This window comes from Genypterus blacodes, unplaced genomic scaffold, assembly GCF_046128005.1.
Source record: "Genypterus blacodes isolate CSIRO-AG114 ecotype Tasmania unplaced genomic scaffold, CSIRO-AGI_Gbla_v1 ptg000062l_1, whole genome shotgun sequence".
In the NCBI taxonomy this organism is placed as follows: domain Eukaryota; kingdom Metazoa; phylum Chordata; class Actinopteri; order Ophidiiformes; family Ophidiidae; genus Genypterus; species Genypterus blacodes.
The window spans coordinates 939,046-1,010,668 of record NW_027466874.1 but is presented as its reverse complement, the minus strand read 5'-3'; the positions used below and the strand labels follow the sequence as shown (position 1 = coordinate 1,010,668).

Below are 71,623 nucleotides of genomic sequence, written 5' to 3'. Positions count from 1 at the left end.
ATGCAAATAGACCTGGCGCATGCCTGAACACTTCCAAAGAATCCTCACCTTCAGTATTACACCCCGCACCCACCAACCCACACATGCACATACACAACACCCCCCACCCCACCCCACCCACCCACCCGGCTTTGCAGCTTGCGTCGCCTTGACGACCACGTCAACACTATATTATCAGAATGGCTAATAACCGTGTATTACTGGTAAAACGCACTGCAGTCGTCTGAGTCATGCTCGCGCAGGAAATGAAGTCGGTCAGGTGTGTTTGTGGGAGCGTGTGGGGGGCAGGGATGTAAGAATGCGGTCTGCGAGTGTGTGTGTGGCGCGGGGAGCTGTGGCGGCGGGGGAGTGTACGCATGGCGCTTGTTTGATGGCGGTAGCGGTGGAGTTTTGGTGAAAGGGTGTAGGTGTGGGGTGCTGTTGGTGAGGTAAAAACAACAAACAGGCTGTCACGAGTTTAGTTTTCGCCTCAGACTCGGGCCACCCAGGGGGGCCATGGGGGGGCACAGAGCTGACCTGTACTCGAGTAAAACCAGCAGGAAAATACTACAGCACGAGTACAATTCAGTGCACTCGAGTATCAGCGGGGAGGAGAAGAGAATCTGTTCATGTGATTTAAGATTTTAGATCCGCTGAGGAGGGAGGAAAGGAAGAGAGAGAGAAAGAGATGACAGGAAGAAAGACGAGAGGAGGTAAAGAAGAAAGGAGACAATGAAGAAGTCAGAGAGAAAAGTAAATAAATAAAAGTAAATAAAGAAGGAAGGGAAGGAGAGAAATAGGCAAAAGTAGAAGTGAAGAAAGTGAGGGAAAGCAGAGACGACCTAATGGAGTAAAAGACTGGAGAGAGAATGTGAAATAAGAAGTGGAGAAAGGGAAGAAAAGGAGAGAAATGTGAAAAGAAAAAGAAAAATTAGATCCAAGGGGATGAAATGAGGATAGAAAGAATGAAAGAAGGAAGGACACAGGGAGAGAGTCACGGGACCAAAGACAGAGAAGAAGAAGAAGAGAGGGATCAAGAAGAGAGACGAGAGCAAAACCTGGAAAGAAAGAGAAAGAAAGAATAACAAATAAAAGAAGGAAAGAAGAACAAGACAAAAGGATAAACAAAGGTGGTAAAGGGTTCAGGCAAGGAAGGAAGGAGGAAACAAGGAAGGGAGGAGAGAGACTTTGATGTAGTATTAAGTATAAAGTACGTCAGAGTACTGCAGGAAACATACTTCTGATTCTGGGAACCTGTGTGTGTGTGTGTGTGTGTGTGTGTGTGTGTGTGTCTGTGTCACTGTGTGTGTGTGTGTGTTTCCCGTCGTATCCCGGCGTATGGTGTCGTGCGGTCGTGCGTCTTATCAGAGCGACTCTGGGGAACCAAAGCGCTCGTTCTGAGAAACGCATGAGTCACCAAAAAAAGCCCCACTGGCACCGTGAGTCAGACCCAGCGGAGCCATAACACACACGTCGGCTAACAGCTTTAAGAGTTTCTAGCGAAATCTCCCTCTTCTTTTGCCTGGATGTGATCAACAAACACACACCAGTTAAGTGACCTGGACACATGGACGCACAACATTATCTTCATGTATCCTTATTGTGATGAATGCATGAATGGGATTCAGTTGTGTTATCGACCCGATGGTGGCGCTATGACAACAGCCACATTTTTCTCATTGTTGAGGGCAATATTTGGTCTCAACAATGGACTGTTGGACCTTGGTGGAGGTACGAACTGATGAGAGCCTAAGTTACTCTGAACTTAACTGAGATGTAAATGAAGGAAAAGCAGAAATGGACAACACTGCAGTGAAGTTAGAGCTACCTCAAACTTGTAGTGCAATAGTGTAATGTGTAGTACTTGAGTAAATGTATTTTGAGTGTGTGTGTGTGTGTGTGTGTGTGTGTGTGTGTGTGTGTGTGTGTGTGTGTGTGTGTGTGTGTGTGTGTGTGTGTGTGTTTGTGTGTTTGTGTGTGTGTGTGTGTGTTGGTGGGTTGGGGGTGTGAGGTGTTGTCTTAAATCCATCTGAGGGGATTCTGGGCCTTCACGGTGTGTTGCAGAGATTTATGACCGGAAACACAGTGAGAAGGAGAGCGTGTGAACCGTCTAGAGTGACAGTACTGTGAAAGAAGGATGAAGGAGGGAGAGAGGAAGAGGAGGAGGAGGGAAAAAAGGAGGAGGAGGTGAAGCAGCGTGACCTTACACACGATACACAAGCTGCCTCAGCGTCTCAGCCTCCTATCATTAGCAGGGGTGGAAGTACTCAAATACCTCGATTAGACGTAGCAACTCCTTTACTCTGAACTTTAATACAGATGATTAAAACATATATTAACAGTGAAAATACTCAGTCAGTATGTTTACAAGTTAAAACATGTTATTGTACTGCAATAATTCACCGTATCACGCTTCAGTGTGAGGCCTCGTACTGCGATTGCACAACAGGTCATGTATACTCCAAAGATATTTTGAACTCACAGTATGGATAAATATATTATAGTGATACTGAATGCATGTAAACATATGAGTGGAGTTAAGTTACTGTAGTACTTCCAGTTTTGGAGGATACAGAGTATTAGGGCCAGATTTCAAGAATTAAGTCATAACATTTAGAGCAATATGTACATTTTCAACACATTCAGACAGGGACCTTAACTCATAACCAGTCATTTAATAAGTGACATTTTTCCACTCATACAGTTTATTTTTACGTAACCTTTTGATTGTAGGACTTGCACTTCCAGGCGGACTTGGCGGCCCTCTTGGTGAGCACAGTGCTAGCGTACTTGTGCCGCGCTGTGATGGCTCATGGGGCAGTCAGGGCGGCTCAACTGCACAGAAGCTTATTTTTAGCTGCAGTTATATGAATTGGCTCAGTATCCTAGTGAGCCGAGCATGAACCAACACTGTCCCACTGTCTCGTTACGCCTCAAACTCTTGTTTCGTCCCGAAGAGGTGAAACCTAAATCCTCTGAGGCACAAGAACAGCACAGAAAAGTGTGTGTTTTTGTGTATTTCTTAAGTATTTTTTCTGTTATTCTTTGCTCTCATCACACCTGTGAACTAAAGACCCTAAAGTATCATAGTGACTTTTATTTTATTTCATGAGATAATTGTTTACATGGCATGATTAAAGGAGCTGATTCAGAATTCTAGCTTTTCAAGCTACAAACTACTCGTGATTGAAAGTAGTGAAATAGGTAATTTATTAGTAATGATAAGCTTCCACTGATAAAAATCGTCCCAGTTTCTCTGTGCTAGCTTAGCCATAAACACTAGCAGCGGAGTCGAACCTTCTAGCTAGCTACGTCATAGCTAGAGTTTAAGCTAAATTGCACATTTTCATTAACTGTCAAATTTGACGTAATGACTTGGACGTCTGTCTGGATGTTGATGTTAAAATGTCTTCCTGTCGGCTAACCACAGCAAGGCGGTGCTAGTTTGTAGCTAGCTAGGGCAGCAGTAGCTCAGTCGGTAGGGATTCTGCTTGGGAACCGGAGGGTCGCCGGTTCAAGTCCCGTATGGACCAAGGAAGTGGACTTGTAGCTGGTGAGTTGCCAGTTTGCCTCCAGGGCACTACCGAGGTGCCCCTTAGCAAGGCACCAAACCCCCAACTGCTCCAGGGCGCCGAACAATGGCTGCCCTGCAATAATTTGAAGTCGCTTCGGATAAAAGCGTCCGCTAAATGACTGTAATGTAATGTAGGAGTGCTGCAATGTGCAAAAGTTAAAGTTTGGTTAGATTCCAGAAAAGGCTGGCTTCATTTCTTTACGTCACACAAACATCATAATGAGCTTGAGATCAGCATAAATCAATGTTTGCTTCCTTCAGTGTAACACAGCTTGAACACAGTAATTTACGTCAATGTTATAATCGTATTATCCACCAGGACACTCGCTAACAGCAGCATGAGGAGAGCGGCGACCCCCTCTGCCCTGCCCTACGCTGATCTTCCCTGTCTTTTGTTCCGCTCTGTCATTCCGTCCGTCCTGCCCTTCCGCCCACCTGGCATTTCCCTTCTTCTTTGGTCCAGGATTCACCACACTGAGGCTGAATAAGCCGACAGTGTGTGTGTGTGCACAAGTGTGCTGAGAGGAAGTAGAGGAGGAAGCAGTGGGTTAAGGATTCGAGCCAGGTGCCTGCGTCCCTTCATCCGTCCCTGTGCACGGTGGTGCTGCCAGGCCCATAAGGGCTGACTTATTGAGCGTGACTCAGAAGGATCTGTGGAAACATACAAACTGACCATAATGGCTTTATAATGAGCGGCCAACCTTTGGGGACCCAGACAGCTATTTTCACTCTGCCTCTCTGCCCATCCTCCCTCCCTGCCTCGCTCCTCCACCTCTCCTTCCGTCTCGCTCGGAGCTGTGTGTTGTTTTTGTCATGGCTGTTGCGTAACATCTCCGCCGCTGAGACACCAAGTCGTAATTATTCACCGACATCAGCACTTAGCCTTAGCAGATCTCCTGGATTCACAAACCAAACTGTGTTACACTGAGACGCTGTAGCATTGAGGCCTTGTTTCAGTGGACAAATGCTGGCCATTATGGATGCATGGGGGTCAAAGCTAATCTGCATGAAGTTATAAATTAAGTTAGATACAAATGCTACTCTGATTATGACATTTGACCCTGAAACCTATCAATTAAAAGGATACAGCACATGAACATAACGTGACTCCAGGGGATCTAATGGAGGAGTTGTAAATGTGGAGCTTCAGGAGGCTTCACTGGCCCGTCTCTACCTGTGCTTCTCATTTGTCCCCATCCCAACCTTCTTACAGCAGTTTGTGCGAGCAGAGGAAGTGGACAGTCCAAAGCATCTAGGCTGAAGCACATGATGTTCGGTTCTGTCTGTAGTCATCTCCTCATCCGTCTCCTCACTTCTATTGATCTTCACGTGGGCCAGTGCAGCCCTGCAGCTCTACCTGTTGGTCTGAGCTTTGAGTCGTGGTGATGTTGAGGCTTAATTTTTCTAAAATTAAAGAGATTTATTCGAAAGAGGATTTACTGACACTCGTTCGTTTTTTCTTTTTAGAAAAGGCAATTTCCTGCAGCAATGTGCAGACCAGGGGGATCGGTCTCAATGCGCACGGGAGCACACACAGATGCACACACAAACACGTGTACATGCTCCCCTACACACACACGCACACACATATTGCATTATGTGAGCCTGTGTTTATCTTGTGGTCACACCAGGCTCTTTTTAATGTCCGTAAAGCCCAGCGGTGCTGCTATTACCTATAAAGACGGCCATTACAAGAGCGTGCATTCATACACACAACACACATGCATGCACACACCCCCATAAAGGTCGCATTATGAACGTGAAATGTGCTTTTTTAGTGACAGCAGCCATGTGGACCACGCAGGCTCTCAGGCTCAGACTTTGAGACACTTAGTACTTTTCTTTCACACCATTTCAGAGCAGAATATTCTACGTTTTACTACATTCATTTATCTGTCATTGTCATCATGCTGCACTTAGTTGCTGATTTGTAGATTTGGAGGTCTGATGGGCGATTATTGCATCGCCTCCCGCTGTTGGGATCTAAACATCATCATTTCCATATTGTGTTCTCAACGAGTACACACACACACACACACAAACACACATATGAACACATTGTTGTAATCTGGGGGTAATGTCTCTGTTTACTTCCTCCAGCAAACATCCACAATCATATAAACAATTATAATTTTCACTGATTTCTCACAAAATAGTTCCATCACAATAATTCAGCTTCAAATTCAAGAAACTAAACACTTTAACTCTGACGGTGTCATTGTCACACCCCTGTGTGGTTCAGATCCCATAGTTAGAGTCAGTCTGTAACATGCTCTAAAGCAGTGGGATTAACGTGCATTTCTGTGACCTTTATTACTGAATGTACTGAATGTACAGCTCGCTGTGAGATTACAGGAGGTCAAGTAGGTTTGATTCCACCTTCTTAAAGTCAGTGAGGTGTGAGTCAGGGGCAGGATCACACACACAGACGGGTCACTGCACAGATCATGCTACTTCGCAATGGAGACAAGTTCATGCTAATCATCATCCATCTTCCATATTGGCCCATTATTGTCACAAGATTATCACCATTATCATCATCTTCCATTTCAAATGTTTGCCAATGGTTAATCGATAGTATCTGATGTTCTGGAGGTATTTGGGAGAAAAAACCTTTTTGCCAATGTCACTTTGGAAACGGCAACTTTAAAACACAAACATAAAGAATCGTTTACATGCCTGAAAACATCCAATATACTGCAACTTCTATAAAGTTGTCTAAACAAGTTCTATAAATCAGCTTTTTCAAACGTTGTGTATTCACCTCAAGGTGATTTGAAATTGGCACAAATAGAAGTTTGTCACTCACACCGTGTCACATTATGCAATCACAAGTGGCTTTAACTCACCTCAGTGTATGATTACACAATATGACGCATATACGAGGAGAAGAGAACTCCTGTGCATGCACACGGCTTAGTCTGATTCAGCCTTTAATCACAATAAGGAGAAGTATTCAGAGTATTCAGAGTACTGCCTGTATGTGAGTGACGCCCTCTAGTTTTTACTGAGGTTCACTCTTCCTCTTGTCCTGCGAGTCCTTATTAGGGAGCTATAAAGTGACATCCAGCCCTCAGTGGCAGTTTGGCCATTTTTGGCCTTCTACAGTAGGTTTGTGTGGCTTCTTTGTGTGTGTGTGTGTGTCTGTGTCTGTGTCTGTGTGTGTCTGTGTGTGTCTGTGTGTCTGTGTGTGTGTATGGAGGCAGTAAAGAAAGGATTGCTTGAGATGACTGCTAATAGTTCACAGATGAAAGAGAGCCAGAGCGGAAATTCAAAGGTAGCCAAGCAACAGGGGAATGCACACATGCACATTTTACTCTTCCTCTCCCTTCCGCCTCCTCTCCTCTCCTTTGGCTTTTCACCCTCCCATACACACACACACGCACGTGCACACACACACACACACCAGGCACAGGACTCTATCATCATTAACCAGAGCAGAGGAACACAATGTTAAGCTCCTCTCCGCAGTCTCGTCCGCTGGGTCAGGGCGAAAATAGAAGCTGGCTGGAGTCTCAGACGATGGCACTGCGAGGGGGAGAACCGAGAGAGAGAGAGAGAGAGAGAGAGAGAGAGAGAGAGAGAGAGAGAAAAAGAGAGAGGAGGGTGAGACAGGAGAGGAGGAGGAGGAAAATGTTGGAATCCTTGGATGTTGGTGTGTGAGAATGGGGCGTGTTCGGCTGTGTACTTGCCCCCAGACTGCTGCAGCAGTTGTTGGCGAGGTATTTTAATAGGTCTCTTTCTCTATAAAGCCGCCTTTGATCATTGCTCTCAGGCTGCACGTGGATGCCGACTGCACCGGAAACACACACCCGCTCACACTCCTGTCTGTCTGTCTGCGTGTGTGCCGTCTGTCTGCTGGTCTGCAGGCGTCGCATCTCTTTGACTCAACCATTCATTACATTAACTTTTATTTGTAATGTGCTTCTCAAAACCCAAAGCTTGAAATGTCGAGGAATGAGAAGGAGTTAGTATAAAGGGCATGAACTACCCACACCATGCTGAATCACTAACACAAACAGAACAAAATAATACAGGAAGGTTAAGAAGCTTTGTAAAATAAGATTGAAATGCTTCATTCCAGCCTGTTTGATGTCCGATTGGCTAAATTAGACCATCTGTCGGTCCGACAGTGACCTGATTTCGTCGTTAAATCATCAGACCTCATGATGCAGCACGAGCAGCAGTTTAGCACCAAAGTGTGAAGTGAAGAAGCAGAGGAAGTGACAAACAATCATGGATCCTTTTGAATGATGACGTTTCTGACACTATGGTCTGAGCTGCTTCCATCTGTCTAAAGATGTGAGGTGAGATGTTACTCTCCAACATTCGCTCAACCATCAGGTTTGTTTCTGCTTCACTCCAGGCTGTGTTGCGGCCACTGCTGAAGTTGCTGCTCTTAACATTTAAACGCTTGAAGGTTTCTACTCCTCTCTCTCTATGGTGACATACAGACACCTGCTGCCCGAGCTGAAGTGTTTGAACTCTCTTAATCCTTAACATGTAGCTAGGTAACCAGGTTAGTGTGGAATAACTGCATCCCTGAAGCACATGTGAAGGTAGTAAATGTTGAATCTGCTGAACCGTCTGCCGCCCCGCAGGCCCACAGTGGGTCAGCAGTGACGAGCACGGCAGCACTGAGAGCTTCATACTCCAGATTCGGGCGGGGAAATTGCCAGAAAAGTACTTTAGCACCATCTTTGAGTATGCGAGTTGGCCGGTTACCTAGCTGCTGTCAGCACCCTGCAGCGGGGCATGATGGGTAGCAGGATTATTCTGGGATGACTGATTGTGTACTTTCATCTAGGCCCCAAATGGAGCTCATAAAGTTGCCACTGTGGAGAGCCCGCACCCGAGGGACACTTGATATTACCGTGTGTGTGTGTGTGTGTGTGTGTGTGTGTGTGTGTGTGTGTGTGTGTGTGTGTGTGTGTGTGTGCTTGTGTGCTTGTGTGTGTGTGTGTGTGTGTGTGTGTGTGTGTGTGTGTGTGTGTGTGTGTGTGAGTGTGTGTGTTCGCATGTGGGGGGTATGTATATGTACAGTGTATGAGTCTGTTTGTGTGTGCCTACATGTTTGCTGGTGTGTGTTTACGTGCCCGCGCTGCCCCGTGCACACGCGGCCCATAATCAGCTCCAGATGATTTGGAGCGCGTGCTGCAGCCCAGAATAGCCGCCTGGTCTCCCTGCGGCCCTCCAACCGGCCTTGGCAAATATTTTAGCAACTCCATGTTTACCTTCACACTCCTTTACTCACACTCGCTCAGTGCGTTCCTCACTCCCTTTCCTCTCCATCAAAAATAATCCACTTTTTCTCGACCCCCCCCCCCTCCCCTCACTGGTGCGGACCCCCACAGGAGCCTGATAAATAAACTCCTGCATCGCCCCCCACGCGGGACAAACTAAACACCATTGCATGCGTGTTACCCAGTATAGCACGTGTCAGACGCCTCCCGCTCTGATCTGGGTACATTTGTGATCTTCTTTCACGAGGCGAGCAGCTGCGTCGTCCGCAGTGTGCATGGCAGGGCAGACGCAGCAGCGGGGGCATTCCTCTCCATTGATGAGATGTTTGGCTTGCTGGAGTTCTGCTGAGGCATGACTGGCTCTCACTCCTGATGGGAGTCCAAATGTAAAGCCAACAAAGAAACAGACGGGGGATTATCATACCAAGCTACGAGCGCGCACGCACACACACACACACACACACACACACACACGTACAGCGAAGGTGCTGATAAATCAGCCTGGGTATGATTCCTCACCTTGGAAACACTGATCTGTTTTCACAACGTGTCAGTAAATGACAATCCTCTTCTTCCTTTTCTTTCTGTCCTTTGCATCAGGCACTAAACTATAATAGGAAGCCAGAATGTGAAGCTAAATGTATGTGCATCTATGCATTCATACTGTCATGGAAACATACGTAGATTATTCAAAGAATAAATCGAATTCAATCTACAGTATTTGATTTGTTCGCTTTGTGTGCACCCAAGTTTTTGTTTCGTAGATTTGGTTCATAGAAAGGTCACAGAATGTTCACCAGCCAACTAGCTTGGCTTAGCTTATCTTAATTTAGCCTTTTTTAGCGGCACATATTTAAGCTTATTTTAGCTTAGCTTGTATCCTGCTCAGCTAACTGCCATCTTCTATCTGTCTGCATCTAGCTATCTGCTGACCCTAAGTGTCCTCTTGGCTCCGCCCCCCCATGATTTGCTAGCTCCTAGCTGTCCCTCATTTTGTCTTTGCGCCAGAGTCGCATTTGGGACGATCCATCAAATTCAAACTAAGAAATCACACTATCACGTTTGAAGGAGTTGTACCTTTGCATTACCCAGAGTTTCATATCTTTTTCCCTCATACTAAATCTCTCTCTGTATCTCTCGACAGTGCCGTCCATCCAAAGGGAGGAAGCGTGGTTACTGCTGGTGCGTGGACAAATACGGGCAACCTCTGCCCGGCTACAACGGCAAGGAGAGGGGCGAGACGCAGTGCTACCACCTGGAGAGCAAATGAGCGAAGGACGGGGGGGACGAGAGTGGACGTAGTGTGAGTGTAGAGTGCAGAGAGAGAGAGAGGAAGAGAGGGGGAGGAGAGAGAGAGAGAGGGAGAGAGAGAGGGAGAGAGAGGGAGAGAGAGGGAGATCGAGGGGGGAGGCTACTTTGCTCTTGCATGTAGTTTTATGTAAACATTTGAAGGAAGCTCCGGACCTTTGATTTCAGGTCACATTTTCTGTGGGCGAGGGAGGGACTCGGACAGAAGGAGGGAAAGGGGGAAGGGAGGGCTGGAGGTGAACCAGGACGATTGGCAGAGCCTCCTGTCCATCACAGTTATTCTATCCTTTCTGTTCAAACACGTATAAAAGAGAGAAGCTGAAGGAGAGAGAGAGAGTCTTATCATCTGCACTATTCTTTTCGAGCGAGGAAGGAGGGACTTTTCCACTCACTTTAAAGAGGACTTGTTTGTGACTGTGACCCCCAACCGCACCACCACCGTGTCCGTGTGTTTGTGTACGTGAGTGTGTATCTGTGTGTCCACAGCTGCATGTCTTTGCAAACCTCCCAAAGTGTTTATTTCTGTAAATACTGTTTGTCACTAAGCTCCGCCCAGAGATGTCAGAACGCCTCTGGACGACCCCCTGCCCCCCAAAACCGCTCTCTGGCTCAGGGTCCATTTTGAAGTGAAGGATTATGGGACTGCAGGGCTCCGACCTCTTATCCTTCCTTGATGCCTTCATCGTGCTTTGTTCTCCCTCTGCCTGTCGCCACTCTGCAGGAATGAAGGAAGGGAAACGGAGGCGTTTTGTGCAGTCCCAGTGCCTTAAACCTCCATCCTTTCCCTGCCTCCCTCGCTGTGGTCCTTCACCCTCAGGTGCTCACATGTCACCCTGCCGTCGCAGTCCAAAACGCAGCCTTCCGTCCACACTAAGCAGGAGACATAAACACCGAAACACAAAGCAGAATCGCAAATCTGCTGGAGTCTTAATATTTTTCATACCTGTAAAGAAGGCAGCGGTTGAGAGGTCTGTAAGCCAATAAGAAGTAACGAAATCCATCAAATACTCTAAGTTACCTCTTTAGGGTGAAGGTATGTTGTTTGAGTTTGCAAGCAACGTTTTATTTATAGAAAAAACCAAGTAAGAAGTCACGCGATACTAATTGACCAATCAGGTCCTTCACATCAGAATACAGGTGGGACGACTAGGACTCGTGTTCTGGTTGGGGGCGCGGTTATATACAAGTTTTTGGACACTTATAGAACAATCTCACCCTGATAGACAAAAAATGGTTTAGAATAAATAACTTGCTCATAAAATCAAGTGACAATGAACGTGAGAGTGAGAGACATCGGCAGTCGAAATTGGGGAAAACGTTTAATTATGATCAATACAGCCAATCATTGATCTGTATTTATGTTTTTTTATTATGGTACACAAAATAGCTGATGGCCTCTCAGCATGATTGACTTACTTGAGGAAGCAGAAAAATATTAGTAAGAAGAACTTATAAATGGGATATTTCTGCCATATTGGAGCCAAGTCAGTGATGATCTGATGTTCCTCTCTTCACCACATGGTGGCTGTAAAGCACAACTGTGTTTGTCTTATCAACCTAAAGAGGGGGAGGAGGAGCTCACGGTGTGTGTAAAGGTACGAAGGCATCTTAAAACCCTGCTTAGTGTGGACATCGGTCTGCCCAGTTAACCTCTCCTCTGTCTCTTCCCCATCCCCTTCATGTCCCTCGTCGCTGCTGCCGTTTGTCCTTCCTCTGCCCTCCTTACCCGTCATTTAGCTCTGGTGCTGAGGTCTTCACTCCACCCTGTCCCACACTCTGTCCCTGTCCCGCACTCTGTCCCTGTCCCGCACTCTGTCCCTGTCCCACACTCTGTCCCTGTCCCGCCTCTGTCTCTGTGCCTAACCTCGTCCCTGCCCCGAGCTGTCTTCTCATCTCCGGTCCTCTTCCTGTCAGCGGTGAACCTGGTGTAGGCTTGTTTCGGTGGGTGGAGCTCGGTGTGACCGGCTCCCCTGCAGCAGTTGCCAGCAGCCCGTCTGCTTCAAGCCCGAGCACAAGCACTTAAAGCACTTTAGCTGCGCCGCTACTCCTCAATGCATGCAGTTAAAGATGATTGGACCTATCTGCATCTGCATACCTTCCTTAGAGGTCACATTAGATCAACTGGTGTGATACTGTAACTAAACAATTGTAACCTAGGAAGGAATCAAACCAAGCTACACCAGGACTTCTGACAGCGAACATAGCAAACACCCCTCAGAATTTCCATTCAATGCAACTATTTTATTTTTTGTTGTTGTTTTTGTTTCTTTGAAACGCTTGTATGATCTTATGCCAACAAATCTCCACAAGGTGGACACAGCACCAAATATGCATTCACACAAGTGGCAGGGGGTCTGATGGAGGAGGCGTGGTCCTCCAAGAGGAGCTTCCTGCCCGATGCTCTCCCACATCCTGTGTAAAGACTTGAAAAGTGGAGAGCGCCGACACTGAATGCTGGCCCAGTAGCTCGGTAGCATGAGATCGGCTGTACACTCACTTTAACAGACGCAACAACTTCCAACCAGCCTGTTGGTGCTAAATCCCATCGATTCAAAGACTTGATGTACGGGGAGGAACATAAAAATATGTTTAAGCTATTCCCTCCCCCATATTTGTAAGTGTGTCTTTTTATATATTATTATTATTATTATTATTTCCTGGCCAGCTATGTGTCTGACTAGACATCATGTACAGTACTTAAAAATAAAAAAAGTTATTTATCTAAGAAAGAACTATAAGCTGATCCAAACTAGGTTTTCTTATGAACAATTCAGTGACTCACCGATTGCACAGCAAAGTCTCTATGATTCAGTGTATTTTGGGGATTATAATCACTAATGAATGTTTTTATGACCTTTTCCTTCTGTTGCTCAGCCGTGTCACTTGTACGCTGCGCCCCTTTGGCCGAGTTTAGCCAGCGGGCGAAATCTCTGTCAGTCAGGCACTCAGGTCTCGGGTCATCGTAGTTCGCCGGCTTTGTAGGCCAGTGAACCTCTCACCTCTCAGTAAGTCCCGTCTCTCCATGCACACCCAGCCATCCCGCCGCAGAGCCAGGGTCACTTATGTACGTCACTTTTTTTTTTCTGCTGGTCACATTAAGAATCTCTCTGTTCACGGGTAAATGTATTTTGTTTTTCATTTCAAGTTTATCCTTCAAAGAGTTTTTGATTCAAGCTTTTCATGATACTAAACTAGAAATCACACCTATTATTTTCTCTGAGAAATGAAATGATTTTGATTCAGATATAATTTGTATTTAATGTCTTTTTTAAATAAAAACATGAACACGTTGTAAGATGGTCTCTGGTCTTTGTTGTGCCGTCTGAGAGCCATGGGGAATCGTCTTCCCAGTTTCATTCCTACAGGAAATCAGGATACAAATTGCTCTTGTTGAAGCCCTTGAATGCTATCAGGCTCCCCTCAGTCTTGGAATGTGTCAATAAGGATAAAGCAAAGGTTCAATTTGTAAAGAATAAAAATAAATCTGGTGGTGCCAGGCAGGCTGGCAGTGGGCACGAGAGGTTGAGGCGAATTCCTGTGCCCGACCAAGGCAAACAGAGAGCAGGTCAAAAGGCAGCGCAGCACAGGCCGGCCTGAGCCGTGTGCTGCCTAACCGGATAAACTTAGACTGGACCTCCACTTTAGATCACCATGATAACACACACAAACACACTCAATATAGAAAATGCGGTAGGCTAGCATATCTATACGACGGCTCCGACTGTGGGTGTTCTGCTCCCACAATCGGGTCTTGATGGAGCCTTTTCTGATGTTTCATTTATTGCCACCTATGGCTGTTTGCACATGCGACTAAGGCTGATGCACAAAATACACACACACACACACATAGAAAAGCCAGGAGCAAATATCTGAGGTTAATGTTTTTATTAAATATATCACCTTTTTACATTACATCTCAATTACAAAAGTGTACATACACACAAGTGAGCGTTTAGTCACTTTGGAATTGACTCACATAGACAGAATTCTCTCTCCAGCAGCAGCATGTCGGTCGAGCCGAACCATCACTAACTAACACACTTCGCCCCACACACGTCATGGTTCACTGCGGAAACACAACTCGCTCTTTGTGGTCACGTGTTCCTGATCAGAGAGAGCAGCAACGTAAAGTAAAAAACCTTTGACAGATACGTCAATACAAAGTGACAGCAGACACATAAATATCGGAGGTAGGTAAGTGTAGATACCCGTGTGAGAGGCGGAGCTCTCTGCTATCTGCAAACCCATGGAGTCATGGGAGATGTGTTCTGAGTTTCCCAACAGAGAGTATTGTATTCACTGACGAGAGCTGAGTTTTGAGGAAAACAGACAATAATAAAATAGAAGAAAATGTGAAATCATAAAAAAAAACATTTGGTCATTCAGTGCTTTTGTTCAAACCTCCAAAAAACTCCTTGAGGGAAGAGCAAGCTCAACTCAGCCATGGAGTTAGTCAGGGCCAAGACATATATACACTTTATACACTCATACAAATAATAACAATAAGGCAAAATGATATAAATACTCATAAAATAATTACAAATTACAAATAGAATGCAATACAATTGAAATAAATAAGGCTGAGGAGTACAAGTAAATGCATCAATATTACAATCTCCTTTTCAGAAAAAACAAAAATAGATTTTTCTCTTTGGGACTTGTGTGTTTGGGTGAGGAGGGGGATGGAGGGTGAGTCCCGTATATGACAGTGTACCTGAATTAAACACCACCATGGACAAAAATCAATAAATAAACAAGTTATCAAAAAAAAGGAAACAAATCAGTGGCTTGCTTGCTTTGTGTCTCCAGTGGTCCATCTCCTTAAGGACACTCTGCGTCCGCCGGCAGCTCGGACGAACCCAGAACCTTCTTGCCGTTCCAGGGCGACACACACCAGCACCGACCCCTCTGTCCGTCCAGAGAAGATTCACACTGCAGAGAGAGAGAACGGACACGTCTTAATAATCCATGCTTCCACATGGCCTGTACAGTCGTCCTGCACCAAGTCAGGTGACATCACGCTCCAGCAAACTGAACACACACACACACACACAGGGGCATTCTGGGGCTGCGGTTGACATAATCTTGGCTACACACTCTCACACACAAGTTGGTGAGATTCTTTCACGCTGACTAGACTCATGAATCCAGTCCCAAACACACACACACACACACACACACAGCTGCTCACCTGTTTGGGTTTGTAAAGTCCAGGTTTGTCACAGTTGGGGAGGTAGAATCTTGTTAGTCTGTCTCCGAGTTTCTGCTGAGATTTAGCGATCTTCTCCAGGGCTCTCTGTAGTTCCACATGACATGGGCCCTGCACAGAGGAAGAGGAGGAAGAGAAGGAGGGTTAACTTAGGTAAACTTTAAGCAGCAGTTTGACAAAAATCCTGATATTAAACTGCACTACACACAAGATTAAGAATAACAGCAGGTCTCTCTCTCTCTCCCTCTTAGGCCAAACGTGCTTTTTATTTGACTATGAAACAGAGGGTTGTGTGGTTGTTTAGTCAAAGCTTGTATCAACCTTGATCTACTGAATTGTTCCCTTTCATTCACTCAGTATTGATCTCTTTTCTCACTGACTGAGGGAACCGTACAAGGATTCCAGTGTAGCTGCACTGTGTACTTGGCAAACAGCAATAAAGCCTTAATGTGACTCAACTCCACTGACTCTTGATCACAAATTAAGTTATAAGTTACATTGAGTCAAGTTGCCTTAAAATTATGTTTTTGAGGAATCGCAGACTTTTCAAATGCTTCACTAATATAAATAAGAAAATAGTCTGAAAGTCATTTTAAACACTCATTTCTCTCCCTCTGTCTCTCCTTCTCTATCTTTTTCTCTCTTTCTCCCTCCCTCTCTTTCTCTCTCCCTCCGGCTCTCTCCTCCCCCCTCCTCGCTCTCTAACGCCACACGGGCGCCCCCTTGTGGCCAACCCCGTTTCCTCTCCGAGCGTCTCCACAAACTTTTCGCCCCCCTGCGGTGGTTCTGGGTGTTTCGTACCTGCTCGACCAACTTCTTGCGGTTGGTGACGATCTTGGACTTCATGCTCTCCTGGATGTCGGCGGCGTCCCTCGGGCCGGGGAAGTAGTGGCTGGAGCCCGGGTCCGGCATGACAGCGGTGTTCTCCATCTCGGTCTCTGCCGGCTCTCCCTGATCTGGAGAAAGTGAAGGCAGCGCGTGAGGACCGAGCGAGAGAGAACGAGCTGATTGTTGTGGCATCAAACCCCCACAGAGGCGTGTGTGTGTGTGTGTGTGTGTGTGTGTGTGTGTGTGTGTGTGTGTGTACGTGTGTACGTGTGTGTACGTGTGCGCGCGTGCAGGCGTGCGTGCGTGCGGGTGTTCGGCCTACCTTGGGGTTCGGGGGTCGCCTCGGGTTCTGTGTTCTCCTCCGTACACACCGCCTGTCCCCGGGTGAGGGAATGCAGTGGCCGGGGGTCGTCGGGTCTCGGGGTGCACCTCAGCCCGGAGCCGCACGGCGCCGTGTAGATCCCGCACAGGTCTCCAGCCTTCAGGGCGCAGGCGAGGCAGCATCCACAGCGCGGCTCCCGCAACACCTCGGCGCATCCGGGCGCCACGGCCGGACACTGGCTCAGTTTCTCGGGAGTGCAGGGTGCGCATCGGATCGGCTCCGGCCCCGGCACCGGGGACCCCAGCGTCCCGCCAGTAGCCAGCACGGAGCACAGCGCGGCCAACGCGACGTGTTTCACATATAATCCAACGGCCAACATAGTGAAGAGTGACAGAATCTAAACGTGTGGAAGCGCGGAGAGAGTGAGAGTGAAGCCGGAGTGGAACCGGGTCCTGCTCTGGAGTCTAACCGGGTCTTGCAGGGGAGTCTTATCGTGTCCTGCTCGGGAGTCTAACCGGGTCCTGCTCAGGAGTCTTATCGGGCCCTGCTCTGGAGTCTAACCGGGTCCTGGTCAGGAGTGTAACCAGATCCTGCTCAGGAGTCTAACCGGGTCTTGCTCAGGAGTCTAAGCGGTTCTTGCTCTGGAGTCTAAGCTGGTCCTGCTCAGGAGTCTTTGCTTTGAATTGGGAGAATGTCTAACTGTGGCTGCGCGCTGCCGTATTTATAGCGGATCCCGGGTGTGTTTGACGCATCGGCGTTATGAATGATTTGTGAAAGAAGGTGTAATGATACGATGCGCTGTGATTGGCCAGCGTGTGCCCGGTCAGGCGGCTCATTTGAATACAACAATCACGTCAATATTTATTTTGGAACAGGCGGTGCAGCACGTAAGACGAGTGACGACACAAGCTTCTGATGTTGCAGTCAAGCAGCGGCGCTCTAAAGTACAAATGGACCGTTTAAAACAACTGGATACGCAAACAAGTTTGATCAATCGATCCATAACAAGTCGAGCGAAGTAACCAAGCAGAAATACTTTGATTTTATTACATATCTCAATTAAACAATACACTTTAAAGTGATGATTTTCCTCACGTGGTCTGTATTTACACGTTTTACTTTCTTTTTTTTATCGGAAGACAAGATATAAACATAATAGTTCACTCAGTTCTGTTTTGATTCTTCTTTTCTCTTTAAAAAAAATAACGTCACTGTTTATTCATCAGCGCGTTGATTGTTTTTCCTCCCAACTTCTTACACAACTTTTTGTGACACTAATTACGCGCCCACACGGACCCGCTCAGGCTGAATGGAGCAGAACCGGAACATCGGCACGTTACGCAAACAACAGAGAGAGAGTGTGTTTGGGAGGGGGGTGGAGAGGGAGAGGAGGGCCGGGCGGAGGTGTGCGAGCCTCCCCGTGCACCGAGGCTTTGGGCCCCGTCCAGCAGAGGAGATGTCCCGCTGTAATTATGCGTTTCCTGGAGCAAGAATAGAGCAAAGCGTCGACATGACCGCAGACACGTCCCCGCGCCCCGCAGCGCCCTGGGGGCCTTGATGAGCTGCTGCTGGACTTCACGCACGCACACAGACATACACACACACACACACATATAAGGGCTAGTTTACTAAAGCACCAAAACCGCTCTGACGCTGCTTATGATTCATTTGAATCAATTAAATCCAATCACAGACCGAGCTGATGCAACGAGCCCTGTCCTCTGATTGGCCCCATGCAATGCTTGATGGGATTGCATCATCTGTCAACTGGTGTTAACTAACCCCCCCTCTCTCCTCTCCTTTCCCTCCCCCCTCTTTCTTTCTCTTTCTCTCCTCTCTCTCTCATGTGATGGACAGATTTGTATTTGTCAAAGCTGCAGGCTAAATAAAGCTTTTAGTTTAATCTGATGTGGATGTGTGTGTGTGTGTGTGTGTGTGTGTGTGTGTGTGTGTGTTTGTGTTTGTTTTTCTCTTTGTCATCTCCACTCAGAGTCCACTCGCCCCCGGGGAACAGGTGGAACAGGTTGCTTATACTTTGTATTAATTGCTTAAAAGCACGGAGGCAGCACTGGTCTGCGCTGTCAATAAAAACATGTTGTGTGTGTGTGTGTCTGTGTTTGTGTGTATGTATGTGTCTGGGCCTATGTGGGTGGTCTGCAGGGTGCGCACACATTGTGTGTGTGTTTGTCTCCTAATGAAGGAAGGAAATGAATGTAGCATAAATATGATGCTGTGACTCAGGCTGCGTCATGGAAACAGTTTATATGCTGAACCAGTCAGGTGAGCGTTGAAGGACCAAACCCTGTTTATATGGAGGGATCAAGTTAAGGTTAAGTGGAAGGATTGATAAAAGTGTACGGAAGTGAGTATTTTGAGATATTCACTTATTCATTCCCCTATCAGCTCTTCTGATTGGACCCTGATGGATGAGCAGGAGACCACCTCTGCACCAGCCTGTTGAAGTGTGTGTGTGTGTGTGTGTGTGTGTGTGTGTGTGTACAAGTGACTAAATAATGGAGGCGTGTGAGTGTTTATGAGCATGTATGTAGGCTTATGTTTATGTGTATGTACTTATTCTTTGTGTAAATATTAGGAAACAAGCACTACATATACAGACTGAAATGAAGATGTGGAAATTGGAAAATCATAACAACTCCAGATCCACAGCCTGGTGCCTTGGTCAAGGGCACCGGCAGGAGGAATTAACTGTGTGGGTGGATATGTATGTAAAAACAGCTCAAACTGATGCTTTGGTGGAGTCACATCATGTTCAAAACTTGTGTTTGGATGCTTGTGTTTGCTCCCATTTGGCCTCCATATTGTGCATGTGAGATTTGAACTCTCCAACAGTAATAATGTATGTCTTTATGTATGTATATATAGGGAGCCTTCAGGGCCTCTGGCTGTCCTCAGATGAACCGCGTGTTCTTCAGCTCCATTCTCCATATAGGATGCCCCCACATAACCCTGCCTGTGAAATGGAAAACATGCACAGGGCCTCCGTTCCTGCCGGCACTGATCCCAGACATACCTGACATCTCATGGTACTTCTTCATGTGTCTGGCTGGCTGCCGTGTAGACTGGCTGAGGAAGCATGGGACCGTCCGGCAAGTCTTAATTAGCTGGTTGATGTAAATAGGGAGCGACATGTACAAATGAGGGTTGAGGTGGGGATTAACATGTGAAATACACGGAGCTGTCATGTTAGGTCAACATGCTTGTGTAAGGTTTCCTCGTGTCAGATCAGAGAGAGAGAGAGAACAGCCAAACAAAGCCCAGTTATCTCAGCTCAGGGACAGACCCTGTTTTCCAAAATACATGTTCATGTGACGGGACCCATCAGAGCCGCAGAGCCCAACCTGCAGCACTAAGCCCCCTGTCTTTGCCTCAACGTTTGTGTTTGCGGGAGTGATGATAAGGGGGTTTTTCCATCTCTTTCAGATGTCACATGACTGAGATCAAACAGCGCTTGGCATTGAACGTCCCAAGACTGGAATGTTTACCTTTGACAAGAGCACCGGGAAAAACATTCCTGTTGTCTCAGAAGTCGCTCACACCCACACGCACACACGCAAGCACTAACGGTCACACTCACGCACACGCACAACACGCACAACTTCCACCTTCCATTTATGGTGATTTAAACCTTGCCCTTTGGAGGGCGTGGGGGGAGGGGGAGAGGGGGAGAGGGGGGATCTACGACAGATGAGTTCAGAAAAACAGGGTTGTTTGAAATCACACCCACAGAAAGAATGCACACCTGTGTGAACACTACGTACAAGCTACTCCGGATTTAAAATAGTTGAGCTGCAGCTGAGCGTCTCTCTTAATAAAGTTATTAGCTTCACTAAAAGCTCCTTAGTAAAGGTACATTGATGCTCCTGCAAAGGGGCACATTTGTTGGCAATTATGTCTAACTATGTTTCAAATCTGTCAAGCAAAATTAAATAAATGTGAGTAATTACTGTATTGTGTATTCCTAACATTTACATTGTGACATTATGAGCCTGTTTAAGTATTTGGAAGTTCACACTGACTTCTGCATCTGAACAACAAAACTAACTAACTTAAGTGTTGCATTGTAATGGATGTTTTTGTTTAGACTACATTTCCCAGAAACCCAAGAAAGGTGACAAGGATGAGTAATGCATGCTGGGATATGATCTCAGAAATCACAGGGCAGGTATCGATTTGCTCAGAGTGTGTGTGTGTGTGTGTGTGTGTGTGTGTGTGTGTGTGTGTGTGTGTGTGTGTGTGTGTGTGTGTGTGTGTGTGCTGCTGATGAATCCAGGCCTGATATTTATTATTCTTATTTTATATTGTTCTTGCTGCTGTTGCTGTGCATGTCCAGCGTCATGGCAACTGTAATGTGCTTGTGTTTGCACACACAGATGAGGAAAAGCTCTTTAATGTTAAATATTGTATTCAGTCTCATCAGACTGCACTGTTTTGGTTTGCATGTGGCACAAATCTGCAAACATAAAATGAAAACAATGAGCAAAAAAGGCCAAAAGCTTCATGGATCTATGATTTGAGCGCTTTAAGCAGAATGTTTTCCATGATTGAAATACTGCAATAAAGTATCTCACAGTAACTTAAACCTATTGCACCTTACTCTCCTCTGCCTGAGCTGACCATCAGCAGCAGGAATGTGATGTGATTGGACACAATGACTCTAATACCTCACAGAGTCGTTCTTTTTCTTCTACCGCTCACAAGATTTCTGTAATCGGATCATCGGTGTCTTACTAAACAGCAGCGGATCACAGATAGAAGTCTGGGAGAAAAACAGGGCAAGCGAGGCGACGAGTCCTGGGTCACTCTCACTGCTTTACCGTCAGGAGTGGGGAAGTGGATAATGTCTTGGCATGTCAGCATGATAGTTCACATGTGTGTATATGTGTGTGAAAGTGTGTTTCGCTGCATGTCAGAATGAGTGTATATGTTTGTGATTGTACACTTGTGTGTGGGAAACCCAGGAAATCCAGGCTCCCATGCGCCAGCATCCATTGTGTTTAGTTTCCTCTTCTTGCTCTATGTGTGTGAGTGTGTGTATGTGTGTGTGTGTGTGTGAGTGTGTGTATGTGTGTGTGTGTGTTTAGTTGCTGTGTTTCCCTCTGTCGTTGTGGCTCTAATGAGAAGAAAGAGGAAGTCCGAGCCAGAGGATTGCACTTGGCAAAGTGAACTGGAAACTCTCATGAATGGTCCAGGCAGCAACATCCACATGCAGTAAAGTGGAGTTTTCCCTCCAAAATCATTGATGCACGAGACTACATCCACTTCCTGAAGATTCCTGAAAATGTGTCCTGAAGATCCAGATAAAACAAGCTATCACAGTAAACCCGAGTTCATTCCGCCAACAAGGATGAACAAGCCAAAATATTATCTCTTTCTTTATCAATTCATCCACATTTTGCTCTTTCTAATGATTTTGAATCATCACACCTGAAGGATAAGGGAGGCATTACAACCAAATGTGCTCCAGTATCAATGAATCAAAGTACTCAGAGTTACCTCAGTGTTGACACATTCCCATCTTTGTTTTTTTGATGATTTATTGCAAACCCTGAATCTTAATTACACTACAAGGCAGTTCAGTGTGTGAGGGGATTCAGGGGTTTGCATTTTTATTTTACAATATGCATAGTGTAACATTTGGAGCAAATATAGAATTGAGGAAAATGGAGGAAAAAAAGGAAAACAAATATAATAGAATATATATTATAAAATAATACATTTATATATTGTAAAATAACATAAAACTCTTTAGATTATTACTTAACGTCATCGAGCTGTAAAAGCTGAGTTACAAGAGAAAAGTTTTATAATTCCCTCAGAAGTAACGTGGCACATAAATACCTGAAGGATGTGCCTAAGTACCACACGTAAACAAATGTAGAAATGTTTTTAACAATTGCTCAAACCTGTAGCTCTAGGCGTGATAATAACTTAAGATTTATATGTGTTATGGGACAACATGGCGGGACATCCTGTGTGTGTATGTGTGTGCGTGTGTGTGCATACACTCCATCTGTTTCTGTTGTCAGCAGAGTCGTGTATGAGTTTACCTCAGGTCACCCTGATCTCCTCTGTTTTTTAGGTTATTATGACATCTTCTACGTGTGTGTTACGTGTGTTATGGTGTTGTCTCCTTCCATCTGTGTGGACATGCAGAAAGGGGTGGAGGGTGCTGAGGGTCAGCGCTGCTCTTACACAATATGGGGAGTTCATTGGCCTCCCGTGTGTGTTATTGGAAAACATACAGTACAGGAGAGAGAATAACACACTCGCCGTGGGGAAATCCTCCATGTCAAATCACTCAGTGGGGGGATGTTTGTTACTAATGAGAAATGGACAGTTTGTGTTAGCTCGATGTAACATAACACAACTCATCCATCCCCTGACGGGAAACACAGCCAGGTCATGAAATATCGAGAATCAATAACAGATACAGATGGATGTTTTGGATATATAGCAAACTGAAATAGTTTGAAATCATACATCTCACTTATAAACAGTCAGTCTAGTCAGTCTGTCAGTGAGGTCACCAGCTGAGCCTGAGTACTAACCACAAGCACATATAGGAACAAATCTGATCTGACCCTAATGTGTGAGGATCAGTCATGACTTTTCTGAAATAATTCAAAAATGTACTGAAAACATTCGTAGCTGCACATGAACTATAAGTCTGGTCAGAAACAATAAGAACAAATCAAACAAACAACGTAATAATAACACGTAGTAGAAGATGTTATAGTTTGTTTAATAGCAAACAGTTAATATGTTGTATTTATTGAAGTGGGATGTGTGTGTCCGTGTGTGTCGGCCCATTTTGGGAGCATTAATTAAGAGGCTGTTCCATAGAACACACAGCTCGTCTGAAAGGCCACAGAGTTGTACATGATGGATGGAGGTCATTCTGGTCTTTCTCTCCTCCCCTGGTTCAGTACTGTATATTAGTCCATGCTCTGCACTGCTGTGGCCTTCATGGTGTCGTCGTGTCCCTTTGGCTCCCATCGGTTACACTTGGCAGCCGACATTTTGTTTGCTTCCCTTTTGAGGTTAACCCACTTTTGTGTTGTTTTGTTAACTTCAGCAGACTTTCCAGACCTACTGACTTTAACCTACTAAACTACTGACTCCTCTCCTGTCCTTTTATGGAGCTTTGGGCCATTAAATTAAGTCAGCTTCTATGGTTAAATATGCGCAAATAAATGCATAAGATAGATGGTATAGTGTTTCTGTAATCCTAATATTATTTATTTGAACATCTCTCCATGGTGATGATCTCTGACGTGAACCCTGGCTAATTCACAGCTTCTCTGATGTTTTTCCTTAAAAAGATGAACCGATAATGAGCTGATATCATCTGATGCAGGAGGTCGAGATCTGTTATCATTTAACGCAAACATTTATCACGTCATGAACATGTGTACACAGTGTTGAGCAACAAGCCATGTTATTCTCCCACGCTCCACTGTCCACATCCCTGCGGCGTTTACAGTAAGGGATGTTATGACACACGGGGTCATTGGGTGAGCAGCGTAAGTGTGTGTGTGTGTGTTTGTGTGTAGAGGGGGGTTGGAGTAGTAAAAATAAAATCATTAACCCCATAGAGTGCCTGAGCAGCTGCCTGGCGGGTTTGATCTGCCCCTGTGCAGCCTCTGACTCAGGCTGCTGGTGGCAGTAAACGCGGGCTGACAGTCGTTTCCGGGCGCTTCCCTCCACGTATGTGACTGTTTACTTTGGCATGTTTGCTCCAATCCACTCAAAGCGTCCAGCAGGTGGTAAACCCACACGCTGTCCTCAAGTCTCGCAATCAGGCAATCAGCATTGATTTAAGGACTTGTGGTGTTTATCTTCTGCTGTGTTATTACATCTCCTCTTTGCGTTTCCTTTTCCTCCCACCATCAGCTCTGATGTCACACCTGGCTGCTAGGGGATAGAGAATCTCTCCTCTAAATTTCCTCTCATAAGTTTTCTGTCTTTTTGCTAATAAGTTAAGAATGTTTTTGGCAGTTTGTCCTTATCTTCCTCAAGAGCTCTGCGTCGGGTCAGGGAGCGTTTGTTGTTGTGGGCCTGTAAAGCCCTTTGAGACATTGGATGTGATGTTGGGCTGTACAAATAAACTGGACGAGACTGGAATTTGACGTTTAATTAAATCAAATGATACAAAACAAATAATAATGAAGCCCCCCAACATTGAACATAGAAAGGTTTTTCTGCTGAATACCAGAGGTCCCACTCGTGTGTTTTCATGTGGATGGTGATTCCACTTGGTTGACCCCGGGTGTGTTCTGTATTCCAGGAAAGTACGCTCTGTCCAGCTTATGGAGCAACTCTGAGTCTGGCCCCCCATCTAGGCAGGGCTCAAAGGATGAACTATCAGTTGAGCAACAAAAGAGATGAATGAAGTAGAGACAGAACATAGGGAACAAATTAGCAGAGAATGATGCAAGGAAAGAAATAGAATAAACAACAAAACATTGAATGGTGTTTTAAAGCTTTTTTCAGACCCCTGTTGATTGTTGTAGATTTGGTCCCATTTGAATTAAAGCTTGAATGAAAATTAAAGCTTGATTAAATTAGGTCAAATTAAATTACAGCGAGAGGGAGAGAGAGAGAGAGAGAGAGAGACAGAGAGAGAGAGAGAGAGAGAGAGAGAGAGAGAGAGAGAGAGAGAGAGCAGCCATTCACATCACTGATGAATGTTTGGAAGCAGGTTCTTCCTGTGACAGGACTGAAACATCCCTTCTCACTCAGCTCACACACAAACAATGATAAGGCCCCATTTGTTTTCTTTTCTTTTTCCTCCAAACCCCCATTTGTTGGGTAGATTCCACTCAGGGGGGGAGAGGAGAGGAGAGGAGAGGAAGGGTAGAGGAACTGAATCCTGCATAGCCACCACAGGCCGGGCACCTTCTCACACACTGAAGATCACCAACATTACATCTAATTTTACAACCTGGATATCGGAATATGCAGTTTCGTTCTCATGCTAAGATGCCAGGCTGTCTTGTTGAATGATTGTAATTTCAATAAAGTTATAATTTATAAATACACTGTTGAATGTATTGTGTTATATATTTTTGTCATGGATAATGTACTTGCACTTATGCTGGTATTGAGTTATACCTGGTCTCGACTTATTATCTCCTTCTGTAGGTGAATGTAATGCGCAGCCTTGTAACAGGAGCTGCACCTGATCCTGGTTCAGGGTTTCAGATGCTCTTTCTGTCTATTACGGTAATAAAATCAACTAGCTCCTCTGGCCCCTGGAAAACAAGCAAAACCCTGCTGTGGGGGTATTGGCAGACACAGTGACCTCTGAAAAAAGGCACCGGAAAGCTGATACAGAGTCTGTGGAGGTCCTGGTACCACAGCCAATAATGTAATCTAACCATGTCTCCCTGTTCAAGACTTTATTATATATGTGTACACACTTTCTACATTAGAATACATAATAAAAAAATGTCATCATTGTAGATGAAGTCCTGAAGATCCTGGTCCTTAATGGTAACATTAGGATAACATCACAAGTTAGTTATCTGACGTCATTATTATTAACACTGGATGTCAGAAAAAGTGTGAAAATACAGTAATTAGTTAGTTAGTTAGTTTGAATATAATAATAGATCTATCGGTTTAGTTATTTTTTTCTAGAACGTCATTCAAAAACCTCGCGTGCCGTGTTTTTAAGTCCAATCACCACCAGGTGTCACTGTTGCACACGTACACGCACGAGCTGAGCCAGTTCCGGTGTGACGCATTTTGCAAATGGCGGCCAGTCAAAATAAACAAAACTAGCTACACAATTAGATATGTTTAAAAGAAAAGGGGCAAAGCGAAGAAGGAGAAAATTACCGGTAAGCCAAAGAGGGAGAAGGAGAGTGAAGTAATAGAGGAAGAGTTTTGACTTTAAATGAGCACTTGTATGTAGCTAACAGCTTTAATCAGCTTATTCTTATTCTTCTGTTTTAATGACGTTTTCCCACCATGGACAGTTTGAGGACACTTTGTAATATGGACATTGAACTGTGACTCAGGTCAGAGACTCGGATCGTTTGAACCAACGGAGGAACCAGAGAGAAGCACCTGTTTAAAGGTAAGACTGAGCTCAGGTGTGCTGCTGTAACAGGCTGTCATGTTCTGGTGGTGTTATGATTCAACTAGGGACCATGTTAACTGATGACGTTGCTTGAATTTGGTTCGTCTGCATTTATATCGGCAACAACAAACAAACATGGACATTGCCTTCAATGTTATCCATAGATTTTTTTTGTCATTGTTATTGTTATTTTCCTGGGTGAGCTGGGGAAATTTGATTTGATTGTTCACCAAACTGTTGTATTTCATTCTTGGCTTTGTGCATACATGGGCGTAGAGTTGTGAGTTCCAGTCCCTGACAAAACGCATGAACGTCAAGTATTCATTAGATTTGTGTGTCTTGGCTCAGCAAATCATGAAGGTTGGGCCTCATGAATGTTCATAAACTTGCCCATGATTTTGTGCAATTTGATTTTGTATTATCACACAACCAAACATCTTCTTCTACAATGATGCGGTTATATTTCTCTGGTAGAGTTCCAGAGACTTGTTCTATCTATCTATAAATTACGGTGATGCTGTCCTAGCTGCTTGTGGTTCAAAACCATATCAATTCAAATCAGTGTGCATTGTAGAAAATTAATACACAGGTAAATGCACAGATTAAATAAGAGGAGTAGATTTATTAAATAGAAATTTAGTGTGTCATTTGATTCCCAAACGTCTCCGTGAGCAGAGTAGAGCAGTGTGAACACCTCTGAGCATGCTTTGGCTCCAGCCTCTGTGATGCTGCTGTCTGATTCATCTGGATGACACATAAACACAGTCATGAGCTTTGCAATTACAGCCCAGAGAGCCGGAACCCCAACAACTGACTGGCACTGTGGTATCTTGGGACATGCATAAGCAGCCGCATTGCATCGTTATAATCCACTTTAAGCCTCTGCATACTGCTGTTTCTGTAATTATACATAAGTGTGCGGTGTAGAGCGGCGTACAGACTGAACACAGAGGAATTTACAGCAACTGTACACATACTAAATGTTAGCATGTTAGCCTGGGTGTGTAACATGCAACACTGCTTTAAATGTTCCTGTAATCTTTGAGCTCGTCATTGACCGCATATTTTATTTCACTACAGGTCTGTAGAGTATTATTACTCAGGAAAGACTTTTATAAATTGTTAATGCTCCTATTATCGTCACAGCCACTACTGAACCCATTCCCGTTGCTTTGAGTCATTCATGTACAGTAACACAGCCACAGCAAAGCTAAACTCTCTGTACCCAGAGTACCTGTAGATGCGTGTTTACTCTTACTTATGTACGCACAAAACTATGGTTGATAATAGAGACTTTTCCATGATGGCCCGAGTGAGTTTACAAGTCACCACAGATTACAGATGATCCAGGGTGCAGGTGTGATGTTCCTTCTGTGGAGTCCAGATAAGCAAACCTCAGTCAAGGAGCTCTGTGGTGTTTTCATGGCAGCTGATGTGTGTGTAACGTCAGCATGAGGCTCCTTCTAAACAACACAGCTGGAATCAGCACGACATTGACCCCCATGTTGCTTCTTGCATTATCTGCTCTGTTTTTCCTACTCTTACGTAACTTTATTACCCAGTTTGATGGCCTCTCCATACGCACAGTGTGTGTGTGTGGGTGTTAGTGAGCACAAAAACAGTGCACTTTCGAAGGACACACGTCCCTGCTGTCTTTTATTTCGTAATCGGAATACGTCAATATTATAGCAGTGCAAACACTTAGTATAAAATATCGTCTTTAACAAAATTTACATTGACATAAAACATCTCAATAAATGCATCTTCAACAAAAGAACTTGACAAATATTTGCCCATTCATAATATATCTCTGAAAAAGACTCTACAATTTACAATAATAGCTAATAATACCTACATATAACAATTGAAACCCGTATCATACAGTATGAAAATATCTAATTTACAGGAAAAATATTGTACAGAACCTCTTTCTCCATCAACATTGCTGACTGTTTAAAGCGAGTGTATAAAAATCCTCCATATTTTTTTTTACCTCTTAGGAACTGAAAGTAAGCATTCAAGCTGATACACTTTAATATGCTGAGAGTTACACCAACATTGTTCCAATCTGTTTTTTTTCCTCCCAAAGTCAACACTTGCCATCATTTGAATTACAAAACTGTTAAACAACAGCGTGAACAGTAAAAAATACAGGCATCCAACAGAAAGGAAATCCACAATAAGTGTAGCCACGCATTCAGTTGTGCTACAGCTCAACACTAAAGTTTGATATGTTTATGAAAATAGGTTGGCACATTTGAAAACCAGCTACCTGTCGACTACAGCAGGAGAGGAAACCCCGGCCTGATGTCAAATCTATCCTGAAATGTCCTCAAAGAACTGTACCGGCACACTAAGCTTGTGGAGGAGACAACGGGTCAAAAAAGCACCGTACATTCAAGAAGACCGCTACCTTTAGCGCATGCATGAGGACGACGTTCAGACAGAGTCACTGTGTGTGTGTCTATGTGTGTGTGTGTGTGTGTGTGTGTGTGTGTGTGTGTGCTGCTGGGCTGCTGTGTGATCAAAGCATGCATGTTAGAGCCACAGGCGTGCAGGCGGTGCATGCTCGCCCAGAGAGGAGACGTAATGGCTGTGGTAACCATACTGTAAGTAGCATGCTATACCATGAAATCAATCATCTGGAAGGTTGTGAGGAGGCCAGACACGGAGGATTGGGTGTGTCCTCAAACAGCAGAGTGCTCTTCTTTTTCTACCAAAGAATGTCTCAAAAGTTTTCATAAAAATAGAAACAGTTCAACAGAATATTCAACTATAGAAAATATTTCTTCATAAACAGGCAAAAAGTGTTGTTTCGTGTTTTTTTTTTGTTTGTTTTTTTCATAAAACGCCACAAGGAAGGAATCACACTCGCACAATACCGAAAATAAGTGTTCTAAGTCATGCTTTAGTTCCATAGAGATACATACTGGTGTAGTCGCTACGCACACGCTATTGGCTACATACACCATCAGGTCAAAACAGGAGTGAGCTGGCTACAGCATGCAAGGGAGGTCAGGCCGAAGAAACAAACGCTTATTGCTACACTTCGACAAGGATCAAGGAAGAATCTGGAAGTCAAGCATCACAGGGAAACAGACAGCAAACTTGACTGAAATGCAGCTGTGGCATCATGCACTTAAAGACACTGAGCAGCCTGCTGGAGACACTCAGGGAGTCACAAGTTGACTTCATGTGCCATTAGAGGGTTAAAGTGAGGGGACACGCGCTACGAGACAGATGACATCACCGACTACATTTACACGCACGCAAGACTCCCCCTTATTGGTCCTTACTGCAGTTAAGGCAGACATGAGAAGAAGGTGAGAGGAAGGTGTGAGGACACAGTTCTCCCAGTAACGTCATGTTCTCCCCTCTCCATACAAAGGGATGCATGATGGGACAGGGTTCTGCTGAAGACATAGGCGTCTTGATTCATCGCAGCGCCTGTGACGAGTCGTGTACGAGTCGGAACGTGTCTAGGAAATGTGTACGCTAGATAAGCTACAATTAGTTGGCTGAATCAAACAAAGGGACTGGAGCGTCCTGTCCTCTATCTGGCTTTGATGATTGATTGATGATCGCACGTGTTCGTTCTGTTACCCGGAGTAAACTTTGATTTGTGCCAATTTTAAATGGCGTTGTGATAAATACATGACGTTTGACAAACACAATGGTTTTGTTGCCTTAACTGCAGTATAATCAAACTTGTCACGTGCATGTAAACATACTGACTGCCCCAAAGATGATAGACGCCGATGTCCTGCTGCCCTGTTTGGGCCAGAACTGCCACTTACAATTCTACATTTGGCTTCATCCACGTTAAAAACATGTATTCTGGATGACGGTGCACCATTTAGACTGAATTCATTCATCTGAAGAGTTAATTGGTCTCATGGATGGATCTGAAAGGCAAAGTAACATGGCAATAAGCTCATTCTGAGGAGTGGTCGCTAAGGCAACAGCACTGATTTGGCTTCATACTGAGAGAGAGAGAGAGAGAGAGAGAGAGAGAGCGAGAGAGCGAGAGAGAGAGAGAGAGAGAGAGAGAGAGAGAGAGAGAGAGAGAGAGAGAGAGAGAGAGAGAGAGAGCTAAAGTGAAGATGTCACCTGCTACACTGTCAATTGTGCATTTCAATTTTTTTCCAATGCTTATTCAGTGTGTTGTAGCCGTGGATACGAGTTGGAGAGTCTGCTCTGGAGACATCCTTGGCCTGTGAGTGGTGACAGAGCGACTTGGCTAGAGCGTCCTACATCCTGCTAACGATGCCCGACTGTGCTATAAAAATCAAACCCAGCTCGAGTGTCCTGTCCTCCCTAGAGGCCCGGCTGGAGACTGGACCTTATGTTGGACCACTGCATTCGCACAAACACGCTGGGCCGTCTGTGCTGATGGAGGGAAAAAGCTTCACACACACACACACACACACACACAACGAGCGGAGAACAACTCTTCTTCTATCTTCGCGCCCTCTCTTCGCCCGTCGCGTGCATATTTCCCCATCTCCACTTTCGTGCTCCACAGTCACCATGGAGACACTGTACTGTATGTATGTATGTATGCATGTGTGTGTGTGCGCGTGTGTGTCACACCATCGCCGTGGGGACAGAGGGCAGGTATCTGATGGTGCTCGTGGAGGCGGTTGGTTTCGCCACGCCAGGGCTAGGGGTCCTGATGGTGCCGTAGGTGCTCACTGTGGGGGCGGGGCTTAATCTGGTACACACGCTGCCGTGAGATAATGCACTTGAGCGTCGACCGGCGTTGCCAGGGTGCTGGGGCTGGTATAGCTTGGTGCCGCCCGGCTGTCGGCCTTCCAGAAAGTAAGTGAGCATCTGACCTTTGCCCTTGACGCTGACCTGGCCGCGGCAAATGAAGTCGTAATAGTCTTTGATGATGCGATGAACCTCCTCAGTCACCTGGGGACAAACAAAGCAGCAAAGATGAGAACATTTTAGATGAAAAAACATTTTGCTGGAAGTTCAGATGTTGTAGGTAGAAATGCTTGGTGTGTGTAATAAAGCAACATGGCGTGATCATATGATTGTACACATGTACGCGTGTACTGCAGCACTGTACCTGTATCTTGCCTTGTACTCCAGTACTATCCATCCTGCTGGCTACATTCACCGTGTTGCCCCAGATATCATACTGAGGCCTTCTGGCTCCAATCACTCCGGCTACCACAGGCCCCACGTTGATACCTGATATGACCACAATGAGCCCAGAGGTCAGAGTGCAGAGGTCAGAGGTTAGCGCGCTGTAAGGCAATGTCATTTATCTGTATGGCAACAAACATACAGCTAATGACAACAGCTTTAAATGAAACACACACTAAGGGCGTGTTTACTGAGACTTAGCAGGGTTTACTTTAGTCTCCAGGGAGTGCACTAGCACTTCTCCATATTTGCTGAGGCGTTCCTCACTTCCTCACGTGTAGTGGCGTCTTTAAAGCCCTCACAGCTGATCCTTATTAGCGGCGCTTCGATCAGATCGCATGCGATGCAGCTGTGCTCATTTACATCCTCAACATTCTACGCCCGCCTGTGGATTGGCAGTTATCAATCAGAAAGCATGCCCCTGATTAAATCACCATGACGACACAGCTCTGCATTAGAGGTCAAAGTTTACAGCCATACTCCTCGAGAGTCCACAGGTTAGATTAGCAGTGTTTCTTATAAAGGCTGAGTAGTTGTCATACCTATTTTTGTTCCCCTACTTACTGAAGCTGCAGTTTTCAGCGCGTTCTGTGTTTTTGCACACTGGGTCCGACCAAGTACGCAAATACATGCACTTTTTCTGCATGAAGACCCAGAGTGTGCAGACAGGATGGCACTGTGTACACCAGGTTATGCTGTGATTAAACAAGGGCTCCTGTCGCAGGCTCCCCACAGGAACCCAACACAATGGGAGCCCAAGCTTCAGGTCTCGCTGTGACGAGCTTCCTGCAGCAGCGCGTTTCTGTGATGCATTTCCTACCATACAGATTCACTCAACTTACCGGCATTGAGCTTCAGCAGTTGGTTAGTGTCCAGTGCCATAGGTCAGAAACTCAAACACTGGGACTGTGTGTGATTTGTACTGGAGAACAGCGGGCAGGACAGTAACTTTGACGTAGCTTTGAGTGTTTCCATTTGGTGCTACTTTCTACGTCCGCTCTACTACATTTCAAAAAGACGTTCTGTACTTCACCTATGATGTTTGCAGAGACTCAGACAGCTCATTACATTTTGCTGTTGTCATGAATAAAAATAATTCAGTCTTGTTTGCCACAACTGCTACATTTCCACCCAAGTTTGGAATATTTCAAATACAGCAAACCAAAGAAGCAAATCAGATCATGTTTCTGTCAGTCGTATAAAAGTGAATCAAACCCTGGCAGCATCACAGCGATACAACAGTTGCCCTCCAAGAATTCTTTCCATGTCGTTAAAGCAATGAAATGTGTTTTCTATTTTACCACTGGCACTGTCCTGCCATGCAGCTCTGCTCCACATTCTTCCATTTAATCTGTGAAGTAGCACAGTGTTTGTTGTAACCGTTGACAAAGCCAGCAGCCTTCAGTTGCGGGTAAATGCTGTTTTCAGTCTGTTATTAGTGTAATGTGAGGAAATTAAATGAATGTCTTCCTCTATCTTTGGCAAATGAAAACCTACATACAAACATTTAAACCTACAGCCAGCTACAGTGTGTGTGTGTGTGTGTGTGTGTGTGTGTGTGTGTGTGTGTGTGTGTGTGTGTGTGTGTGTGTGTGTGTGTGTGTGTGTGTGTCTCCACTTACCTACTCTTAAGACAAAGTCATTGTAAGACTGGTAGTTGATGGCATCCAGGACATCGAACATCTCAATGGCAAAATCTGACACTGTGCATAAATGTGAGGTGATGGACTTCTTGGCCTAAAAATCAGAACAATGTGTGAATATCGTGAGTTCACTCTTCACACATAAGTGGGGTTCACATTATGATAAATCTGTCCTCTCTTTTCTGATGATGGGTAGTGAAGCCATTGTTTTCGATGGTTCTTAAGATTTTGTTTTGCCAGATTCTCCTGCAGTGTGAGTGTAAGGTTTGGTCAGAGGATGAGGACTGTTTGTCAATTGAAAAACCAAACTGAAGTGGAAGAGGTCATAGATTTCTGCTAACATCTAGCGGGTGCTGCTACATGCACCCCCATGTTTCCATGACTTCATCCACGTTTTATTTCTTTTTTGGTCCAGAAAAACAAACTTTTGTTTGTCCTGGACTCCATAGCAGGGGAGGGGGGGTCTCTGAGCTCTGGTCACTGTCATTAAACTGTGCTTTGTCATAAAACCACCAAGAATGTCAAAGCTGCAGAACATTTGGAAACACATTTTTACGTGTGTAGAAATAACAGCGAGACTCAGCGATGTCCCTGTGATGAGTGTGTGAGGCCACTGATGAGGACACGCAGGAGATGTTTGCGCCATGAAGTCAACTAAGATTGCGAGATGTGTGTGAAACAGTTTTGAGTCTGGACTCTGGCAAAGCTCGGATGGAATCTGTTACTGTGTGTTGTGCTATTTTTAGCGTGTTTGCTCTCCACATACTAGAGGACCAAAAACTGTGAAAGTCGTGATAATAGCTCATTATGTGTGTATTGGGTCTCATATTGCCAACTTCCGATATGATGTGAATGATCTCCTGGTATGAACCAGGGTGTAGACACGAGGCAGGAGGCGATCTTGATCTCATTTCGACATTATCATCTCCAGATGCTATAGACGCACAAAGCAGTGTTTTCCTCCAGGCAAATCACCGCGGCGACTGGCTGTTAAGTGTCAACAAAGTTTGCAGAAGTTGCAGAAAGGACTCTTTTGTTTGGAAGCTTTGCAGGATTTTATGAAACTTGATGAATGCAGAATATGCTGACGCCACTGGGGCCTGTAAATCCCTCACAGAGGATTTGCTGAGTGAAACGTGACGGTGCTCCAAATATCAACACCCAGAAAAACTCCCGTGAAAATACTGCTGTGTTGAATTAAAAACATTAGGAATGCACTAAGGCTAAGCTACAAACCGACAGAGAAATGCATACATAAATGATCTAAATATAGACTGTGTGTGTGTGTGTGTGTGTGTGTGTGTGTACCTTGGAGGCAGTTGTAGGTACCAGCCCTACTGCAGCCATGTATGTGCTGCCAATGGTCTTTATTTTTTCAATGTCCCTGTAGCACTCCTTATCCATTAGCTGAGAGAGAGAGAGAGAGAGGTTAATTCATAAACAAAAGCATTGACATTATTACTGAGATAGTCAGAAGTGGCAGGAGAACAAAGAAACCTTCCCTTTACTCACCTCATCAAAGTCAGCGATGATCTCGTTGAGGAGCCTCAGACACTCCACCCCCATGTTGTTCCCATCCAGCTCGATGTAGAAGTCGTTGAAGTTGGCGATGGAGGCGAAGAGCACGCCGACCTGAGCGTAGGACTGATAGTACAGGTCCTACCAAGGACGCAGACCAGACAGAGTTAAGAGAAAGGTTTGCTTATGTCAAGTTTCTTCATCTTGGTGCTGTACTGTTTGAGGAGTAACTAGAAGGCTAACAGCTACTCTTTTTTAAACCAGAGTTTTGTAATAGTCAAAATAAAACAATGAAAAACACCCACTGAGTGTTCCTCTGTCGCAGCAGAGAAATCATAACGTAACACAGGCTGTGTTAGGGATACAGTGTGTCGATGACCCTTCGCCCAGAGGAAATTGAGGAAACCTTTCTATACAGTGTCGCTCTGAGGGGTCATCAATGTGCCGGAAACACACTTCCTGACTTCCTCTCCCGAGAGTTTACCAGTCTCAGCCTCAGCCTCAGATGATCCCAGAGATGTCCCATACAAAGCCTGCAGAGCATCAAGCAGCCGTTCACCTCAAAGAGTCTGGAGTCAATTCTCTCATTGGCGGTGTGCTGTGTCACACCGGCGGGAAACCAATGTCTTGGCCAGTATTAGAATATGGTGTCAATTAAGTAAGGATTAAAGTTGATGATAAACAAAAGACTCTGATTCCAATTCCAAACTTGAGCAGCAGAAAAAACTAAATATATACATACAAGGAGGGCAGTTTAGAGAGCAGGGATTTAACGTGTCATTAAGGGGAAAGAAGTGCATCATGCAGCCGCGCTCCCTCATTCAGGCACGCCCTGGTTTAACCTGACAAAGGAGGTAACTATCATCATGAAACACGGCATCGGGCCAAAATGGAGACCTGTTTGGATCTGAGGAAATCTGTAAATCAATAAATGTGATATATAAGGCTACTCAGTTGCTTAATCAGTTTATTTAAAAATCTAGTTTTTAGCTGATCTCTTTGGCGTTCCGTAGTTTACCTGAACATCTTACAACCTTTCCTCCTTCTCTCTCTCTCTCTCTCTCTCTCTCTCTCTCTCTCTTTCTCTTTCTCTCTATCTCTCTCTTTCTCTCCCCCAATATCTAGGCCCTGAAATCACTACATCTGCCCCTTGTTTTGAGAATATAAGGTTTCTAGGACTCAATAACGGCTGATATAACTTGAGAAGATGGAGAGGTTTTTGCAACAGTGTCTCATCTGTCTCAACAAGTACCTGATCATCATTAAAAAATGTACTTTTACTTAAATAATGTTATTCTATGCTAAATGAAAGCAAAGAGGAACTTGAGTCTTTGATGATTTCAGTGGAAGACTGATGAGTCATACTGTCTAGACGAGTCCAAACATGCATGATGATCCTCACCATGTTCCTGGGATTTGACATAAGGAAGTGCTGGGCCACATGGGCGGGCAGCAGGTTGAACAGGATCCTCTTGTTATCCAGCTTCACTTTCTCCATATCATCTCTCTCCTCCTCTGCCTGGAGAGTATCAGGAGTCACACGGCACAAACATGGAGAAGAAGAAGAAGAAGAAGAAGAAACTGATAGCACTGATAGCATAGCACATAGCTCAGAGTAAGATGTAGTTCCTTAACTTTATCACTAGAGGGGGGTACTGTTTTGCACACAAGATGACCACACATGGCTGTGTGTATACATACACAGAAGTAAAATGACAGCACAAAAGGGTAATGTATGCATAGATATATTTGAAGAACAATGTACACAAATAAGCCTCATACCTGAGTAGCCCAGAGGTAGTCCAGCCGCAGCTTCAGATCTAATTGTCTTGAATGCAGAGCCAGAGCTCCAGCAAACAGCAAGACAGCCAAGACTGGATCATAACCCCGAGTGTGGAGGAACCCTCCTCTGAAACACACACACACACCAAAACAAAGTCAGTTGTTATATTCAGACACACCATGGGGGGCTTGGTGATTATTCCTGAACTTCTCAAGGACTTCGTGCTTAGAAAGGCACATTATAATTGCAAGACTTCTTCTGCTCTTGTTCTGGTGCCACCCTTATAGGCCAGCACTTATCTCCCCTTGTACAATGTGAGTTGTTACTGTTCAAATCATGGTAATATTTCAGAACTAAAATGTCCAATAAGGAGGAAGAAGCATGTGAGAGAAAGTAAGAGAGAAAGCATGACTGTGACAATGTTTAGTGAATGGATGGAGTAGAGCCAGAGTGATTCCCCTGGGAAAGTAACCAAAATGAATAATGTGAGCTGCCGTCCCCTTTTTAATAACCCAAACTTTTATGTCGTTCCACAGCAAGACAGGCTGAACCAGTGTCACAGTGAATAAAATAGGGTAACAGGTAGGAAATACAGTATTTGTATCATAATAAAAAATTGGCACTCAGTCCTACCCTACAGCTTGACGATAGCCACTGGTCTCCATGACAACTGTGTAGCTAACAGAGAGAAGTAAGAGCAGGAGGATCTTGGGGAGTGAAGAGACGCGGAGGTAGGGGACAATTGTGAGCGTGCCAGCCACACAGGACAAAAGGGCGTATGCCATGCTGGGACAAGCCCAGTCCGCCTCAGTGCCGTTTTCAGGTCCAATCCCCAGCAGGTCTTCAGTGACCTCGTCTGCCAAATGGCTGTGGTTTGTCTCACCTGTCATCCAAGGAACACATCCCACCTGGAGAAAGGAGCAGACGGGTAGAGAAGATAGAAATTGCCACCTAAAATTCTCATTGCGGTTTTAGTCCTTTAAGGATTTGAGTACCTCGGCTGTGTTTACTCTCCTCCACTGATGTTAGGACGAGCAAACACTTTATGAACTCAAACAAACAGCACATGACCATCGCACATTTATGGGAAAATACCAATTGAACATTGGACCCACAGATGCTGGGATGGATGATGTCGATGATGACTCAGTCTGCATGGCAGGCTCCCTCTCTGCACCATCTTGTTTGTTATTGTTGTAGACTAAGAGTGTTGCCAGGATACTTGTGCTGTACAGACTCACCAAGTAAGCTGAACATTGAATTTTGGGAATTCAGATCAGGAAATAGAGGCTACTCAAACTGCTCGACATTGGCTAAAAAATGTGCCATCTGACAGTACAGTACAGGGCTGACTGAGTAGAAGTTCAGCAAGTCGTGAACTGCGAATACGATAGTAAAATCTGGTTCGAATGGGACAGTATATGCCCAACCTGAATCCATGCTGGGAAACTTCTGTTCCCTCAGTGCTGCAGTCTTCTTACTTCCATTGAGTGTGGGTGAATGGTGAAAAGTTGAGACACAAAAACACATTCACATTCTCTATCAATGTATTCGTCATGCTGCACACACACCCACACACAAACACACACACTTACCACACAGGCTTGGGTAACAGAGTAGGTGAGCAGAACGAGGAAGACGAACAGCAGGGTTCTGATCTGGATGGTGAGGCAGCCTGGTTGGCACTGAGGACAGAGAAAAAGCGTGGGTGGGCGTTTCGGGGAGTAGAGAGCAAGAATAGAACAAGTCAGTAATTGATGCACCTGTTTGTTGTAGCTCAGTAGCATTTTTGGGCACATGGTTAGTCAGACGAAGTGGAAATAAAACGAGTGTGCTTTGTTGGGGGGGTTCATTATGTGCAGGCTACCGAGGACGCAGCATGAACACAGGAGAGGAAGAGGCCATTTATTTACCATAATGATGGTCAAGGGTGTGTTCCAAACCTCTTTTTTTGTTTTATCTATACACAAAAAGTAATTCCTCAAGGAACACCTTTCTTAATTTCCTCTGTCCTCACATCTTAGGGCTTATACTGTGATGTTGCTCTCGTACTCCAGACGTACTTCCCGGAAATCGGAAGGATTAAATTCCATGTCCCCTTGGAGGCAATGTTAGGGCCCAAACGTCCCTTGTCAGCACCAGCACCAGCAAACTAGTGTTCTTTCGTACCTGGAATAATTCCGCATCAACTCTCAACTTACACGTTTCCATGTCGGTGTTGCAACTGCTGGGTGATTTCAAACCAGCTGTTCAGGCAAGCGTACTTGTTGCTGTGAAGAGGCATCGACGACGTATCTTATAAATGTGAATACTGTATGTGAAACTCCCACTTGGCCCTCTCAGTCATGTTTCTTCTCCTCTACTGTCACTGCGTTTCTGACTTCATTTGACCATTACTGCTCCCCACCGTCTTCTATATCTTGTGGTTCGTTCAAAGCACAAGGGGGTGGAGCTAAAGACTTCCGTATACTTCAACAACACAAGACAACAAGCATACGGTGATAAACATGTTGCACTGTGCAGTACAGTGTTTACAAACTAGTTTTTGATATCTGCCCCTGGCTATAATTGAACCCAAGTAACACATGGCTTGTTAAGTAGTTGGTGCAAAGCTCAACCTGCCATGTCATGTTTGGTCCAATTAGTGTCCAAGGTATGAGACAAAGGAAACACAGAAACAACAAGAGTTGTCTACGGCCAGATCTTGATGAGCTAAAAGTACCTGTCAATCAGCAGAACCAGGAGAGATGGGAAATACCCTCAACAACCAGGATTGAGAACCACTGACCTAAATAAATGTGTATTTTCACCGACTTCCCTCATTAAAAAAGACGAGGCAGATTCATGGTCTTACCTGAACGCTGGTGAGGTGCAGGTACATGACACAGGCCACGTGGAAACACACACAGAGCACCAGCAGCAGCAGCACCAGCATCCCCCTGGGCCATGTGTGAGGAGAGGAGAGCACAGTGAGCAGGGCCTCCCCACATTCTCACTGACTCACTCAACACTACACACACGCAATATTGATCCAGTTACACCACACATAGACTGCCAACCTGGAATTGTGTTTGTGTTTGTGTTTGTGTGTGTGTGTGTGTGTGTGTGTGTGTCTTGTTTTTGGAAGCAGCAAGCAAATGACCTCTTGGGGCGACCTGTTTGAGTCACAGATATTTAATGAGCGTACAGTGATCAGTCCTCTTCCTGTCCTGCCTCAGTCCATTTTTTGTTTTACTTCTGTTATATTAATTTTAACTGCATTTTGAAAAGGGACTGACTTCCTCATGATCCCCCACGGGGCAGTTGTAGGATTACAGTAATTACCCCAGTATGCTTCAGGCAGGCTACCACTTCTGTAATTTGAAGCACTCATACTATTATATATTTTAAATAAATCACTGCTTTTCTGGCTCTAGTAATCACATGTGGCCAGACTGCAGTTAGGACTTGATATAGTAAATTGTGCAAAAATGTTTCAAGCAGTGTTGTTCTGGCCTCACAATGGAACCGGTTGACTTGGTGCAAAATGTCCAGAGACGACTCTGTCTTCCACTGTTTGAGGTTTCATCTACTCTTCATTCTTGGATTGTTTGATACTACTTTATACTGTACCGGTATTTACAGGCTGCACACGGCCAGCGGATAAACTGCACCAATGGGGAATTTAGCCTGAATGTTGCCCGAGAGAAAAATACCTCCGCATCCCTATCACGCTGGATGTTTGAAGGTGACTTAGATTAGAGAGAGTCTGGATCTCTATCAGCTCAGAACATCTTCTCATCTGGATTATCACAGCTGGAGTTTAGTGATTCGCTCTCAACTGTAAAAATGACTGGGACAAGCTCTTTAAAAGTGGGAGGACAAGTCACACACCCCCCACTCCCCCAGTGTCTCTATGTCTGCATGTGTATGTGTGTACTTACTGTGGAATCATTAGGAGATAGATAAGGCCAAAGAGTGCAGCGAGGATCAGAGAGAGAACCACTGCACTGATGAAGTGATCGTCATACACCTGGTGATACTGAGAAAGAGAGAAAGAGACACAGAGAGAGAGGGAGAAGGGGGGGAACAAGAAGAGACAATCCCTCAGTATGTAATCCATCAATCCATCAGTTTATCTTTTACATACAGCAAAACCTTAGTGACCTTTATAAACCTCACGAGACATCTTTATATTTTTTTCATAATGCTCTGCAATCTCAGTTTCTCTGTCTCTCTCCCTCTCGCTCTCGTTCTCTCACTCTCTCACTCTCTCTCTCTCTCTCTCTTTCTCTCACTCTCTCTCTCTCCCTCCCTCTCGCACAAACCCCAGCTCCGTGTCTCCTTTATGACTCTGCCCACGCACACATAGGGGAAAGATATCACGTGTGCTGCTCAGACTTTCCCAAATCATTATCTGCACCCCCTCCTGAGAGGGTGGGTGGATTCCTCTCTCTCTCGTTCTCTCTCTCTCGCACACACACACACACTCACACACATACACCCATCAGGCGTGGGAGAGAGGGAGAATTAAAGACTGTGTAGTGTGTGTGTATGTGTGTGTATAAAATTGGGTGGGGGGGGGGGCAGTCACGAAGCATGTCACCTTGTGTGTAATGAGGAAAGTGTATATTTACTACATTTTCTATGTGCTGGTAAATGTATTTGTGTTTACTGGCAGAGGAGAGTAACTAAGACGAAATGAAAAGGAAGAAGACATTTTTAGATTGGCCTTTAATAAAAGCCCAAAACAGCAGATGAATGGGGACTTCCAGGTTTCTAGATACAGAGGTGTGTGTGTGTGTGTGTGTGTGTGTGTGTGTGTGTGTGTGTGTGTGTGTGTGTGTGTGTGTGTGTGTGTGTGTGTGTGTGTGTGTGTGTGTGTGTGTGTGTGTGTGTGTGTGTGTGTGTGTGTGTGCGTGTTTGTGTGACTGCGTGTGTGTGTGTCCGCACCCTGCGCTCCCTGTCTCTGCTCCTGTAGAAGAATGTGATGCAGTTGAGGTCCGTGGTCTCCGACTCTGTCTGTCGCGCCTCAATGAGTCGGCCGATGTATCGGTGGACTCGCGTTCCCGGCGACTGCTGCACGGCCGTGGTCGAGAACGACGTCCGATTCCTCAGTTTCTCTGAAGCTGTCCGCAGGGCTCTGCGCTATTAGTGGCACAAAACAACACAAACAAAACAATCCGTCTGCACAGAGGAGAGTTTGCATGGAAAGGCCACTAATGGCTTATGGAGATGAAGCGCTTTTACAGAGTACTTTCAAAGTACTTTGGATTGTTTACTACAGTCAAAAATATGTGTGATGGCAGAATTCTATTATAAAACTCCACTGCGTCACCAGGCTGGAATTTTGGCCTTTGGGATAATCACGCAACAATGCGCTTAATGCTATTAGAAGAGATGATAACAGGCTGTGGGTGATTAGCAGCAGCCATAATGCAGCCTCATCAGAATCATGAAGCACTAATGCTGGGCCGAGCTCACACAGCTGGAGGGATTACAGCCAGCAGCCTATTTGTGACAGCCAGACCCTCTGAGGCCACCACAGACACCAACCATCACCCAACCAAACGCCAACGCGCCCTGACTCACTGCTGACTCAACATGGTTTAAAGCAAACAGACATGAAGGTAATTAGAAACACATGAATAAGCACAAATTAATAGCAGAGATGTAAACACCGAGGGTCGACTTTAAGCCAGCAGGTACCTATAATGTCTATTCTACTCACTCTCTCGCCCTCAGTCTCATTTATGTTGTACCTGAAATCCATTATTCAACAGAATTAAGAAGTAAAAACATTTTAAAGGAAGTTAAGATTTGTAAGTTTACGTCAACCCTGAACAAGACACAAGACACAAACACACACACACACACGACTCACCTTGTCGTCGTCCTCGCATGTCATGACATTGGAGAAGGGAATCTCAGCCTTGAACATCTTCCTGCAGTGCATGAGCTGCACCAGGAGGTAGCACACCGTCTTAAACTTCATCCTCTTGGCTGGTTTAATGTCTGACAAAATCAGACCCGGAAAGATCTGCAAAGAAAGAGAGAGATCATGATGATTGTGGGTCCTTCAAAACGTAAACCTGTCAGTGGGCCTATTGGTGGAGCCGATGGCGACCCAAAGTCAATCTCATTTAAGAGGACAGTGAAGTAGCAGAAAGCCAGCCCTCCTCCAAGGCCAAACAATTCTCTCTAACACTATCACAGCCAAAACATGCATTTCCATGTACATTTAACTTTTGTAATCTGACCTCTTGACCTTGTGAAAACCTCCCTCAGTAACTTGAATGAGCTCTCCCTCTTTATTAGTGTTGAAATTATGAATCAATGATACATAATGTGTGATCTATTCTGGATGGAGCTCTGAAACTGCTGAAGAGCCTTTCAAACTGTTTTTACTTTACTGAATCAGCTCCATCTCAGCTAGATGATGGAGAGAGAGAGAGAGAGGGAGAGAGAGAGAGAGAGAGAGAGAGAGAGAGAGAGAGAGAGAGAGAGAGAGAGAGAGAGAGAGAGAGAGAGAGAGAGAGAGAGAGAGAGAGAGAGAGAGAGAGAGAGAGAGAGAGAGAGAGAGAGAGAGAGATGGAGAAAGAGAGGGAGAGGGAGAGTTAGAGAGAGAGGAGGTCAGTTTACTGTGAATATACGTTGTGCATGAGAAGTAAAAGCTGTGGTTTTAATCTGTGATACACACACACACACACACACACACACACAAACTCCACCATATTGTACATGCATAGTAGTGAGATAGTGAAGCTAGTATGTGTACAGCAGATTAACATGTGACCTGCTTCCCTCTCTCATAGGATTAACTATTACAACACAAACAGATGTGTCACCGCTCCAATTGAGTGTATGAAACAGATACACCTACACACACACAAATAGTAAAATAGTGGCTTTGTGTTTTCCTTCCAATAAACAGAACCACATTCCGTTCACCAAAGAAGCAGAAAGCCTTTCTTCCTAATTATGACTTCCTTATCTCATAATTATGATTTCTCATCTTGTAATCAAAATTACAAACACAACCTCTTGTAACCACAAGTAATTATGAGCTCAAATATCTCATAATTGCAAGCAAAGGATCTTTGATTTTCAGTAGGAAGTGAGGTTGTAGGTCCCTGCGTGTGGGGTCATGTGTGAGGGCGTCTCAGCTCTGTAGCTGCAGGCAAAGAGTTTCACAAAGTGTGTGGGAAGCATCCAGTTTTCTCTTTCATTATTGTGGCGCTACGCACAGCTACTCCCAAGCTTTGATGTCACGCTAACGTCACACGATCAATCGGAAGGCTGCGAATAATTATAGAACGTTTGTTCGGAATTTGTTGCTAGGAAACAGCTTGAGCCCAAGTTTACATGCTGCCAGCTGTTGACATTAGCAAATGTTGCTACAACAAATAAACCTGACAGACTGCTACACCAAAGACTAGAGCGAGGTGTGTGTGTGTGTGTGTGTGTGTGTGTGTGTGTGTGTGTGTGTGTGTGTGTGTGTGTGTGTGTGTGTGTGTGTGTGTGTGTGTGGTGTGTGCGCGCTCTACATGAACCAGATCAGTAGGATTCTGTTGTTCCTATTGAAGAACGGCTTCAGGCTGTTAACTACAATTTAGATGTTTACACGCATGAATAGAGTAAATATTAAGTAAGTAATAAAGAGCTCTGCTTGGGTCCTTTCAGAGGCTTTCTGAGTGGCTCGCCAGACCAACAGATGTGGTAAGTGAACACCCCATATCTCCAAAATGCTCAAACTTACATGTAAACAATGTCAGTGACCAAGTTTGGACGCAAATTTACTGATGCCTTACTAATATTGTGAGATATATAATGATCTATATGGATAATTCCACATATGTACATTCATTTCGGACATCAGTATTTCCAATTGCTTCAACCCCAAGAGAGATAACAGCTAATTAAATCAGGTTCTGATGACTGTTCATCACTTTTAATAAAGATCAATTAATTGATAGATCTAGATCTCATATAACATCATGAACATCCCATAATTACAAGGTGTGTATCTCACATAACGATGAAGAGCAAGACTTCATAACTGAGCTCCTGCAAATTACACATACACACAATTTAAACACACTCTTTATTACTCCTTGATTACGTTCTGATTTGATTGCGCTCTGTTCCTGTGAGCTGTGATACTCCTGATACACTGCTACAGGAAGCTACCTGCCTGCAGGGATGGTGCTTTAATGCCTGTGGGGAGGGACATTCTCTGGGCAGGGACAGTAACCAACTCATTCATTCTGATCCCTTCAGTGGACAGACTGGGTTATACACTTTATTTCAGGGAACCTGGAAGTCCCCTTTATCCTGTTTTGTTTATATGTATGTTTCGCTATTAGTTCCATTAAAGCGATTTTCTGTGGCCACTATTGTTATCATATCACATTACATTTGTTGGAATAAGAAAAACAAAAACAACATGTACCTTGCGTCTGTGCGATGGGACGATGAAGTATGTCTCTATGTGATGTTTCTGGAGGAAGGCGTGTCGCTCGTGGCCGAATCCTGGCTCCACCTCATAGTCTCCATTCAGACACTCCAGGGTGGTCCTGGTGATGTGCACCTTACTGGAGGAACAGGCACAGCAGTGTATACAGCAGATTAGGCTGTTATTGTGCTTAGTATCATTATTATCAGTCTGACAGCCCGCAGTTTGCTTCAAGAGACAAGACGGTATCACACTTTACAACCTGACCCTGGGAGAAGATCACCCTGAGCCCATCAATTGTCTCTTTTTGATATTCTAATCAGTTTGTTGTGAGTTTTCCTGACATAATTACCTCCGCCAAGAATGTTTATGTTTTTGCCTCAGTTTTGTATTTATCACATATGTGTGTTGATAAAGTATGAGTAGCCCTCTGTTAATTTATGCAACATGAGTCCCTGTGACCTCATTTGCTGGTCTATGGTGTGTGTGTGTGTGCGTGTGTGTGTGTGTGTGTGTGTGTGTGTGTGTGTGTGTGTGTGTGTGTGTGTGTGTGTGGTGTGTGTGTGTGGCGTGTGCTTGTGTCTTGATGGGGCTGCACTGACCCAGGCAGCCCTCCAGCCTCCATCACATTTGCCAGTGTGACATCGTTTGACCAGACGTCATACTGCCATTTCCTCAGGCCCAGCACGCCGCACAGCACCCGTCCCGTGTGGAGGCCAACGCGCATGTTCAGATCCACCTCTGTCGCCTCCACCACCGACCTGCAGGGGGCAGAACAAGATATATCTGTTACCGCTGAATTTTCACCTCTGCCAACCTGTTTGCTGCTAAGAGGGTGATTACAAATTTCAATGAACCTTAGAACATAAAGCAAAGATTCTGTAGCCCCACATGCACATTGAGACATTTCTGTTATTGGTTGCCAAATAGTTTTCGCCCTTTTCTCCCCAAATTGGTATGTCCCATTCCCCATGGTTATGCAGTCTGTGTCACTGATTGGCCCCCTGTGGTCTGCTGTTGGGGTGCAGACAGCCACGTGTCGTCTCTATACCACGTGATTTTCCCACCAGCCCCTCATTCAACAGCTAGAGTCTGTCAGCTTCAGCTCAGGTGACTCTCAACCTCGCAACATTTTCCTCCTTTACATATGAGGGACTGAGCTCCTCCCTTTTCCAGTTGTTTTTGGCCTCAGAAGAATGTTTAAAGTGCAGCCGAGATGCTCTTCAGTTTGACTCAGACAGATGAAGTTCCCGGAGGGGAGGTGGCCCTGTAGTGATGTGAGGGATCTTTTAGCCTAATAACACCTCTCAGACTGAAAACGGCCTCCTGGTAGATGTACTAATGTCTCACCAAACAGTTATTGTGTGTGTGTGTGTGTGTGTGTGTGTGCGTGTAAGTGTGTGCATGCAGGACATTTCCAAAGCTCAAGCCTCTCTCGGCTAAATCACTACACAAAGCCCCTTGCCACCAGCAGGAGGTGAGCCACTTCAGACGAGAGAGAGAGAGAGAGAGAGAGAGAGAGAGAGAGAGAGAGAGAGAGAGAGAGAGAGAGAGAGAGAGAGAGAGAGAGAGAGAGAGAGAGAGAGAGAGAGAGAGAGAGAGAGAGAGAGAGAGAGAGAGAGAGAGAGAGAGAGAGAGAGAGAGAGAGAGAGAGAGGACATAAAGAGCGGCGTAGGGTTGTCAAAGTGTGTGTGTCTGTAGGGGGAGGGAGAGTGAGAAAAATGTGCCCATCAGGCTGAAGGAGGGTTGTCATACACACGCGCACACACACACACACACACACACACACACACACACACACACACACACACACACACAGAGGGCTGAGTGTGTATGGCAGCACCTGTCCTTTGAGATAAAGGGCTCCAGCGGGTACATCCATCCGCTCAGATAGAACAGCAGGGAAATAACATGACAGGCCAGCGCTCACGTGGGGAAATGAGGTAAAGGCTATGTGTGTGTGAGGCGGGGGAGGGGACGCAGGGGCTTCAAGGGCCACATTTGTCTCCCATTGCCAAATATATGTGTCAAGGAAGGTCCCTCTGTGTGCATGGGGGGCTGCAGTGTGTCTAAATAGACGTGCAAACTAACTTAAGTGGGGCTAAATGTTATAATACTTCTGCATCAGTAGGAAAAACTCTTCCACATCCTCCCTTGTTGCCAAACAACAACATTGTGCTTTACTGACCCCCCCCCCCCCCGTGGTGAGGAGTTGCAGGATTTCAACCTCTGGTTTTGACCCGATTAGGGTGTAACTGACTGATTTCCAAGTGGGTTAGAACTGCAGCCCAGTTGGATGTTGTACAGGATGACATCTGGGTTCAGTGGGTCTGGAAGTCCGATTAACCAAACCTGCAACAATCCTGCCATGATGCCATCAGATGGATTTCTGTCCAACATGTTGGTCCCTTCTCTGCATTCATCTGGCACTTTTACCTTTTGTTCAGAGTGTAAATGAATTTGTCTGTTATATATTAGATATGATGTTGGAGATGGAGGTGTGAGTGTGAGAATGCATAGGACCGTATGACCGCATGACTGTATGTCGGTGCTGATGCGTATTGACTCACGCTATGGTGTCGATCATGTCCAGCCCCATCTCCACACAGCAGTGAGCATGGTCAGCCTTGGGTTGGGTCAGGCCTGACACACAGTAGTAACAGTCGCCCAGGATCTTAATGCGCCTGCAGTGATTCTCCTGAAACACAGACAGACAGACAGGCAGACAGACAGAGAGAGAGAGATAACAGTGTTATTATCTGAACCATGATTTTCATTTAATTCTCTTCCGGGTCAGAAATCGTGTTGTATTAAGCATTTAGTGTCATAAGTATTGTTTATTAGTTTTCCCTCTCCCATGCAATCTGTGTGTGTGTGTGTGTTTCTGTGTGTTGAGGTTACATGTACTGACACACACATAGACCCAGGCAAAGAGGCAGAGCTCTCACGCTGCAGGTTTATCAGAGGGTGAAACTAAATAGTGATATTATTGATATGAGAGTCAAAAATCGCATTTTACCGATAAAAATATGTCTGAACCGATGCAGTCAGGATTACGTCCCAGGTTTTGTCTGGTAGGAGCTTTTTGGATCACTGCAAACCGTGTTGTGAACTTTCAACGCTGTGCACTGATGCGAATCTCAGAGGCGCCTCTGAGGCATCAGACGGCGCCGCTCACCCTCACAGCCACGATGCTATCTGGGGTCAGGACGCACCATTTATGGAATTAAAATTCGCAAAATTAAAATGTGGCACAGTGTACAATCATGCTTGATATGTGAGGTTTTCTAAATATAAAGCTAATGTGGCTTAATGCTAATGACTCTTTCTCTGTATTTGGAATCAGGGCCTCTTGGTTGTGCGGGTGGTGCTGTGGTGAGGCCCACTGTAAAGAATGTAAAGTAGTACCTCCTCCTACATCGCTGAAGGGAACACTGAAGCTGCATCTGTGTTCATGTAAGATGTGTGTGTGTGTGCGCGTGTGTGTGTTTGTAGTTGAGACTAACTCTAATTGCTCCGACATGCTCTTGAAGTAGAATCCCGCCTACACATTCCCAGACAGATCAGCTATTTGTCACAGTGCACAAACTCAGGGATGACACACACACGCACACACTCCACTGAACATGTGAAAATCTGCAGAAAAGCACAAACAACGGCACGGTTACAACAACGGCACGGTTACATGTAAATGTGCAGGTAATTCAGTTTCAATCAGCGACGCGCACACAGGTTTTCCATTTGGCTCGGAATCACATACCGTCATCAGGAAAACCTAATGGTAGACGCTACAAAGCTTAGCCTGCAGGCACCCTCTAAGTAATAAACACACGCACACACACACACACACACACAGAGGGTTCATGACAACTGCAGGGTAAGAGGCAGAGATGAGAGGAGAGGAGACGGGCGCTCTGGTTTTCTGCTCACGGGAGCAGAAAGATTCTGGCGTGGGAGGATATGAGAATTCAGAATGTGGATGATTATCCCACTGCAAGGATGTGCGACACACCCTCTGTGTGTGTGTGTGTGTGTACGTGTGTGCGTGTGTGTGTGTGTGTGTGTGAGTGTTTGTGTGTGTGTGTGTGTACATGCAGAAATAAGAGAAAGAGAGATATTATCAGTTGACATTAAGCTGATGTTCAAGGGAAATGCATCTGCATAGTGTGTGTGTGCGTGTGTGTGTGTGTGCTTCCAAACTATGCCACATTTGGACTCACATTTTGGATGTAAAGAAGCTGAGTGGACGTCTTTTCTTGCTGCATTTGCGTTCAGAAAGTGAAATCTGAAAATTAATCATTTTTTGTTGTTTTGGTTATTTGATTTGCAGCCTTTGTGGATTTTATATTAATGTTCTGAGTGTCACTTTGACTTTTTAAACTTTTGTTTGGACGAAAAAAGGTGTTTGAGGACTCCTCATACTTACTTATACTACTAACCCTACATACTAACACCAAATATTCTGAGATTAATATGTAGATAAATGTTAATATTAATTTAAGATATTAGATATTAATATTACTTTTCTGATTAATCATTCAAAGGTTAGCATGAGATTTGTGCTCAGGCATCCAGTGTTTACCCAGAGGGCAAGCATCAAGGGAATAAATTCAATAAGTGTGTGTGTTTGTGTTTGTGTGTGTGTGTGTGTGTGTGTGTGTGTGTGTCTCAGAAAGGCTCAGCAGCTTTGACAGCAGGTTTGAAAGTGAATTTCCCCCTTACCAACATGACAGCATATATATCTCAATTAGGATACGCACACACACACAAACACACACACACACAACATATCCTCATCACATATTTTCCATATAAGGGCGTACTGAGCACAGATATGGACCCGCTGCATTACCTTGTGTCTGTCCCTCTCTCCACAGAATGAGTTTAAAGATAATGCTGCTGATTTTGTGACTTTGCCTTAATGTCTGCACACTTGAATAAAAAATATAAGGGGAATAAAAGTTTCTGGAGAAGCGTGTGTGTGTGTGTGTGTGTGCCTGTGTGTGTGTGTGTGTGTGTGTGTGTGTGTGGTTTGGGTGGGATTAATGTAGAGAGAGTTGGTGCAATTTGAGAGAAAAGTAAGGATTTTAAAAACAGGCCCAGTCACGTCTGAAAGGAGGATACATTTTGTACTCAATACAAAATTTTGTACTCAATTTTGTCTTTACTTTGATTAAATATAAAGATAACATTATAAGTAAGACATGGAACATGGACCGGATTCATTGGATTCTATCGTTCTCCAAATGTACATGTTGTGTTGTACTGGATAAAACCTGGAGCAGAATCATTAAGGCATTACTTCAGACTTACTTAACAAACAATACTGAAATCCAATCATGACAACTTGCTGCGCAGTTATGGAAAAGTCACGGAGAGGATTTGGAAATTCACTTGTAAATAAATGTAAAAACGCTGCTAATAACTGGGCTGATTACATCTTCAGTGCAGGGGAATAAGGACTCAGGCTGCCGTTTGAGACGTGATTGTATGTTATCTAATGAACACGGAAGAGATTCATGATTAGAGATGTGAAGGAGAGGAAATGATCAATCATTTATGGGCTTAGCCGCGTTATTGAACTAGGAGGCGAATATTTGTGTCTACATTTCCCACTGGGACACAAACTCTTTAGCTGGTTGTCAGATGATGTCGTAGTCAAGGCGGATGTCCACACCAAAGGAGACGGGCCGACTATTAGTGTTGGTTTACTCCCACAAGAAAAGATTTCAAGAAAACTACATTAATGTATTATTTACTCTTAATCTCATGTTTTATTCTAAACTGTTCAGTATATTGATACAGCGCTGAAGTAAAGTGTGTGTGTGTGTGTGTGTGTGTGTGTGTGTGTGTGTGTGTGTGTGTGTGTGTGTGTGTGTGTGTGTGTGTGTGTGTGTGTGTGTGTGTGTAGATCTTTATTTGGGCCGTTTCACTTGAAAGAGAGACTGTATAGTCGCATACATTAAGCCTGTGTAGTGATGTTCTTTGGGAAAGAGGATTAGAAGAGAGAAGATGGATTATCTGATGCCACACCACTGTGATCATATTAATATTGCATGAAACACACACACACACACACACACACACACACATGCCCAGTCAGTGAGTTTGATCTGTATTTCTGTAGACACACAGGAGGCTTAGGCCTGGCTTAACATATGTTAAAATACACGTGTACATAAAGTAACCAGGTACATCTACGTAGGTGTTTGAACTTGAATATGATGTTAAGTCTCCTCGTACGTCACTCCACTATGTGTATCAGACAGCTGTATAACGGGGCCTCTTTAGGCTCGGAGCTCTTTCAAATGTGTGAAAGTCTGTAATTCTTACTGTGGCCAGCTCGTCAAACTTCCCGAACAGTTCATTGAGCAGCTTGACCAGTTCCTGAGCGGTGCACTGGGAAGCTAAACTGGTGAAGCCCACGATGTCTGCAAACAGGATGCTGTCGAGAGAGAGAGAGGGAGAGAGAGAGAGAGAGATAAAGGAGAAGGACATCAACAGAGAGATTAGTTTAAGAGTTTGACGCCTCGTAATAGTTCATAACACAAAATTGCTTGTATTGCTCTGATAAAGGTTCATTAAAGTAGGTGCTGCTGTGTAGATACTATAACAACAAACACACACCCATACACACAATTGGAAAGAAATAGATTAACGGTGATCAAAAGTGACCCACTTGTACAGCAGCCAGCGCCATAATCCAATTCCCCATAAGTAAATCTGTCTTTCAGACCAAACACTAAATCAATTACAGCTAAAGTGGCTGCTGCTGGGTTGCTGGTGGAGTTTGAGGAAGGTGTTAAAAGCTCCTCAGCCTCCTCATCCTCTGGCTCACGGGCAGGCAGACGGCAACAAACAAGCTGCTATTGATCTCATTGACTTCCAGTTAAGTTTCAGTCTGAAGCCCACAGACCCCCGTGGAGAGCGCCGCAAAAACATCTCCGTCTTATCCAGTCGATCTGCTCACCAGTTACAAACGTGCTAATGTGGTGACGCCGATTCAACACCAGTCCAATACAAACAACTAGTCGAGCCAAAATCAGCAAATCACAGCTCAACAGATTCAATCAACATTGACTAACACACATTTACCACCTGGGCTCAGTCAGTTAGACTCAGTCAGTTAGACTCAGTCAGTTAGGCTCAGTCAGTTAGACTCAGTCAGTTAGGCTCAGTCAGTTAGACTCAGTCTGTTAGGCTCAGTCAGTACTTTTACACAAAAAACTTTGATCATACTGATTGAATCTGCGAGAATCAAATTAAGAATACAGTTGATCCATTCATGTAAACATTCATCAATGTTTCAGTCTCACTGCTTGTGATTTGTACCAATTTTTCACTGGTATTTTGTGTCCACACACATTTGATGTGTTTCTTATTTCCTGCTCACAGTGTTTCTCTGCCAGTTGAAGTTTAATAGAACCATGGATCACTGCAACGTTTCTGTCAGAGTTCCTCAACATAAATGTTTTGAATCTAATCTTGCTAAAATTCCTGCTGCCGGTCGTGACTCAAACTCTTGGTACCGTTCCAATAAGAGCACAACATTGTTTATAAAAGCAAAAGCAAAGTGTCAGTTCTATTAAACTTGGGATGAAGAATGTTGGAGGCTGAGGACTTAAGTCAGTTTCAGCTTATTTCTGAGAAAATTCAGAATGTTTTTATTGGAACACTACCAAAAGTTTATCTCCAGCTCGCTGTGCATGCTTGGCTGCGTGGAGCTTCTGTCCTCCGGTACTTTTTAGTTTCTATAGTAACAACTGTGTAACCTACAGTTCTGGCAGCAAAGACGACAGTCAGCTAGCGGCGAGTGTTCCTCTGCCACGGCTCAGCTATGATCCCCGGGACACCCAAACAGGGTATGTTGTGCTAACAGACCGGAAACTCTGGCAAAGACCCATTTGAGGTAACAAATTCAGAATGACAGTCGTACAATAGCCCAGGAACTTAGACATTTGGAGTCCTACCTAGTCAGATGCTCCATGTTGCCCCCAATTTAGTTTGTTGTTGTTTTTCCGGATTAATCATCCACTGATTCCTCACACTTTTGGAGGCCAGTTCCCCTCCTGCAGTATTCATCATTGCTTGGCCCCCAAAGTAGTTGATAGTCTATGCGACAATTATGAAGCTGCCCGTTTGATTGTTTGAATATAAAGCTTGAACGCTTGCAGACACCACAGCACTGTTTAGCCTTTGCGAACATTTCACTTCCAAAGAGCGGCTTTGGCTTTGCAGCGAAATATTGCGCCACATTTCACTAAATTATACCTTAACTCTGTGCAGGCCGCAAGGGACCATCTGAAAGTTACAGTTACTGTCATATTGTGTCCAAGCACCCATTAGACATACTCTGCAGTCAATTGGAACTATATGGAACTTGCTAATATAGAGTAAAACATGAGTCCTTTAAACTCGTCTCAGTTGGCTTCATCCTGATGCATCTTTATCTGTCAGTAGATAGACTTGACGCCCCCTCTCCTCTGCATCGTGACCAAGTTAGTCGCCCTCTTTGGCAGCGCAGCAAGTTGAACCTGATGTATGCAAAGCCGGATCACGACAGGCTTGTGTTGTGTCTCTGAATGGAGCTGTGCTGCTGCCGCTCTGTCGTGAGTGAGGAGGAGGAGGAGGAGCGGCGGGGGCAGAGGGAACACGGATGTGGGTTGGGGGGCGGAGGGGCTCTGATGGAGAGTGGAGCGGCGGGGGATCTAAATAGGTGTGCGATCAAACGTTCCCAGGCCACATCAAAGGGGGCCAGATCAGGGAGATGTCAGGGCCCTGCTCAGCACATAAAGCTGGGGGTTCACTGTGTGTTTACGTGTGTGTGTGTGTGTGTGTGTGTGTGTGTGTGTGTGTGTGTGTGTGTGGACAAGGGGCGGGGGGGCTGGGTCTCTGGGTGCAGCAGTGTGCCGTTTGGCTAAATGCCAGAGTGGCAGAGAGTAGTCAGCGGCTGTTCTGATTCTGGTCTCTGTAGCTGTGGGTGACTGTGAAAATCTCTCTGATCAAACATATTTGTCCTAAAATTCTGGTTTCCTTTAAACAAACATACAATCAGCAGTGGCAATATTCTACCCATTTACAGAACAAACATTGCTTAAAATTGAAAAGGCGTTAGTATGATTTCTCTAGACATTCTTCCAGATGACGATGGTGCTGGGAACTGATTGATATCATCTCACACTCGGGCTCACCCGGTGGTCCGTGGCTCACTCAGTGGTCCGAGGCTCACTCAGTGGTTTGTGCTGTTGACGTCCTTCTTGCACCAGGTCTCAGTTGAGGTGTTCACCTTCATCAGCACATAAATCTTGAAGAACAAGACGCCGTCTCCTTCCTGCTTCTTTCAATTTCGAAAAATCTCTAAGTTACTTTCCTCTGTCCCATACAGGGCTCAGGTCCATAATTCATGATTTAGTTTCTTCTCGCTCGGCCTGCTGTGGCTCATTATTCAACCGCCTCCTAAGCAGAGCAGCACACGTCTCCACTACGCTGGCTCCTTGTAAAATATAGGATCGATTTGAAGCTTCTCTTATTCACTGCGAAGGCTCTTATTAATCTAAACAGGCTCCGGCCTCTGTGGCGTCGGCTCCAAACAGGAAGTGACGCCACAGAGCCAAAGATTGAGCCTCGCCACAAAAGAACATGGAATTTTCAATGCTTTGCAAGCGAGAGAGTGCTCGTTAGCTAAATGAATGAAGTGGTGACTGAAGAGACAAACACGAGAAGGCGAGAAGGTGACCTCCATTAAAGAACATTCACACTCAAGTGCACCAGCATTGCACTTTTTCCTCAAGTTCCTCAAGGACCTTTGGGTTTATCTTAATAGATGCATTTTTAGAGGCATTAAACCACAGAATATTTGGCCTTTAACAAAATAAGACTCAATAACAGGCAGAGATGACTTGTTTTCAGTGAACAGAGCAGATAGACGAGTGGAATGAAGAGCTGGAGAGTGGAGAGCCTGGTCTCTTGACAGGAGTGCTGTTGACACGCTGGTGAGCACTCAACACTGATAAAGCTCTCCGTCCTCTTCATCGCCGTGTCGGAATGCAATCAGCTCCACAGTCATGACAGGCCGGGATCCCACACACTCAGGCAGAGGAGCTTAGGTCATGCTGATTAGCAAAATGTATTAAGCACGTCACCCAGTGAACCAGACCCTTTAGTTTTATATGTTAACAACCCCTTAACTGTTTTCTGTTGGTGTTAACTAGCATGTTGTTGGTCTGAGCAGCAGCCAATGTGCACAGGATTGATTTTCCTCGTTGCTTTCTGATCCTTGCTACTGAAGTTTAATCACAATGAAGAGAAGGAGATCCGGTGACTAATGGCTGAAGTTAATGAAGAGCTTATGGTGGGTTCAGACGTTGCCAAACTTTGATGACTTAACAGGCATGTAGGTGACGGGATCGACCGTTATTACGCATCAGACCTGGGATCTCCATTCTGATTGGTCAGATGAGGGATTGAAAAAACCCAACAGCAGCTTGTCATGGCGTCATGTATGTGATGGTTTCACACTCAATCAGAGAGCCTGACCTTGAGTTCAAACAGCCAATCACATCCATGGTGGCACTCGGGCCCCGCCATTCTCTGGAAACAAACATGATGACCAGCGCAAATGGGATATGACGTTCAGGCTGTAATTGCTCTCCAAACAAGACAAGAATCTGCCTGTGAGATGATGTCAGCCTTTTCTCATTATACGTCTTATTATACATATGAATCTATACATTTTATAAAAAATGATCTCAGTGCAGTTCCTTAAATTGTAATAATGAATGTTACCACATCCTGATTGCTTTGCTGAAGACATTTGTGAGCCTGGTGTGGTGTGCAGAGGCAAAGTGATGCTAATCTCCATAACAACAATATCAAAGCTGCGGAGGAGCTGATGATCTACCAGGAATAGCATCTTCTTATCTGATCTGCCCCTTTTCTCTCTGCACTCTGGGCATGTCTGCATTAATGGCCAACCTTAATTGCTCTCCTTCCATTCCTGACCTTGACGTCACAGCAGGTGACATTCGGATCAAAACACTCCACCCGCCCCCCCCCCGCGCACCCCAGTCCACAGCGCAGTTGTCATGACACCACCGTACCTGACATTGTCATGACGCTGGATGTAGATCTTGTGAAAGATCCTCTCAGGCGGTTTCAGGAAGTCCTCCTTCATCTCCATGGCAACATTCCTGGGCAGTAAGCTCATTAGCAGGCGTTCCTGAGGAGGGAGAGGTTCAAGGAGAAACTTTAAACTGCCATCTTACATACACTGTATGTATGTATGCTTATATACATATGCCACATAAACACGTATCACTCATCAGCTCCAAACTTTGACTAAGAGCAGTATTTTGCCTTTCCCTCATCTAAAGTAAGTAGGTATATGTGGTTGTTTATTGTAGGCCTAATTGCATTTTCTCTATTTCTATTATCACTTATTATTGGCACACCCATATCCTGAGTCGCCCGAGAGACACAAGATGACCTCATTTCATATTAAAAGTAGTGAACATTGTCTTCTTGGAGCAGGAAAAATAACATTTGGGAGCTTGGAAATAAAATCCAGGTGACTGTTCAAGCAGGTCTGACCCAAAAAAAAAATCATAAAATATCATAAAATTGTAAAAAGAAATAAATCAACCTCATCATAGTACTAATAATGTAATTTGTTAATGTAGTGCAACTGCTGATGAAATGTTTGTGTCAGTGTTGATGGATGTAGTGCAGATGTGTTGCACTTATTAATTTTTCAGCATAATTTCCTCCCAGCTCAGCCCGTCTGTCAGCATTGGAGTGATGTTTTTTTATTCCGGTTTCATAGTAATTCTATTCATCATCATTTGAGGCCAAACAGACTCCAGCTAAAGTCTTTCATGTTTGGACTGATGAACCCTCGAAGGTTAACAGAGACACCAATTAGTACTGATGATGAATTAGCAAATGGTTTCAGACAGAAACCAGAAAGAACTCTTTAGCCAAGAGCATACCTCCGCCAAGGCCAACACACATATATCAGAGTGTGTGTCAGATTGGGCCGGTACCTGTCCAGTAACCCCCTCCAAAGTGTCATGTATCTGCTGCCTTATTTTGGAATGGTAGGGTCGGATTGCTTTAACGATGTAAACAAACCTGCACTATGGCCGTCGTGCGTGTGTGTGCTGTCTAGCGGGACTCAATGCAGTGGAGACTGTATTAGAGTAGAGAGCCTGGCACTGAAACGACCGTGAAACTAGGAGAAACGCTGGCTAAATGGATGTAGTTACACTAACACAGCACTAGGGCTAGACTGACCTAGTGCTGCTCTAAGATCTATTTATAGAAATACCTAATTCAATAACCTTGGATCCATTCTGGATGGAGCTCTGTAGCTGCTGAAGATCCATTCAAACTATTTGTCCTTTACTGAATCAGCTCCATCTCAGCTAGATGACGGTGCTAGTTGCATATTTTTAGACCTGCTAGGCACTCGGCTCTGCCTGGATACATAGAGCTCCTATCTGAAGACGACTTTATGACCAGCAGATCCAGATCCTGCGGACTCAGATCCTACTGATAGAGTTCCAGTGGTTGTGAGTGTTTTGTTTTGAAGGTTGCTGTACCGAGTCTCAGATACCACCTAGTGGCAATCTTGTGATAACACAGTACAAGCAGTCTGAATGGTTGTCTATGGCCTAAAATAAATTTTCATGTAATGGTTCTTGACACAAGACCCAACTCTCCACAAAGTTTCAAAACCCCATGAATGAGTTGTGCTGCTAAAACACACACAACCACACACATAAACCGAGGCAATAACACATCCTCCTTGGCGTAGGTATCAGGAGCACAATACTCTCTCTGCACTACTTTAGGTCTGTGCTCCACCCACTTCCTGTTTACAGCTTCAGGTACAGATGCAGACCGAGTGGCTGCTTTGCTTCGTAGCCAGAGTGTGAATAGTCTCAGTTACAGCAGCGTAGAGCTCTTAGAGTGGAGCCGAGTGTCGGGCGGCTCTGAATAGGCAGTGAATCATCATTTACGCTGTGGCGCCTCTGCTGAATAGCTGTTGAGGAGCAGGTTTACATCAGCTGTCAGGACTCTGTTGTTGTACATTGTGCCATTCACACTGGGACTGCTCATCACCTGTGGAGCTGTTACACTTCATCAGAAAAGCATAGTACACATGTTTTGCCCACATGTGAACAAACCAAATCAGATTTCTTTGGCTTACATACTGTATGTGGTCCCAGATCTGATTTCATCTCTAGATATGTGAACAGCACAGACCAGGACCGATATGGAGACACTTCTATCCACATATGGCAACCCAGCAGTTTAACCGAAAATTGCCTAAGAAAGGGGGGGACACTTCCACTATCTGACACTTTCTCACACAAATGACACATTTCTAAGAACGAAACATCTAAGAAGACATTAATACAAATACGAGTGGTGTCTCTGGCTTCTGTGCAGCTGAGTTTGTGTAGGTCTTTTCAAATTAAGCACTTAATTTAACCGCTTTATTAATCAGTTCCATCTCTCAACCTTGAACGTGTGATAATCGCACATTAATGATCCCCATTCCTCTGATCTGTCTCAGGTCTAATATGCACTCTGTTTGACTCAAGCTCTTTTCATGATGATTTATTAATGAACCTCTCTCATTTTGGTGTTAAAATGCAGATTTCTCAAGATCTTCCAAGTCCTCAAGATTAACCAGAGAGAGCAGCTATGTGACGTCGACGTGAACAGTTGGAAACGTTGAACCGAAGGAATCCAACAGTGGAGGATGGGACAAGAGGCAAGAGAGCAATTTCACTTGTTAACTCGACTAAAATGTTTACGCAATCATGCCAACAACTTGTTTTTGCCAGACGCCATAACTGTCAGAAAGGCAGATTATTGTTCCACTTAACAGAACGTAAGGGAGCGATCATGCTCTCCACTCCCCCATTTACATGCTCTGGTTACACACAAGTCCCCAACACTGAGAGAACGACACAATTCTATTAATTTGGTCCATGTACATGTTGTTTACCTTCCTATGTACAAATCATCTGAGCATTGAGTACCTGTCAACATCATTCTGTGTCCATATGTGTGTGCCTGTCCTGCTCAGGGTCATGTGGGACTGGGGCACCTGGACAGTCGCTGACACACAGAGACAGGCATTCATTCACACTCCCGTTCACACCTGCGGGGCAGTTTAGAGTTTCCAGTTCAGCTAAGCTGCACGTCTTTGGAGGCGGGAAGAAACCGAAGATGTACTCTGTACAGTCAGTCAGCCCAGTTTGGGATCTGAACCCTGGACCTCGATGTGTTAACCACCAAGCCATCATGCTGCCCCATGCATGGAAAAAATCCTGTATACAGTATTAAGCTTGTTTGTAGTGGTGTTTGTTTGTTTTTTACAGTGTGAGCCAAGAGGAAGCTGAATTGCCTATGGACTCTGAGATTGCTATCGACCAGTAAAGTCAATTTACCTCACAGACGTACGGCGCAGGGCCTATACGTGTTCAGGAATCAATACAGCATATGGATTGGACTCAAAGCAACACCCAGGAAGTCACAGCGATGAAAAGAGGCTGTTTGACGTCTGAAATTCAAATCGGAGGTGTTTGGTTCGGGGCTCATCAGGCGGCGGTGGCGGCTGCTTGCAGGCTGCTTGCAGGCTGCTGATAGATCCCAATCAGGGGTCTGTGTGTGTTTCTCCCACCCAGATAAACTGTGACCTTTACTGGAGTAAGGAGGCCATGAAAGCAATCTGCTTGTGTAATTACCTGTCAGAAGGGAGCCTGTTACTGCTGGGGAAAACACAGCATATCATCATCTAATCTGCAAAGCACAGGTGCTAAATGTGTGCGTGTGTGCGCGATGTGTACACAGGGGGGAGACGCGTATAGAACAGAAGAATATAATATACATGGGGTAATTAATTCCTCACTTAACGAGCGGTGTAGGTGGGTATATGGGATGCAGGCGCACGGGGGGTGATGACATGTTTACGGGGTACAACAAAGTGTTGCAGCATGTTAAAGTTGCCGCCGCTACCGTTGCTTTAGTTAAATGGCTGCATGTAGGTGTGTGCAGAGGGGGTGGAAAGTGTGGCGCTGGTGTGCATGTGCCACAGTAATTGTTCTTTCCTTAAATAGCTGCTGTCATAGTTACTGTGTGCCTGCCTGTGGGCAGGTTGTTAGAGAACATTGGCACCTGAAACCTTTAAATAAAAAAAGAAGCTCCAACTTATGAAGATGTTGTGAAGATCATATGCACAGATACAAGATGAGGTGACACGTGTGGATGTGTGCTGCTGAACATCTCCACATGCAGTTCTTGCTGCACTACAGATAAGCTCCCTCGTGTCAGGTTGGTTCTGTCTGGGGTTCTACAGTCAGTAAAATCCTGCTCTCCACGGTGGCGGTTGTTGTGAGGCGTTGTTGTCTGGTGTTTGTTTTGATAACACCTGGAAATTATGACTCAACATGTTGAAGACACACTGGGTGGCTTTATTTTCGATTTTAGTGATATGGGTGAGGCAGCGTTATTACTTCCGCCAAAGTAGGTTCTGCTTTTTGCGTGTGTGTGTGTGTGCGTGCGTGCGTGCGTGTGTTTGTCTGTTTGCACGTGCGTGCTTGCGTGGACATATTTGTGTTGTGGAGAGGTGGCTCATGGGACAAGGAACAGTATGGCAGATCATCCGGATCACAGTTTAAAAGTAAGTAATTTTTTAGGCCATAGACAACCATTCAGATGGCTTCTTCAATGTTACCACTTAGTGTTTGGTTTTGGGCTCCGAGTGCTTTCTCATTATGGGGTTGCTGGATCATGTTTCCAGTGCTGACTTATATAGTCTCCACTGATCTGACCACTTTCTTCCGTTCGTTAAACCTTCCTGCTTCCTTCCTTCTTGCCCCAAAGGGACGTCATGATGCCATCCAGACCAACAACAGCAATTAGAAGCTCATGTTCAGCGAATCTGTTTATGGTTTTTGTTTCCGGCCCTGTATAAACGCAACTTCCAGTGTCGGAAAAATCTTTCAATAGAGAGTAACGAAGAAGAAAAGAAAGTACAACTTAAAAAATAAATAAATAATAAAAAAAAAAAATAAAGTAATATTTCAGTGAAAAGCCCAGATGCGATGTGATTGAAGCTGTAACAGGTGGAAATGTTTGATATCTTGAGAAGGCCTGACCTGCTTCTCATTCTCGTCCTCCAGCCTCAGCCTCTCCTCGATGCAGTTGCGGGCCTGGAGGAAGACCTTCCTCTGGGTGCGCTCTGTCAGGATCCTCACAAACACCCCCGACAAGTTGACACTGGCGAACAGCACCGCGTTGGCCACCAGCTGCACACAAACAAGAACAGGCATGCCAACAAATGTTTGTGCGTGTCTGCGCTCTGTGCATGTGAGTCTGAAAGGAATACACGTGTCCATACGTGTGAGCCTGTGTGCATGCAATCATACATTCTCCTTAGATTAGACTTTACAATCCTGGATTAATCCATGGAGGTCAGCACATGGATTACAACATGAATTGTAGGTGCAACCTAAAGCACAAAATCCATACAGTGGAATTACTCTGAGACATGTAGCCAGACAAAGAGTGTTATTGGTCAACGATCACAGACTATTGATCCTTACAGTCACTTAATTTGGAGGCTGAACTCAGTCACCACTCTGAGCAGTCGATTCCAGAAGGTCAGAGGTGAAAGGTCACAGAAGCACTCCAATCCAGCACAGAGGGATAGAGGCTTTAGCACCTCATAAACAAAACCAGACGTCACTCCTTACCATATTACGTAATATATGTAAATGAACAGACTTAAAGCAGACTTAAAGCTTAAACGCATCACAGCTTGGGTCTACAAATCTTCAATCAGAGGATTTGGGATTCCTTCTGTCAGTGATATATTTTCATTTCATGCTCACTAAAGCAAAAGTGTCTAAAATAGAAAATCAAGCTATAATTCTTTAAACATAAATGAAATTTGTTTTCCCATTCCATTGGAATGGAAGCTACACGAACGATCATCATTCTTTTACTGATGAAGGTTGGGCAGAGTAGTCATATTGGACCCATATGGTCTATGGATTGTCATCTCCCACTTGCTCCAGACACTCAAATAGCAGCTTCTTGTTTTAAAGTGTGTGGGCCTTTGGTTGTTGCCTCACACAGACCAGTGGAGGTTTGACGCCGTGTTGTGTTTGATGCTGTGCGGAGGTGTAAGTTAACCTCAGCCTGACCTTCACTTCATCACTGTGTTTACATGCAGAAACATATGAAGAAATGCAGAAATATTATTCTGTTTGCTCAACAAACCTTTCCTTTGCCTTTGTTTTGTCCTTTGTCTTTCTCCTCCTTTCGTCTTTTTTCCATCACCACTCCTTACCATTCCTTTCCTTCCTTCTTTAACTCTTAATGTCTTTTCTAAAAATCTCTCATCCTTTATTTTGCCCTTTTCTTCCATCCTCCCTCCATCTTCCCCTCCTTCCTTCTTACTTTTTTACATCTTTTCTTACCCCTCCCGTCCTTCCTCCTTTATCCCCTTTCTTCCTTTTCTCTTTTCTATATTTTGACCTCCTTCTTCCTCTGCCCGCTATCTGCAGGAGTCAGAGCTGTGTGTTTCAGCACTGGACAGCTCCTTCTCCACCACATGTGACTCTCTGAGCTCGTTTCCTTTTCTACGACCAGAGAATCACTGAAGGTAGTTTTGAGTTTGCAAGATTATGTTTCCATGACTTTAAAAAACCTCCAAACAAACACGTGTGGCACTCGCACACAACATGACACACGTCCCTGTTCATATATATCCATATAGGTTCTGCGATTTGGATAATCCACATGTTTACTATCACATTTGGGTAACAGTGCATTTTTCTTTCTGTACTTCCGGTCTTCATTTGTTCTATAAACAACATGATCTGAGAGTAAGACTGCGTTATGGTGACATGCATGGACACCAGAGACTGGTCTGCTATGTTGATATTCTCATCCCCATGGAGTTTTAAATATATGTATATTTAATTAACAGATCATATGAATATCCTTTTAATTGTTCCCCTGATATGATAAGATCATTTGTCTCAAGCAATCTGGAGTTGTTTCCCCAAGCTAACAGCAGATATTGCAGCCACAGCCAAACCATTGACAGGAAGTCTATGTATTTGTGTGTGAGATCTCGACAAAAGGATGTTTCACTGTCTCGAGAAAATGATCTTGTTATGCCTGGAAAACACTTTTTATAAAGACTATGTTTAGTCCTCTCTTCATACTGTGGACACGTGATGCTCAGTACATTCATATCACTGTGTCAGATGATAGGAAGAGAAACTCATTCATAAGTTATTGTTGTTGTTGTTTTAAACAGCAAGACTTTTGATACTTAAGTAAAATAACATAAGATACATTTGTACTTTTACTCCAAGTCTTTGTTCCAATACGCACATTTGACTTGACTCAAAGTAATTGTCTTAATAAGGCGTCTGTGCTTTGACTCAAGTACTTTCGATAAGTACTCAAGCACTTGAGGTACTTGAGTCAAAGTACATGATCAGTGGAGTTTTCGGGGTGAGTGCAGGGACCGACGCGCCTCTTACCGGCCTCCACAGCTTCTGCTTCCTCCCCGTGAACGACGTCGCTATGACAATGAAATGGGACGCGGCCAGCATCGCCCCGAACAGCACCGCCAGCAGCGTCCGCACCGGCAGCAGCACGTAAGCCACGAGGGTGACCAGCATGAGCTGCCACACGCCTTGCTCAGGGGCAGCGGCGCTCTCCAACTCGTACGTGCCCAGCGCCAGCGGGAAAGGGCAGCAGAGCAGCGCAAAGGTGAAGCTGAAGAGCAGCGCCAGCTTCGCGATCTGCTGCAGCTGCGTCACCTGCAGGTACTTGACGTTGGTGACGATGAAGAGCGAGAGGAAGACCACGCAGTGCACCGGGTAGGAGCCCTTGGACAAGGTGAGCCGCGGGCTGGACAGCAGCTCCATCAGAGACAGCGAGGACGCCGCCACGATCAGCACCGCCAGCGCTTTGAGGGTGGCGGTCTGCTCCAGCTTCAGGTTGTAGTTCTGGAACAGAACCTCCAGCTCCTGGCTGTTGAACTCATCCTCGCAGGCGATGGCGCCCAGAGGTGCTCCGGCCGGACAGTGACCCTTCCTCCGCCGGGTCTTGACTCTTTCGAATGGCGTCTCCTCCATGTTCCGGCCATGCATGAGGCGGGGGCGGCGCGGGAGCCTCAACTTTCCGGTCCCTCTCCGTGTCGGGAGCGAACCGGCGGCAGCTTCTCCCGGCTCATGCGGCTCCTGCGCCCCGGAGGAGCTCACAGGCTCGGGCTCGGTGAGAGGCTGACAGCGGGGACGACGGAGCTCTGAGCGGCTCTCCACAGGTTGACGATTGTTGTTGTGTCGTCAGGAAAGTACAGCCCAACCAAAGCGTCTCTCTCTCTCTCTCTCTCTCTCTCTCTCTCTCTCTCTCTCTCTCTCTCTCTCTCTCTCTCTCTCTCTCTCTCTCTCTCCCTCTCTCCCTCTCTCTCCCTCTTGCTCACTTTCTCTCTCACCCTCTCTCTCTCTCTCCACCCCCTCTCGCTCCCCTCCCTCTCTTTCCTGCCTCTCTATCATCTCCCATTTCTGTTTGTGTTCCTCTTCTTTCTTTCTTTCTTTCTTGCTTTCTTTCTTTCTGTCTTTCTTTCTTTCCCGCCTCTCTCTCTCTCTCTCTCTCTCTCTCTCTCTTCTCTGCTTTGCTTTTCTGTTTTTGTCTCCCCCTCTCTCTTCCTTTGTAACCCCCCGACACACACACACACACACACAGGGGGAGTTGGACCACCTGCGGTCACCAGTTCTCTGTGCGCTTCAGCAGGAATCTACAGACAGAAGGATCACGCCTGCATATGAAGATAATCACAACACTTCACCAGGAGGCAGAGCAGCAGCCCTGACCACGCACACACACACACACACACACAAACACACACGCACACGTGATCGCTGCATCAGTGCACACAACATTTGGTTTAAGTTCATCTCCTGCTTTTGATTTGCTTTAGAAAATGTGAGATATTCTCTCTCTCTCGCTCTCTCCCTCTGTGTGTGTGTGTGTGAGAGAGAGAGAGTGTGTGTGTGAAGGCAGCAGCAAACAGCTCTGGTGATTTCCCCTCACTGTGTCTGCAGTCAGAGCTGATGTAGTTCCCAGCTAAAAATAGAGCGCTGCACCGGTGGACGGTCTAATATAGCAACAATTTGGTCTTTCCCGCATCCTCTCCCTTATGCCGAGTCAAATGTTAATTTCCACACAGACAATTGACCTTAAAGGGGGGAAGGTAAAGCTCATCAGGTAAGACTATAAATAGCTCTCTCTCTCCATAGAGTACTGCTGGAAAAAGATGCATCATATTCTTGGCAGTGTTTTGGTGGAGCATGTTTCATTAGTTATAACATGCAAAACCTCTCCAATCTACAGAGGTGTGTACATTTACATTTACATCCTGTTGTGTGTGCACATATGCTCTGTAGGTTATTCAATGTGAGTTTCTTTCTTCTAGTTGAAACTTAGATTAAGCACATTGACGAACACTAACGGGGTCCTGACCTCCATCTGTGAAATATATTGCTGAATTGGTGCAAGAGGCTGTAACATATGTGCAGCTTTTACTTTAATCAAGAATTATGAACTGTATGACTGATTAAAGGTGAGGCATGAAATGAAAATATGACAATGTTATAGCATTAAGGAGGTATAAAAAGATTTTAGTATATCCTGTGCGTGTGCATTGGTTGTTTGCACATTTTTGTGAATGGATTTCGGGGTAATGTTGTCTTTCTTTCTCTTCAGGACTTTCACACATGCACCAAAATGAAAAGGAAGAATTTATTCCATATACTGAAATAACAACAGCACATTTCTTTCACAAAATTGACCTTTTTTGTTCTGCTATTCATTTTGACGTGCTGTATTTTCAGTGTCGTCCCGCTGACATCATCCTACAGGCGTTGACATGTCTTAATTACATGGAGCCAAACGTGAAAGCTCTCTCCTCCCAAACTGCACTTAAGTACACTCGGGCATCTTAAGACGAGTGAACGTGTTTACATTAGCTGTGATGACCTTGCTTTTGTTGCAAACGTGCCTTAGAATTAGAAGATCTCTGAGGAATGCAATGGAGTGGCTCATCAATGGAGAAGTCAATGCGAAGCACTTTGAAGCCTCCTCACAAAAAGCCTCCACATGCCCACAGTCAATTACTATGTAGTCAATGTCCACTGTCATCTATTGAATCAATACGCCACACAGGGGGAGAAGGAAGACGATCTGACCCCATCTCAGAGGAGACTAATGAGATTTCCAGCCTCTGTTGGTCACGCTCAGATCCTGCACCCTGCTATGACATCTGATACTGAAAATAAACCCACAGTGCAGCACTTGACACTGCTTAAAGTTGCAGGATGAAGACTCCAAATGCAGCGTTATGCTCCATTTCATGTAGCCAGGTTTACACTGACCTGCGTTTAAAGGCACACATTGTAAAATATATGTCCTGGTGTTTACTCTCACTAGTGGAGGATTTGATGAAGTAATCAGGCAAATAATTTGTGTTTTTAACCAGACGGATCAAATATTGTAACAGCCTGTAGTTCACATCACTCAGCACTGATATCAACATTTCAGGTAACGTTGACGTGATTATGTTTGGTTTGAACATGATGTCATTCTTCTCATTGTAAGCACAGACACTCAGTGGTTGATCCGGTCCGATGTGAGGATGTTCACTTTTGATCTTAATGTTGTGGGAGATGTTAAGTCTTTAACGCTGCCATTTATCAGTTGAACTTTGCTGACTTTTTAAATATCAATCAATCAGTCAATGGAAACACACCTAGCGTTTCATGGTTTTGATTTGCCGTCTTGCCCGTGAGGTGATGCAGCAGTCAGACAGCTCAGGCTCCATTTCCCCTCCTGAAGTAAGTGACAGCTGCAAATTTTTTGGACCATCCCTCCCTCCAGGATGCCTGACAGTCCCCGTTGCCATGGCAACAGAGGCAGTAAGGCTAGCGGTTCTGACTGATATGCTGCTGAGGTGTTTCCCAATCTGACACCCCACTCCTCTCTCTCTCCCTCTCTCTCTCTTTCAGGTGGTTCGAGCTGATGTGTTTGTATCTGTCTCCTCCGTGACACAGCGCTCTGCCCTACCAGCCCACTGTGCCCACTGACATTTCTCCAAATTGAGGGTCTGACATGGAGGACTGGGGGAGCGCAGATGAAAGCGTCAGAGGCGACCAAACCACAGAAAACGTCTCACTCTGCACCGTCCAACCACCGCACAGAGAAAAGGTGTGTGTGTGTGTGTGTGGGAGGGGGGCACTGAGGAGGACATGGTGGGGAAATAAGCCGTGATGTGAGGGTGTGTGTGTGTGTGTGTGTGTGCAGAGGGGATAGAGTCATGCATTTCTAATAAACTTTGAAAATGTCAGAGCAGGTGTAGCAGCGCCTCGACCAGGTGACCCAGGAAAGCAGCTTTGATTTGTCAGGCACCCCACATCCTACACCACAGCCAGGTAACTTCCTGCTCAGGGAGAGGATCTGCCTCTCATTTCATGGAGTGCAAGACATTTGAAGACGGCTTACGTCTCAGGCACACAACAAGGAGGATCCTAAGGAATGCAGCCGCCGTGGGAAAGAAGGTGGAGGACACAGGGTTTGCCAAAGTCAAGTAGCCCAACATCTCATACAGTGTCTCGTCCAGCTCAGAGCTCTATGAGAAGACAGGAAACACTCCTCGAAAACCTCATGGAGAATAAAGGAAGAAACCTGAGAAGAGGCGCTTCAAAGAGAGATTCCTTCTCTGACAGCTGGGAGCACAGCAGGAACCGCAGGTGAGAGTAGAGACGACTTACAACCAGACACGAGACACAAGAGACGTAATAATACAGGAAATCAAATGAATGAAACACGAGTCTAGATCCAGTAAGAGGAAATCAAGTCTACTGAGATCTGTACAGTGTGAATCCTAATAGAGAGAGAGAACAGAAACCATCAACCCAAACTAGTAGTATTTCTTCTATGATAGAGTAAAGACGATAAATCATTTCACTGTCCATGTCCATTTTTCTTTTGGTAGTAAAACAAAAGTTGAGATGAGATAAGAACGTCCTCATGCAGCCTGCGTCCCACCAAATGAGAAACAACTATAGACTGTGTGTCTGTGTGTTTGTGTGTGTGATTAGATCCAGTTGGCAGAGACAAACAGGAAAAAAATGGTGAGCAAGCAGCCGGGGCTATCTCTCTCTCTGTCTCCCCCTCTTCTCTCTCTCCGTCTCCCCCCCCCAATCTCTCTGGGGTCTGAGGAAGTGGCTGCAGTCGTGTTTGCCTTCATGAATAAACCTGCTCGCTGCCATTCATACAAACACAATTAGCTGCACGTTTCCCTGTGAAGGACAACAACACACACAGTCGCCTATAAAAAAACGCTGATGTTCATACAGCTGCTGAAACAGCTGTCACTCAGCAAAGCTCCCTGTCCATCTGTGGACAGAGGCTGACAGTATAAAGTTGCGATTTTCTTAAACACTCTTTTTTCAGGTAATTTACACCCAAACAAGTTCATTGCCATTGTTTCCATAGGTTGTAGCTTTCAGAAGACTGTCCGTTAAGTGGATCCTTACAAAACCTCACAAGTGTTTTCCTATGACCTTTGACCCCGAAACATCTATAATTTTCCAGGGGTCGCTACCCTTGTAATTTCCAGACGCTTGCAGTAACATGTGCGTGACGGTAACAGTCCCAGCAACAACAACAGCAACGACAACTGCTGTGTTTTGCGTTTTCATGAGACAAAGAAATGAAGGAGAAAACACCAGAAAGAGACGAGCTGTGAGGTGAAAGAGGCTTTGTTGACTCTTGCTAGATCAGCCCAGCAGCCACTGAACCATGGGAGCAAACCTGCACCGGTTGCCAGTATTTAACTCTACATATTTGAATGTTTAAAGCCCTGATTTAAAGGAATGGGCTGCAGGGGCGTACCTGAGCTTAGTCCAGGTGTGTGCCTTTGTTCTAACCCCTGGGCAGAGTCAGCAGGCGTCTCCCTGAAGATCTGACAGGTCTGCTGGGTTCAAACCAAGCCAGGTAATGACATATGTACTCTGGCCCCTAAACGCTTCATACATTAGTGTTGTACATGCGACCAGTTGGCTTACTGGGAGCCAGTGAAGTGAGGAGGTCCAGGATAGAGACTCTCAACGTTGTGCATGAGCTTCATGTTCCGTCCCAATTGATTATTCATTATCAACCATTCAGTGGGATTTATAAACGCTGCATTAATGCAACAAATGTGATTGTCTGTCCCCTGCTAAGCCTGGGGTCAATAGAATAGAGTGGCTGAATGGTAGAATCCCAGCGAAGCACTTAGAGCTCTCTTTGATCTGAAGTGCTACTCAGCAACTCTATTGGAGCTTTTGATATCTTGCAAATTGTACAGCAGTGAACAGATTGTATGTAAATATCCATATGCACAAGAGATGAGAGAAAGTGAGATGCACAAAAAGAGAATGCTCAGCAGCAGGCCAAGTGTGTGTGTGTGTGTGTGTGTGGTCTCCTGGGTTGCTGTGTGTGTGGGAGTGTTATTGAGAGATATTTTTAATTCCGTGTGTCAGCTCCTCTCATCTCCCTCAGCCAGAGACGTCGGAGGGAACTGGAAAACATTTCCAATGCAACGATCATTTAAACAGGCACACACACACGGCCACTGGCACGCACACCACCCCACACACACACACTCACACTCATGAATACAGAGGCACATACAGTTTCCAAAGTCTCTCATATGGCACCAGTTGCTTCTTTGAACGTAAGGAAAAGGCAAGATTGTCGATGTTTCCTTGAATTTCCCTCTCAGCGCTTATAAGAGAATTTTACATGAACGGCATTGAAATATGAATGCGGCCCTGAACGGATCAAACTCCAGATGAATCCGAGCGGCTGATAAGGAAACGACTCCGCCTGTCAATCTGTCAAATATTTCTGCCTCACTAAAATACCTGAAGTTGATAAAAGATTAAACAGTTTAACGGCTCCTTAATTCATATCAGCCAATAATGAAGAAACCCATCAAAATGATTTTCTCCCCCCTGCCTCCAGCGCCGCCCGGCCATAAATGGCCAAATAATTTCTCAGCATACGGCGACAATGGCGGCAGTAATAATCCGCAGCCAGGAAGCAATCGCAGACCTAATGACTTCCCTCCATGCTGCTGCTCGCTGCTTTTAGGAGCAGGTAAAGTCACAGCGGACTGCAAAGTAGGATTACGGGCGTCCTGCAGGAATAAAGCGCTGTGTCTCTCTCAAGTAAAGTGCTGAGTGGATGCTGCTCACGCTTGGGAAGGAAAACCTCATTGTTTCCATCTTGGCTGAGGTTTCCTTTCACCTGCGTTTGGCGGCACTTGTAATGGAAACGCTTTGGAACATGGAGTTAGTTTACGCTGGCTTGAAGTGGAGTTTGCGACGGACTTTGTGATGTAGCGCTCTGGGAGGACATTTACAGAAGGGATGTTTATGTTTGGAGAGGACGAAGAGGAGGTTTATTCCAACTGAAGTTTGTGCTATACTAGACGGGGCACGACATCACCATGCAAGTGATCAATGCTGCAAGAGTGCATGTGTAATGATCTCTGGTGTTACGTTACACGTGTAAAGAAGTCAAGCAAAGGGAGCTGTGCAGCAGCCAAACTGGTGGACCGCAAGACACACATTTGTTGACTTTAAGAATTTGGCTTCATTTTGCGTAAAACTCAATGGACCTGAAGTTTACAGTAGTGTGTGTACGATGTGTGTTTCCAAGTCTTTCAGGGCAAATCCAAGTTGAGCTGTTAACAATCAGGCAGCGCTATGCTGTGGTTTGTGATGTCACCACCTGCTTTTGCAGTTGCGGGAGTCAGACTCCATGTCCACCACCACGTCTCTGGCTGGGCCTTCATATGTACACGTTTGTATCCGTATGTGGGACACTGGCAGGCGGGTCCAGGTTGATGCTTGTCACTAACTGTGAAGCTCTAATAAAAGGCTTCTGAATTTAAATTAGTATTTTTTCTCTTTCACTCCGAGCGCCCGCTGATCAATCAATTGTTTCATTACTGTCAGATGGGAGAGTAGCAGGTGTTGAGCCTGATCAATGCAAGAGATGGAATGCGGCGCTGACCTGGTCTGAGCGAGAGAACCAGAGAGAACCTGACGCATCAAACCTTCAGCAGTGTGCCTGAGGAGGGAAAGTGAGGGACATCGTAACAACACTCATTACCACCAGGAGCTGTGTGTGTGTGTGTGTGCGTGCGTGCGTGCGTGCGTGCGTGCGTGCGGGCTGAAGTGCATGCGTGTGTGCATGCGTGTGTGTGTGTGTCTTTCACACTTCACACAGACGTTTATCCCCCACAGATTATAGCTGGGCTTGTTAAATATTAAAAAGGCTGTGTGAATTATTGATCTTGATCGATGTTTGCAGATCAGAGCTCTCAGCTGGCAGGAGAGGAGCTAATGAGTGAGGCCTGCTCAGATACAC

At 45.1% G+C, this 71,623-nt stretch overlaps 3 protein-coding genes across 3 annotated transcripts in view; 1 reads left to right on the top strand and 2 right to left on the bottom strand.

Annotated features, from left to right (window-relative positions):
- Positions 1-13,343, top strand: part of igfbp3 (insulin-like growth factor binding protein 3) — a 20,330-nt gene extending 6,987 nt beyond the window's left edge. Inside the window, exon 4 of the mRNA XM_076154566.1 lies at positions 9,941-13,343. Coding sequence (XP_076010681.1) covers positions 9,941-10,066 — 126 coding nt within the window. The 3' untranslated portion in view covers positions 10,067-13,343. The remainder of the gene's footprint in view (positions 1-9,940) is intronic.
- Positions 13,344-13,974: 631 nt separating this feature from the next.
- igfbp1a (insulin-like growth factor binding protein 1a) lies at positions 13,975-17,191 on the bottom strand. Its single transcript, XM_076154492.1, has 4 exons — positions 16,464-17,191; positions 16,115-16,269; positions 15,296-15,424; positions 13,975-15,036 (listed from the first exon to the last, which is right to left on the bottom strand). Exons 1-4 carry the CDS (start codon positions 16,840-16,842, stop codon positions 14,926-14,928), a joined length of 774 nt encoding a protein of 257 aa, XP_076010607.1. The 5' UTR covers positions 16,843-17,191; the 3' UTR covers positions 13,975-14,925.
- Positions 17,192-31,158: 13,967 nt separating this feature from the next.
- Positions 31,159-64,296, bottom strand: adcy1a (adenylate cyclase 1a). Its single transcript, XM_076154389.1, has 20 exons — positions 63,682-64,296; positions 61,279-61,428; positions 56,206-56,324; positions 51,440-51,551; positions 47,677-47,804; positions 45,709-45,867; positions 45,104-45,245; positions 42,536-42,691; positions 41,605-41,799; positions 40,596-40,693; positions 39,527-39,611; positions 38,268-38,357; positions 37,306-37,580; positions 36,672-36,798; positions 36,292-36,408; positions 34,884-35,030; positions 34,680-34,778; positions 33,351-33,465; positions 31,649-31,773; positions 31,159-31,488 (listed from the first exon to the last, which is right to left on the bottom strand). The coding sequence occupies exons 1-20, from the start codon at positions 64,294-64,296 to the stop codon at positions 31,159-31,161; spliced, it is 3,384 nt and encodes a 1,127-aa protein (XP_076010504.1).
- Positions 64,297-71,623: the final 7,327 nt, after the last annotated feature.

What these genes read in the sequence shown, in the direction of transcription:
- adcy1a (XM_076154389.1), bottom strand. Translation starts at nt 64,296, where the DNA reads ATGCATGGCCGGAACATGGAGGAGACGCCATTCGAAAGAGTCAAGACC. An exon ending in AGCAGAAGCTGTGGAGGCCG is followed by an intron (nt 61,429 to 63,681) that starts GTAAGAGGCGCG and finishes GTTTGTGTGCAG; the next exon opens with CTGGTGGCCAACGCGGTGCT. An exon ending in GGCTATCGTCAAGCTGTAGG is followed by an intron (nt 36,799 to 37,305) that starts GTAGGACTGAGT and finishes TGTGTGTTTCAG; the next exon opens with AGGAGGGTTCCTCCACACTC.
- igfbp1a (XM_076154492.1), bottom strand. Translation starts at nt 16,842, where the DNA reads ATGTTGGCCGTTGGATTATATGTGAAACACGTCGCGTTGGCCGCGCTG. An exon ending in GGCGACCCCCGAACCCCAAG is followed by an intron (nt 16,270 to 16,463) that starts GTAGGCCGAACA and finishes CACTTTCTCCAG; the next exon opens with ATCAGGGAGAGCCGGCAGAG. An exon ending in GCAAGAAGTTGGTCGAGCAG is followed by an intron (nt 15,425 to 16,114) that starts GTACGAAACACC and finishes TCCTCTGTGCAG; the next exon opens with GGCCCATGTCATGTGGAACT.